The 70,330-nt window shown below is 41.0% G+C and overlaps 6 protein-coding genes across 10 annotated transcripts in view; 2 read left to right on the forward strand and 4 right to left on the reverse strand.

The window, feature by feature from the left end:
- The first annotated feature begins 3,326 nt into the window (after positions 1-3,326).
- On the forward strand, positions 3,327-4,870 carry LOC115010025 (protein Hook homolog 2-like). The gene is made up of 3 exons (XM_029434401.1): positions 3,327-3,531; positions 3,650-3,724; positions 4,304-4,870. Exons 1-3 carry the CDS (start codon positions 3,475-3,477, stop codon positions 4,433-4,435), a joined length of 264 nt encoding a protein of 87 aa, XP_029290261.1. The 5' UTR covers positions 3,327-3,474; the 3' UTR covers positions 4,436-4,870.
- On the reverse strand, positions 4,750-12,109 carry LOC115010011 (bestrophin-2-like). 2 transcript variants are annotated; one of them, XM_029434382.1, is made up of 10 exons: positions 11,967-12,109; positions 11,557-11,745; positions 11,378-11,472; positions 10,063-10,296; positions 9,270-9,424; positions 9,037-9,114; positions 7,655-7,807; positions 7,475-7,555; positions 6,663-6,817; positions 5,621-6,407 (listed from the first exon to the last, which is right to left on the reverse strand). In XM_029434382.1, the coding sequence occupies exons 2-10, from the start codon at positions 11,706-11,708 to the stop codon at positions 5,621-5,623; spliced, it is 1,890 nt and encodes a 629-aa protein (XP_029290242.1). In that variant the 5' UTR covers positions 11,709-11,745; positions 11,967-12,109. The 2 variants fall into 2 exon arrangements, with proteins under 2 accessions (XP_029290251.1, XP_029290242.1); XM_029434391.1 differs by lacking the exon at positions 11,967-12,109 and having other exon boundaries at positions 4,750-6,407; positions 11,557-11,724.
- Positions 12,110-13,091: 982 nt separating this feature from the next.
- Positions 13,092-19,507, reverse strand: get3 (guided entry of tail-anchored proteins factor 3, ATPase). Its single transcript, XM_029442118.1, has 7 exons — positions 19,226-19,507; positions 18,224-18,371; positions 17,176-17,324; positions 16,882-17,032; positions 15,716-15,823; positions 14,725-14,922; positions 13,092-14,619 (listed from the first exon to the last, which is right to left on the reverse strand). Exons 1-7 carry the CDS (start codon positions 19,366-19,368, stop codon positions 14,491-14,493), a joined length of 1,026 nt encoding a protein of 341 aa, XP_029297978.1. The 5' UTR covers positions 19,369-19,507; the 3' UTR covers positions 13,092-14,490.
- Positions 19,508-19,756: 249 nt separating this feature from the next.
- Positions 19,757-21,667, reverse strand: LOC115012764 (noggin-like). The gene has a single exon (XM_029438555.1). It carries the CDS (start codon positions 21,529-21,531, stop codon positions 20,560-20,562), a length of 972 nt encoding a protein of 323 aa, XP_029294415.1. The 5' UTR covers positions 21,532-21,667; the 3' UTR covers positions 19,757-20,559.
- A 364-nt stretch (positions 21,668-22,031) lies between these two features.
- LOC115014319 (target of Myb protein 1) lies at positions 22,032-34,439 on the reverse strand. Of its 3 annotated transcripts, XM_029441093.1 has the most exons (16): positions 34,188-34,438; positions 32,357-32,450; positions 31,836-31,920; positions 31,318-31,396; positions 30,875-31,024; positions 27,512-27,646; positions 27,271-27,420; positions 26,232-26,348; positions 25,402-25,535; positions 24,790-24,832; positions 24,567-24,702; positions 24,087-24,153; positions 23,583-23,658; positions 23,404-23,463; positions 22,693-22,732; positions 22,032-22,578 (listed from the first exon to the last, which is right to left on the reverse strand). In XM_029441093.1, exons 3-16 carry the CDS (start codon positions 31,871-31,873, stop codon positions 22,436-22,438), a joined length of 1,368 nt encoding a protein of 455 aa, XP_029296953.1. In that variant the 5' UTR covers positions 31,874-31,920; positions 32,357-32,450; positions 34,188-34,438; the 3' UTR covers positions 22,032-22,435. The 3 variants fall into 3 exon arrangements, with proteins under 3 accessions (XP_029296953.1, XP_029296946.1, XP_029296936.1); XM_029441086.1 differs by lacking the exon at positions 32,357-32,450 and having other exon boundaries at positions 24,567-24,699; positions 34,188-34,439; XM_029441076.1 differs by lacking the exon at positions 32,357-32,450 and having other exon boundaries at positions 34,188-34,260.
- Positions 34,440-40,546: 6,107 nt separating this feature from the next.
- The window catches only part of grk4 (G protein-coupled receptor kinase 4), a 42,166-nt gene continuing 12,382 nt past the window's right edge, over positions 40,547-70,330 (forward strand). For both annotated transcript variants that reach the window (XM_029451063.1, XM_029450981.1), the window contains exons 1-9: positions 40,547-40,894; positions 52,702-52,797; positions 58,486-58,598; positions 59,638-59,715; positions 60,655-60,755; positions 65,267-65,359; positions 65,838-65,901; positions 66,222-66,362; positions 69,825-70,015. In XM_029451063.1, the coding sequence (XP_029306923.1) occupies positions 40,843-40,894; positions 52,702-52,797; positions 58,486-58,598; positions 59,638-59,715; positions 60,655-60,755; positions 65,267-65,359; positions 65,838-65,901; positions 66,222-66,362; positions 69,825-70,015 (929 nt within the window). In that variant the 5' untranslated portion in view covers positions 40,547-40,842. The remainder of the gene's footprint in view (positions 40,895-52,701; positions 52,798-58,485; positions 58,599-59,637; positions 59,716-60,654; positions 60,756-65,266; positions 65,360-65,837; positions 65,902-66,221; positions 66,363-69,824; positions 70,016-70,330) is intronic.

Raw genomic sequence — 70,330 nt, forward strand, 5'->3', positions numbered from 1 at the left:
CTAACTTTTAAAACGTATAGGGATCATGGATGTATTATTGACAAGCCCCCGGGGCAGCTCTACTTATTCGTCCTCTCATTGTCGACTGAGGGAAGACTGGCGCTACAGTGACTCACTATCACCTCTCCAGATACGAGTGGTATTACAAGACGGGTCGTGCCGGGCCTAGTCAGTTAGCATGCTAATGTCAGTAGACATTACTGCAGTACAATACATAGACGTCTTTGACAGGACGTCAACACTAACCTCTGGCCAGGAGATGGTTAGACCTAAACCACATTGGTTGTCTAGAGAGGCAGGCATTGACCTCGAATGGTTACGGTTAGGATAGGTCATCTGGCAATCAGCCTTTATGCTAAGCTAAGCTAACCACCTGCTCTCTCATACAAACGTGAGCGTGGTATTCTCATCTAACAATAAGCTAAAGTGACGAACATTCTGTAGATAAACAGGAAAAAATACTTCTGGGTGATTCAAACACACAATGATCATGGTAGACACACACACACACACACACACACACACACACACACACACACACACACACACACACACACACACACACACTAAACCAGACCTCACAAACATGTCTTTCTTTACTGCCATCTATCTTGATAACGTTACACTGTCAGACGGTCCATTAACAAACAGTTGATTCATTCTGGCTAAGACAATACAGATAAAGGGGTCATGTTTAAACAAAGTGAGTACAGCAGACAGCCCGAAAGATACTGTGTGTGTGTGTGTGTGTGTGTGTGTGTGTGTGTGTGTGTGTGTGTGTGTGTGTGTGTGTGTGTGTGTGTGTGTGTGTGTGTCTGACAGAGAGAGAAAACCAGCCTGTAACATACTGGGCTGATACAGACAGATAAACACACACACACACACACACACACACGGGCACATGGAGAACCAGACAGACAGGTCCTTATGCACAGAGAATCCTTCTTCCTGAAGCAGGGTGTGTAAGACAGGGAGTGCCCGAAACACACACATTCAGACACACCAGACAAAAACAAATGTGAAAGTACAGGCTTAGAATTTGTAATAAACACTGAGTGGAGTCACAAGTGTGTGTTTACTCAGTTGAAAGAGCATGTTGGATCCCGTTATTGCCTTATATTTATGTTGTTAACAGCGTGAGTGAGTATGTACTTCACTCAACAAACAAGTCAAAATAAATATTGTTGTGGTCATATTAAAGATTTGTTTTAGCTACTGGTGTAAGTGTGTGTGAGTTTATCTTTTTCATGGGTAGCTGTTTTCTTCAGGACACATTACTTTCTTTAAAGCCAAGTTTCGTTATTGTATTTAACAGAAATGTACATTTTATGTTTTCAATTTTAAGGACTACACAGTACATATTGTTTGGTACACATTTGTTTTCCAATACAACCCTCTTTCACGAACAAGCCCTTCATTACACACATGAGAGAAAACATGTATGGCTCTTTTCTACTATATTTACTAGAAGGATTCACATTGAGAACTATATTTCTAAGACGTCTGTGTTTGAATGTAGCACTGCTCTGTATTCGCTATCATCCATCAGTAATGGTTTGACGTCACAATGATAAAATGTCACTATTTGAAGGGGAATTCCGGTTTCATACAACTGTGTCGTATTTTCATAGTTTCCTTCCCATTGGTGATGGGAACAACGTACTCATTAAGTTAATTGCTGAGATTTTGGTGACATCACCTAAAAGTAATCGATTGCTATCTGCTATCATACGTGTTTGAAATAAACCCCTCAAGTTAGTCTCGAAGCTTGGAGAGAAAATAAAGACGAGCGGTAAAATGTTACCAAACTGTTGTTATCTACCACAGTTTAAAGTCCAACTTTGACCTACTGTACTTACAATAGACCGTGTCTTCACCTTTTTTCAGGCCAAGGATCCCTTAGCTGAAGAGTTGTATGTTAAACTGGGCTTAGAATAAGGTAAAGGGCAGCCTAAAGTGACATCTACAGGCCCCCTGTTGAAGACCCATGCAGTACACAGTTGTACTGTGCAATGTACAAAGAAATACATCTGACTGCTAGTGTTTCTTTCCCTGCTGGACTTTGTTAAAGCGAGGTTGCCATATTGCCGGGTATTTTCTTGATCCACATTGTAAAGTAATAAATCCTAGGGTATTTATAGGTATGAGCTGCCTTTTCTCAAAAACTAACTTCAAAGAACTTTGCTTATGTGATGAGCGGAAATTGATTGTGATGAAGCAGAAATCTTTAGGAAACTGAGTGTGCGATACTGCCGCTCAGAAGCAGTAGGAGGAAGCTTTCACAACAGATGTTCAGGCAATGCAAGCTAACAGGAATCTGCAGTGCTTTGTGTGTCTCTTGTGGCCTTGTGATATGCGTCTCTTTCATAACAGAGTAAACATTCGCATATGAGGCAGATTCCAAGAAACTGGTCTGTGAACGTTTCTTTTCTTCCCACATTCTTTGTTTCTGTGGTCAGTTTCTTTAACTTTCATTCCGTGTCAGGAGCGCATTTCTTTTTCACAGAATCCCACAAACTGATAGTACACACAGCGGCTGAAGCATAAAAGCTGTTTGATAAGCAAAATGTGCAAACATACGTTCACATGTGGTTAATGTGGCCAGATCGTTAGTAATGAGCTGCACAGTAGATTTCTGACTTGATTTAGACAGTTTCAGTAAGCCTGCCTGCTCCTGGTTCCAGAGAAACGAGCACACAAACACAGTTCTTTGAAATCCTCCCCCACACTTGTGTTTTCACACTTAATGACAAAAACATACATCATATTTCCCCTGAAGGAAGCACAAAGACAGGAACGGGTTGACCTTAGTAAAAACTGACTTTGGGGGGCAGGAAATAGAGACACATTAGCTACCAGTGGCCAGACCTTTTCTCTGCTTGATCTTGTCTGATACTGGTGGCCGTTGATGCTGGTCAAGTGATAATTAGGGGAACTACAGCATTTCTGGGTCACTGAAACAAGTAATGACGCATTTAAACAGACACACTAACTTATGGATGTTTGTGGAAACAGCAAGGCGAGATGTAACACATTTTACAGAAGAATAAACAGAATTCCTTCATATTCTATTTGTTTACCAGTTCATGATTTATATGCTAATGCAAATCTGAAATACCCAACTTATTGTATTCAATTTCAACATACGTCATATCTATTGTCAATCTAATTGCATTGTGTTATGGTGATTACCTACTAATCCCCAGTCCCGTGAATGACGAAAGCGAATGTGCCCGTGTCAGCAGGATGGCATCTTTGACTGTGGAGAGAAGCCAGAGCATTTAAGCCTGCAGCTCCTCTACACATTGTTCTGTCTGCCACACAACAAAACCAGGGCCTCCGCTGCAAAATACAGCCAAGAGCAGCACTGAGTGGAGGCAGACGGGGAAGTACAGGGGGCTGTTAGTGTGCAAGTCAGTCACGCAAACATTTCTTTGCTTGTATTTGGGTTGGTGTTGTGATATATCTCGAAAAATGTCCAGCAGCAAGGAGGCCAGACAGTTTGATACCATGACAACAGCTGCCCCAGAGGTGAGTGTGTGTCCGTCCAGACTTCTTTGAACTACTTTTTTGTTGTGTTAGGCATTTTATTCCATTGTGTTTGACTGATTTGGAAAAAATGACTTTAAATCAAATGTGACTGCTACAGGACACTCAGGGTGATGGTTTAAAGTCCAGAGAGGAACAAGAGGAGAAACTGATCCTGACCGCCTGGCAAAGCATGGTGAGTGCACAAGGAACGACAATCCGACCAATTTCAATCAGAACTACATGAAAGTAAAAACAAAAAGGATTTGTTGGGGTATAATAATATCCTGTGTTGTATCGTTCAATGACGTGCACGTGCTAAATAACGACGGTCACACAGTTTAAACTGAATCAAATCAAATCAAATGGTTTTAGTTGACATTTTGCACACCTTATTCTTCTTTCACATTTGGTATGTTCTAGCCAATTCCCCTGTACTGCAGTCTTTGTCCCTACAAAGTCCACTTTTGGCCATGGAGAGAACAGTGACAGCCAAGTGCTTTCTCTGATACTCAAAGTATCGTGTTATCCCTCACTGGCTTCCCACAAGCAAGCCACTTGTGCTATTATTATAATTACTATTATATAACTTGTGCTGATATTGCTCTAAAACAAGTGTTAGACACAACCAAATGTTACTGTATGCTGATATAGTAATCATAGTAGCAATAGTAGCAATAGCACTCATTATTAGGGATAGCAGGTGTCAGTCCGGTTAACATCTTAGTACTATAGTGTTTCCACCAGCAGCATACAGTTGTTTTGCCTCTTGCAGTCGGCAGCTCTGCGGCAGCACAGTCTGTGTAAGGACTCCAGAGCTCCAGGCCCGGCTCAGTCGTTCCTGGCCAAGCAGAGGCAGTCCACCCAGGCCAGAAGGTGGCTCTCCCCCACGCTGCAGCCCAGGTAGGAGCCTCCGTCCGCAGGGAGAAATTGAAGCGTGCAACCCACACATGGGCATGATGGAGAGCAAGATTGTGAAAGGAGTGTGAATTTTCTGTCATTTTCTTTATTGAGTCACTGCCTGTGCTCTGTTTGGTTTGCTGCTATCACCCTCTGCTGGTCAATGTTGGAACTGTAGTGATATTTGGGACTTGATGTAAAAACTAAATAGTAAGTGTTATAAATTATTGTTTTGATCTGTTATTCCTATATGTGTGCTTGTTAATAACCACCAGAATGTATGCTCCATCCGTCGTTGTATAATACAGATACATTTATTGCTGCATGTAAGATACAAGTTCCTTTAGAAATGATGCCAAACACTAATAATGACTTTTCATTTTGTCAATAATGTAAAACGTTTGTTATCTCATTCATTTAATTCAGTATTTGTTTAAATTAAGTTTGAAAACACAACAGATAATGCAGTAGAATGTAGCTATAATATCTATTTACAGTTATATTTTAATAATCAAAGAAAATAAAGTGAACAAAGAAAACTTTAACCCATGTTGTCTCCATTTCAGCAGCAATGTTTCAGTCCACACTTTGGTTAATGCTAAACACTAGTACAGACTTCAGTAGGAACAGGCAATACATTGATATTCTACAATATAATGTGCAGATAACCAGATTTCTTTCTCTTTGTGTGATTTGATTTTGAGAAGCATTGGTCTCATTTTCATATCCTTTGTACACATGTAGCTGTGAGCTGTTTAGCCTAGCTTAGCACAACTCCAAAGCTGTCTCATTGTGTTGTATCATCTTCTGTATTTAACAAACACAGAACAAAACAAAAAGAAACACCCAAAAGCGTCTTTAAATACCAAACTTTCCTCCCAGGTCCCAGAAATGTAGTACAGTTCACAGTTGACTTTCCGACTTCATCAGTGAGGTGGGAGATATATTGGAAATATGAGAAGCTATTGCTTTGATATAACAGAATTTGTGCGTGTATCTTTAACTATTTTTCATTTTTTTATTTCCAAAAGCTGATACCTCTCTGCTCCAAAAGTGCTGCAGATTCAAAGTAAAAGTGGAAGCACAATTTGATATCTATGACTAATTTCACTCATGAAAACGTGCATTGAATCAAGCTTTATGGTTTCAAACAGCCAAACGTTCACGGGAACATCACAACTCATTGTCTACCTTAAGACCCAGTGAGCTCTGATCCCATGCTCACACTGCGAAAACGCTGCGGTTCGTTGTAAGACGGCACAGTGAGGAAGGACTTTTTGTTCACTCCTAAGGGAGGTTTGGGAATGGCTGGCACAGCTCTGTTCTGGTTGATGGCCGGCTGGGAGCTGCAGTGCTCCAGACTGGAGTCGGCAGCAGGTTGAAACAGGAAGGCAGAGCGGTGAGGGGAAGTGAAGGGAAGGGCGGAGACTGATCGAGTGGACGTCTCCTTTGAGGACCAGGGGGGAGGAGGAGGCAAACACGCAGGAGCTTGGATTTCCCCCCTTGAACTCTCTACTTCCCCTCTTTCCTCCCTCATCTCCCACTCTTCATCACTCTTCCCCTCCACTCCACTCAACTCCTTCTTCTCATTGATGGCAGGGTGCCCTCGCCTCTCCTGCTCCGCCTCAAACTGAATCTCCAGCAGAGGCGTTCTCGTGCTCTTCTCCTCCCTGAAACTGCACAAGGTGCTCTGGGTTTCCTGCCCCAGGCCTGACGGCAGCGACCCGCCTTTTCCTATTTTACCACTTTCATCGTCGTCATCATCATCGCTGGTGCATTGGTCAATACTGGGGGAGTGGCGTAGCCTCTGGAGTTGTGCTGAGGTGCGGCGAAAAGCCCCTTCCATGAAGCCACTGGGGGAAGGAGCAACGTTGAGTAGGCGGTTGAAGAGAGCCATGTTGGGGTGATAAGTGCCTGACTCCTCCTGGTTCTCGGCAATGTCCTCCAGAGGCTGAAAGTGCATCTCCTCTTTAGGGATCCTGTCAAGAGACATTGAGGTAATTTACAATTTCCTGAAAATACTATATTTTACAGTTATTGTGTTTGGTGTTATGTTTGGTAATTTTTATTCTTTCCCAGCCCTCTTCATGACTTCACACTACTTCTTGAGTTGAGGCAGAATACTTTCACTTTCATCACCCAAATCTTCCCACCCAGTGGGGGGGATTCAAACTGAAAGTATCAGCCACAAGTCGAGCACACTTAGAATGAGGAGATAAAACCCAGAGACTCACGCCATGTCGAAAGTGGACCCCTGGAAGGAAGGTTTGCGGAGGACAAAGAGAGTGGCGGCGGTGTAAGGGGGTCTGGGGTTGGAGTCATCCCAGTAGCGATCTCTCTCCATCATCGGCAGATCCCCATACATTTCATCCACTGCCATCATAGACACCTGCAGAGCGAAGCACAGACGGACACTCACAGATAAAGCATTAAAAGTAATGAGCAAAGGACTTATCCTCAGTACGGTTACATTGAACAGTTATATTGAGCACAATGTGTCATTTTCTAACACTAGGGTTCTCTCAATCAAAACAATAGCAAAATGTATGGCGGCGCGGTGAAGTCATGGGAGTTGTCATTGCTGTCTGCTTCTCCTGCGTAGGATTCCTTCATTATTCATCATTCAGGAGGTTTTTATTGGGAGATAAATTATCCCCAAGAGGTCTCATCCCCAAAACAGAATATAATGAGTAAAGTATAAAAAGTCCATTTATGATGGCAAACAACCACAACGCTGATGCGTGAGCAAAAGGGGGTAGGCCTACGGGCAAATTACGGATTCTTCTAGGTTTGAAAATTGTTGGAAATATTTAGGATAAGGTGAACAAGTAATTGAACTAGTCAGCAAAATCCATAGCATAGGTCTAGTTGTTTTAGACATTTTAATGCGGCAATGTTACATAATAACTTTTACCTAAAGACAGATGGTAAAGCTAAAATGGGGAACCAAGGCAAAGACATTGAGAGGGTATGTTATAACAGAATACTTTGGAGTAACAAATTAAAAAAAGAAAAGAAAAGGAGACAGCAGTAACATCCAACCAACCTGGAAATTTCTGTCTATCAGCCAGTTGGTCTCAAAGTCATCATCATCTTCTCCAAACGGGTTGATGAGCTGTTCTGCAACCTATAACAGGACATGTAACACGCTGACTACATAAATCATTAATGTGATCTTTGCATTGGGCTCAGGTATTAAAATATATTAAATGTGACCCTCCCTGACCTTGAGCCACCCGGCATAAAAGAAGAACTGCAGCAGGGTGAAGATGGGCACGTAGAGGTCGAGGTCATGACCTGGATAGCCTTGATTGGGGTCCAGGAACTGGCGACCAATCAAACACACCAGGAAAAAACTGTACACCGCCAAAGTCACCACCTGTGGGAAAGGTGGAGGTCACATGGTATTATTTTATATTCATGTTTTCATCCGTATAATAAAAAATAAAAAACGTTCCTTTATTGTGCTCAAGCTTTTTCAATCTGTATATTAATAACTAATAACCTTAATAAAAGCTGTATTTTATTCAGGTGTTCCTATAGTCCTATAGAGTCATCTTATTAATAGAGTTGACAGTTAGACAGGAGTACTGAAGTTGACAGATTTATATCAGGGAGCCAGATATAGCCCTATTTATTCTTCATATAGACGATGTGAGTTAGTAAAGCAGCTGTGTTAAAAAGAAAATAAGTGATTTTTTAATAAAAATCAATAGTACGCCATGTTGATAAAAACTTTGTCCAGAGGAGCACTGCGGTACAGACCCTCACAGGACTCGTCATAGTAGACTAATCACAGGTGTTACTAATAACACTAACGAGGGCTCTGCTCTGTTCAAGCGTCCCAGTCAGCCATGACAGTGTGACATTAATCTTATTATTTATTTATTTATTTGCTTCAATCAATCAACTTTATAACTGATGTACTTGAGCTGTACTTTTGACTAGTAGCTTCTCCGGAGAAATTGCCACTAGGGCTCATGGGAACTGTAGTGTTTATACCCGAAGCACACAGCAAACTGTTTGAGTCAAAGAATTCTAACCTGTAGCCATAAACCTGAACTATTGTTCAACAACACAGAAGAATTAAAGTCATTAAAAGTTATCATGTGAGTTGATATTCAAACCAGCAGCTCTGACCATATTATTATTAAATCATTTCATATTATCAGTGGGTGGAGCCAATATGCATATCAGCCAGTATCTCCACCGCCTACATGTTTAGTCGTCATTTCAACTGTAAAACATATTGTTAAAATACAGCAACACTGAAGAAACTCAGGAAGAACAACATAAAATATGAAAAACTATTTCAGTTAAGTTAAAGGTGCAATGTGTAAGATATGGCCTGAACTTTAGTTTTCTAGTAGTATTGTAGCTCTGCTGCTTCCAGTAGTTTGATCTTTTTTTTGTATAACTGGTGTACGTTAGATTGTATGGACCATGTAGTAGATGTGAAATGCTGCCCTCTATATATTTGGAGCATGTGGCCAGGCATTACACATTGCACCTGTGATGTGACATGTGACCCAGATGTGAGTATTAAAATAAACGGCAGAGTAAAGCAGTGTAGAAATCATGCAGCATCCCAAGCATCAGAGCACTTACCTGAGTGTAGACTAGGGGAACGCTGATCATGTCGTAATGAAACAGCATGCTGCACTTCCCTCTGAACGCATTCAGCTCCTGTTCACACACAAATACAGACTTAATGAGGTCACTTTACAGCATGTATCCTAACTCTTCTGTCTTTATGACTGTGTGAATATACATCTCAACATCAGTGGGCCTGTGTAACAGAGTGTGTGTGTGTGTGTGTGTGTGTGTGTGTAATGCTGCACCTCCAGCAGTAGTGTGAGTGTGTGATCGTCTTTGATCCTGCCCTCGCAGCGGGCCACAGCCGCCAGGTTGGTGAACCAAACGCAGGGGATCCAGAATTTGTTATAAGGAGAGTGGAGACCCTCAAACTTCTTTCGTTCCTCTCTTGACATGAATCCTGAACAAACAGCAGACCAAAAACATCACACCTCAGATACATTTATTCCTGATGTATAATGCGGCTCACAGGGAGGAATGAGGGATCAATAGTCTGTATGATTAAGCTTGTGGTTGCCTGGAATTTTCTTGAAGTCTGATTTCCAAATAATTCTTTATATAGAAAAGACACTATCGCTCTATCAGTTCAAATATACTATTACTGTTGACGTCTTCTGTTCAACTCTTAAAGTCACGGTGGTGAATCAAACTTTAATGCCAGCCAAAGTTACAACATAGTTTATTTAGAAAACAGTGAGGAGCGGATTGCTACATCAGCGTAACTGACGAAGATAAGCTTCTTTTTTTTTTATCACCAGTGAATTTCAAGAAGTGCCTGTCCTTGTGATTTCTCCTGCCCACTGGTGTAGAGAATGTACAGGAGAGGAAACAACACACTCTGATGACACACACTGCTACACTCCTACGGTGTGAGAAAAATTAATCCCACATGTAAAACTCAACTCATAATAATAATTGCTGAGAGGGAAGTGCACTGGCCAACATAGTGGCATGTAGTCCATTTAAAACTTCTTTGACTCATTGTATAAGATGGACCCCAGCACCATCATCACCACCCCTGTCCCTGTACCTACTCACCAGCCTCCACCACATGGTCCATGGTGGGGAAACGTTTGAACACGGCCGTGCTGACGGAGCGGAGGATGAGCAGGGCCGACAGACTGGCATAACGCATCATGGTCCGTCTCAGCAGGCGGCCTCGCTCATCGCTGCCCTGCAGGCCCCCCGACAGGACGCACATGAGCCTGTCAGGGAGCGGGATGCTGGTGTACTGACTCCACCAGCGGTTCACCACCAGGGTCACATAGAAACCTGCAAACAGCAGTGGAGAGGAGACACAGGGGATTACTCTGGAGGCACAGATTAGATCTGGGACGATGGGCTAAAGGTTTCTATCAAGTCCTCTGGGTTCCCTGGTGGCCTCAGGGGCTCCAAGCAATATATACAAGTGTTGGTTCTACTGTTACATCATTTCTGCTATGGAGCCCAACGGATACACTAGAGAACTAATACTGTCTGATAATCTTGTCTTATGTATTACATACTGTATACCAGAGCTGTATTTAAACTTCTTCTTTTTATCGATTAATCAGCCAATTAATTTTCTGATTAATTGTTTGATCTATTAAAATGTCAGAAAATTGTGAAAAATGTCAGTTTCTCAAAGACTAAGGTGATGTCCTTAAATGTCTTGTTTTGTTTGTCCAAACCCCGAAGATATTCACTTTAAAATGATATAAAACAGAGAAAATATTTGAGAGGCTGGAAACAGCATTTTCTGCCATTTTTACATAACAATTACTTCAACAATTAATCGCTTTTTTTTAAAATAGTCGTTGCTATTTTTACGGCGATCGACTAAACGATGAGTCGACTAATCGTTGCAGCTGTTTACAGAATGTAAGCTTTAGCAAATATTTGAGCCGATTCACATGCATGAAGGATATGAAACCGAACAACTAGATAAACTTTGAGTACACGGTGCAGATAATGCGCTGTGGAGTCTGTAAGAATGGTTAACATTTTTAGTTTTGCCATTAAACCGTTTCACAATTAGTTAGATCCAACATTTCTCAAAGTCAGATAATCAATATTCTAATTATTAAACCTACAGTGGATGTATTTAAGTCTCTAATGCAACAATGGACCGACATATCTGCCACTAAGCTCTAGCCCTATCAAACAAAGGTCCTGAGGTCTAGAACTGAAGATCCTTGACATGAAAACCTATAAGACGTTGTCATGTTGTCATTTCTGGCTGCTTGCTTCTGTGTAATTAAGCAAATTATACCTATCTGGAATCCTAAAATCAAAGATCTGGGACATACTGTAGCTCAAATCCTGTCCCCTCTTCTGTTATCCCAGAGTTGACAAGAACATGATTAGTGCTTACCCAGTACAAAGGACATGGGGATGAGACTGGCATAGTGGTTGCAATAAATTGCCAGCTTTTCAAAATACCTCTTCTGATCATCATGCAGGACAAATCTAAAAGAGTAAGAGTGATACACAGTCATTTGTAAAGCAAAGCAGTGATGAATGTGTTTCCTAAAGCTGTCCTCTATGTCTTACCTGTAAGTGATGCTGATGGCGGTGTACATGGCAAAGAAAGCCAGGAACTCTTTATACAGCACCTTGTAGATGCTGCCTTTCCAGGCCAAAAGCAGCTTGGAGAAGCCACAGAAACGGGCATTTGCTACTCTGGCTGTGTAGGTGACAGTCATTGATGACAGCCAGGCTAAAGGTCCTCAATAGAAAAGGCTGTACGGAAGAAACAACCATCTCTGATTATTACACCTGCTGTGGGAACACGCGTGCTCATGTAACAAGTTCCGTTGAGTCAGAGGCCAACAGATCAAACTTATAAAATCGTTCACCAAAGAATCTAAAAAGCTCTCTCTGCTCATTCTTTTCACACATAAAGTATATTTCCATGGATTGATACACACTTATTTCTAATGTATTAAAGAATATCTCCTTACCTTTTTGAAGTGTTCTATTCTTGATGAATGTGCCCAATCGTTTAGCGCATCTCTGTGCGTAATTGGCTCCACTGGAGAAGTGAATTCACATTTTCACTTAACAGTATAGTCTTCTCCGTGATCGCCAGTGGAGTTTTTTTTCTCCAAAGAGCTCATAACCCTGATATCCCCTGGCGTCAGCTCGGTTAACTCGAGGCTCGGTCGGCTGCATGGCAGTAATCCTCGGAGCCTCCTCAGTGCGTCCAGTGGTCAGTGCGCCCCGGGGTAAATCCCCAAAACGAGGAGGAGGAGCTCGTTAGTGCGGCCCCCGACCGGGAGAGCGCGGCTCGGTGATGGACCACAAGCGACAGGCCGCAGCGCCGGGGCACAAGGAGCGCAACGGAACGTACAGTACAGTCGGGCATTATGAAACAGCAGCAAGTGGACCGGCAAACTGTCGTGTTAAGTGATATGAAAACAACAACCAATGTTAACGCTTACAGGTTTATAATTATCGTTGAATAACAAAAAAGTATATGTGTATATATATTTATATATATCCTGCATTATACCAGTGGTGTAAAAAACTAAAACAAAAACAAAAAAGAAGCTCCTGCTGCGTTCATCCCATCAAACTTTGTTTCACAAGAAAAAAGATCCCAGTGGGGTTTAATAATCCCACTTGTTACCAATGCAATTTCCCACTAGGACATATTTTTCAAAAGGAAATCATTTATTACGACTCAACAACAGACTAAATGACTTGATGTGTCTGTGGCGCTCAGGAGGTGAAGTGTATTACTGGCGCTCTTTCGCCTGTTGTGTGTTATTATTGATTCTGCTGGTTGTTTATTGTGTGTTTTATTGCTTGATTTTATATGACCTTGAGTGCCACGAAAGGCGCCATTAAAATGTATGTATTATTAATATTGTTAAGGGATATTTTGTAATGTTCATTAAATAAGTCAGTCTCTCCTGAACTTTGGTGTTGAAGGTTAACTGAAGCTTCATGCTCTGTCAGAGACGATCTGCAGTCTGCTCGCTTTACGTCTGTGCGCTCTTATGAAAATGTGCTTCAGTCTACTTCAATTAACAGGCGCGTGAAATAAGCAGAGCGCAGATCAAAAGGACGACAAAGGGCTCTCGTCTGAGGCAAGTTAGTTTTAATTAACACTCGCAACATAATTTAAAGAAAACCTTTAGAAAACAGATTATTGACTCAAAAGCATTCAGTGACAGAAAGTGGCCAATTTCCTTAAGGATGTATTAACCTGTTGGAAGTATCAGGCGAGCCAATCAGAGTCCAGTATTCAATCACAGGGCAAACACGCTTGGATTCCACTTAAAACTACTCGCCATTCATTTGTTCCACAATTGATCAAGCAACATTCAATATATTTGTATTAACAATGCACTAATAAGGCTACTAATGTAATAGTGTTCCCATATAGTTCTCGGTAAACAGGGTGGACACAAAGTGTTTGATCAGCACTGTATGGGAACCTGGTACTGGGACTTCCACTGGGACTCTTTCAGCTTTCAAACATCAAGAGTCTCACACACACACATTTTGCCTTTGAATCTCATAAAACCTGGTGTCGTCTCCGACCTGAAGCAACCACAGCTGCCTCAAATATGTAACAGAGGCCATTAAGACTGTGCAGTTCAAACAATGACTTAGCCATATATGGATATATAAATCTCCAAACTTGACTCGATTCGAAATCTCATTGACATAAGGTTACTGCATTTTCACCGGGGTTGCATGGTAATGTGAGGTCTAATGATTTAACACGTGGTAAAAGAGGCTCTACAGACTGCTCTGGTTTTTCTTCTTCTTACAATAACAAATATGGTCTCGTCAACAAAGCTTTACTTAGACCCACAAGGCCATATTATTTCTTTTCTTTTTTACGGTAATAGTATTTTTTCATTGCCCTGAATCTTTAGACGTTCTGATGTAAAGTCCAGATGTGTGAGAGAGTAATGAAATTTGAGTCACAAGTCAAACTGGAGAACAGACAAAACCACACAGAATAAACAAGGCATAAACATCGACCGTCTGAAAGCTGTTTTATCCTGGAATACACAGCACCGTCACTGGAAACACTTTGCTTTCACAACTGAGGCCAGACATAGCACAGGATGGAGAAGGAAGGGACGTTTTTTTTTGCAGAGAGAAAGTTAAATGCTTCGAGTAGGAATAGTACAACTGCCACACAGAGGATACGAAGGAAAGCGAGGAAAGAGAAGGTGAACTGAGAGTTAAGGCAGCACAAATCTGTACCGTCTTACCTCTCTAACAAGATATCAGGTTATATACGTGTGTGTTTGTGATTTCATCAGCTCCCCTTCAACAAGGGCGCGTGTGTCCTGCTGGAGCAGTGCTCTGCTTTGGGTAACGGACTGATTGGATCGACTTGAGGCTATTACTGCAGGGTTTGAGGCTGGTTGGGGGGAGCTCAGAGGAGGTGAGTTCAGACTGTAAAGGTGGGGTCTGTCGGAGGGAGAGAGAGAGAGAGAGGAGGTCCTGCACGGTGGGAGATCACTTATTTGGGGGTTTGTAGGGTTCCAGAAGTTGCTGGGAGAATGTGTTGACCTTCTCAGCACCCCGAACTTCATGGGGCAGCAGCGGTAACTTGATTATGTGGAAATCTTCATAAAGGTCCTCCATCTGTAGGGAGACGACAGACCGTTAATGAGGACGACAACAGTGACATTGGACACAAACTATGCAGCCGCATTGTCACAACCCCAAAAACAAACTGCTCACTCGTACCTGGTCTAAATACTTGGACTGAATTTTATGGCGGGCTTCACACATTTTGCACGGCCTCTCTGATTCAGGGAAAACAAGTTGGTTGACGATGATGTTGTGTGTATCGATGCGGCACTTGGCCAGCTCCTGGATCAGCCTCTCCGTCTCATAAAGGGAGAGAAACTCGGCGATACACACACAGATGAAGGTGGTCTGTTCCTGGTGGATGTGAGGAAGAAAGGAGAGTTACAACTTTTTCAGTGCTGCGTTGTTCTAAATGATAAAATGATTAGAAATATTATTACAGACAGAATATCTATGAAAAATCTATGTAAAAAGAAAAAGATGATTGCGTAACACCTAAAGCAGTCTATTAAAGCAGACTAGCTATTATTGGAGACAAGCTGTAACATTTCATTTTTCAATAATAGGGTTCAGTAGGAGTGTTGTTTAAAAAAAACAGTGTACTGAAATTTTAAACTGTGTTGTCGATACGCCTCTCTTCAAAATACTATCTCCCCCTCCCACTGTAGAGTAGTGGGAGGCTGCATCACCACAGCACACACATGCACGTGCAACAGTCACGCTGTACAGTTGCATACAGTGTAGAGATGTTTGTGTGTCCAGAGTGATACAGAGCAACAGCCACAGCAAGGAGAACATTTCCGCCTTTGTTAAATCACAAAATGCTACATGAGCAGTACTGAATGATAAAATGCATCCTTTCATCAACCTATAGAGCAATTTGAAAAGCCTGTATTGCACAAAGCACTTATACATTATCTTTTTATATATTTATTAATTTTAGCGTAAAATGGAGCAACTGTAACAAAACCCAATTTCCCCCCCCCGTGGATCAACTAAATATTTCTGTTTGCGATGTATGTAAAATAGTGGTGTCTTGTAATCCCATGTGGTATGGGTAAATGTTTGGCGTTACAAAGAAATAAAAAATAAATCTTATCAAGTATTATATGGAGCTTGGCTTGTAACTGCAACCGGAGTGACTTACAGGATCTTTGAACTGCTCACTGACTGAGCGGATGACTGGCAGGGTCTCCTCCAGTTTAGAGGCCAGCTGGTCTGCGTTCATATCACCCAGACCCAGCATGTTACACATCTAAAAAACAGTGAGAGAGAAACAGGGAACAGAAGAGTTATATAAGGGATTGAATTATAGCTAATATAAAATGTATCAAATAAATTAACCCTAGCGCATCCCTTTAAAAAACGTTGCTCCGTCCTTAGGAGGACAAAACGTTTACAGGTCAAAGAAGTCCCATAAAATGATATATTATTACGTTATTCCACTTTCACTAAATTAAATCTTTTAACGAACATCAGTCCTGATCAGAACTACCAAATATTCATTCATTTTCTGAATTGGAACCCTTTAAAAGCCAGGTTGATTACATAACAAGTAGGGAAAAAAACACAAAAATGTAATTATTTCTGTGGACTAAATGCTAGGTTTATTCCCATAGTCCGTGATGTCAACGATTAGTAACAACATTGATTTTGATGCATTGCATCAAACACATAATACAGGGGCAATGCCCCTAGTGGAAACCAGGAACATAGCAGTGTATTTGCTCCGTAGGGATAACATGAGAAAACGGCTCAATCTGGTGGAAAAAAGAAAACTACAATTTTCAAGCCAAGACTGTAGATCGAAAGCCTGATGTATTGGATGCTTGAGTTTATGCTGTGGTGGCTGTGTGATTAAAAAATGTGGTTTTGATGGGTTTCAACAGGGACATGTTTGTCCTTAAGGGTCTGGGTGTCTGTATTTGGCTACACAGTTATTACAGACGTATTATTATTATTATTATTATTATTATTATTATTATTATTATTATTGGAGCTGAGGTTGAAAAAAGAACCTCACACTCTTGCCAAAATGCATGCCCGATATTCATAAACACAAACAAAATTATAAAAAAATTCAAATGCCCAAAGAATACTATGGTGATGCATAAGTGTTAAAACTACTTTGAATGCAAATCATAAACTTTATTTTCCTGTTGTGTTGTATCTGCTGGTTTTTTTTATCCGTTCAATTTAAATGTTCCTTAATTCAAGTTCAACAGTTGCTTTTACAGACCTTTAAACTTACATTAAAAAAAATCTGAAAATGACTAAATCACTGAGTGGCAGGATCTGCTTGTCCCTCCTCACCTGGGAGATGAAAGGGCTGATCTGGTTCTTTATCTGCATGAGGCGGCCCAGACCACGCTCCACAATGGTGGGGAAGTTGAGCAGCCGCAGTGTGTGACCGGTAGGGGCAGTGTCAAAGACCACCACTGAGAAGTTCATTCCTTTCACTAACCTGGGGTACAGGTAGACAGTTAGTGCCGAGTTACTAGAACACTGGCTACAATTTCTTTATTAACTCAGTCATATTACTGAGAAAAGTAAATGCAACTTTGGGTCAGCAATACTATTAAAAAAGTAGTGAGCAGGTCTTCTTACCTCATGACCTCCGCGTAGCTCATTGCCTCGTCAATACCAGGGAAGGCGCTCATGGCCTCTTGCATCATCTTCTTACCCATGCTGAGCATGTTGTCCTCCTCGAAGAACTCATCGGGCAGCTCTGCCACACCCAGGCTCGGGTCAATCTCCTGCGCACACACACAGAAACACAAATAAATGAGCACATTATAAACTGACGGCCTCTGTAACAGCAAATGATTTCAGGGCCTCCAGCAATTCAGTTTGATACACAATGATGGGTTTGGGCTTGAGATGTGGACCGGACTATCCGATGACACTTACATACAGATATTTTCCTTATTCACTCCTTTTCCTTTTTCATAAACAGGATAAATTAAACCTCTTTGTTAACAATTGTAGCTAGGTTTCTATCCATTTGTCACTCATTTTGGGAGACTTTTGAAATGATGCGATAAGTAAATGAGACATTTTGACATGACACAGTTGGAAAAGTACAGATGTAAATAATAAAAATGAACAACGCTGCCTCAGTTTCAGAGTCCTAGTATTGTGTATGCTGGCTCAATGTCCAGCACTTGTTAATGTCATGCCCTCATTCATGTTATTACTAACACCTGTGCCATTTGTCACTCCAATATGATGTATTAGGGTTTTTACCAACAAATATTTGTATTTAATTCTGCTGTTTCAACATTAGCTTTAAAATATAAATTCCTGGCATCCTATTTGATTATTATAGAAACGTATTATGTTAAAAGTTCTCTCACATTTGCTATCACCTGACCATAAATGTGCATGTTGGCTCACAGGCATGGCTTACTGAGACATTTAGATGGAACAGAAACACTAATTAATGTTATTAGTTACACCTGTGGTGTTTCTGTTATGAAAAGTCCAAAATATATTTTGCATCTTGGAACCGGTGAATACAATCTAAGCTCAGCTATTCTCAGAAAAAGATATTTGCTTCCATTAAAAAGGCAGGTTGTGACATCCACCTTTATACGCTAATCTCTGCCTGCAAGGTCTTCCTGTGCACGGGTTTTCTTATTGCAGTGCTACTTACCATTGCAAAGAGGTTTTCATAGCCCATGACCTTAGTGGGCACCTTTGAAAACTTCTGGTCAAAAGCATCAGAGATGTTATGAGCGGGATCGGTGGAGATGATGAGGACACTCTCCCTGACAGCAGCAAGCTGGACAGCCAAACTGCAGCTGGAAAAATGACACAGAAGAGAGGGGTTCAATTGTATATCTTCCTAAAAGTTGCCTAAGTAAACAGTGAGCAAACTAAGCGATACATTCTCTAAACTTAAGAGGCGTTCATTAAATGCACATAGAACATCTAACTGTGGCTTTAATATCTATTCTTTAGACTTTACGTTAGTAAATATCTGAAAGCACTAATTGTCATAGCCCTAAAGTAAAGGTATGTTGGCCTGTTTATCAACCAGGTCAAAAATATCCTGATTTTTTACTTTGAGGGCATTACCTAGAACTAGCTTCTTAGATGTTGCTTTATTCTGCCTTTGATATTGTATACTACTTTTAAATATCACTCAATGGCTTCAACGACACTTAAATGAGGCGAAATGTGTCTGGTATTATGCAGACCTGACAGCTAACGCTAGCTAGCTAGTGTTTTCATTACCTACGGGTAATGCTAAGTTACAAGCTAACACAGTTGCCTGTTGAATAAACACCAAGCGGAAGAGAACACGCAGGCTGTCGGTGTCGATGAATACATGTCAGCTGGCTAACGTTAGCTGGTGACAGTGCTTGACAGCGTTCAACCTACATTACCCGACAATTGACAACTCGCTTGACCCCACTGACTTAGCATGTTACAGATATTATATGTCATTGCTTGTGCGTCTTGTGCGTGGTAGTAAACTGCCACTCATTAGATCATTGTTGTGGAAAAACCACGTATTCGTTAACTAAGAGTGACCCACGTCAAGTTATGGTTGCGTCTAATCTAAGCTAGCTAGCTAACGTTAGCTACGTTAGCATACGACGTAGCGTGAGTTAACAACAGGACGCAGAATGAGCATTTCCCTTCAACTTACCTACATGTCGTTTTACCAACACCACCCTTGCCACCCACAAATATCCATTTTAAAGACTTCTGCTCGATGATATTCTTCAGTGTGGGCTCTAACGGCTCCACATCAGGCGCATCCTCAAATTCGTCTTCCAATGAAGCTGCCATCTTTGCTGTGTACACTGCAACGTCCAGCGCAGGTGGGATGTACCGACACTGCTGCCTTCACTGCTCCTCGGACAAGGAAAGTGTAATTGTATGTCTGGTCATATTGTGTCAAATTAAAATACTGATACAAATAGAGAAGAGAAGCAACACAAGTCCAAAGTAATGTAATGGTAGATGTGTGAGGGCTATGTTTGATATAGTGATTTCAGACTTCTCCCATACAGATACTTAGACTCACTAATAGGGGTGGGGCCAGAACGGGCAGAAAAAGGAAAACATGTATTGCAAGCATAACAAAATGAAAATTCATCTTAACTTCAATGTGTGGCTTTATTCATGTCATGAGAAAGACATACAGGATTATGACTTGAAAATATTAAACCCAGCATCTTTTCAGCAGTTAAACATCTTTAGTTGCTTGTATGTATTATCCTAAATACAAAAGAAAAAACACCCTCTCTGTAGGATCCAACAGGATGCCAATTTCTCTTGGATTTTCTATTTTAGGATAGGAAATATATTATTTTTAGGTTGACATTTTAAAGTTAGTTTGATGCAACAGAAAACAAGTATGTCACACTCTAAGTATCCCTATGCTAATTGTGAAAAAGTGATAGAAGAGAGTTAAGAAGTCTGCTGAAGACACGATGGAACCACCGATACATGAATTTCCCACATGATGTAAATCAGAGCCATTGGAGCTGTACCAAACAACAGTTTAATGTTACCGACACCAGACATGTACTTGGAGAGGCAAACTTGTGACCAAAAAGTTGAAGTTTATAACCCCCAGACCATTACAGAATGAAGAGTAGCCTTAACACTATTTTATCACCGCACATGCACTTAACATTTAGCTGAAAACAATTTAACAATTTATCAGGAGAGAATATTTTTTATTAAATTCAGCCTGAAGCCAGTCAGGTACATTCAATGTCTTACTGAGGGAATAAGCTATAAGATGTGATGATTTGGAAAACCAGTTAACACAATTTTGATTTCATCAATAACAACTCAATGACATTATAAAATACATATGCATATAGAAAGAAGATGAGAATTGAAAATTGTAGGCCTTAGTGAGAAAAAACATTAATTTACATCAGACATGTCAAATTCAAGGCCCTAATATGAATATTATCCAATAGGTCTATCCTGTTCAATAAATGTTGACCCTGTTTTGCCCTCGACCTAGTCCCGGTTTTTACTGTTGGCCTTCTCCGTGATCGAGTTTGACACCCCTGATTTACATGAACATGTACATGCAGTGACCACAGGATAAGGCACTTGCCTCCATATACATCTGTTCATGGCTTCACCCATCCCGATCTCAGTGCTGCCATCAGGCCTGTCTGCTTTAATCCTTCTCGGCCCACCGACTCCCTCTCCGATTTCCAAGCAGTGCCAAGCCAGAATCTTTATGCGAGCCATCTGAGCTCGCACGCACTCCATCCCACCAGGAAAGGAGCAACTTCGCACTCCATCTGCTCTCTCACAATCTGTCTGCCTCAACCAGCGTGGCCAGAAAGCTGGACCCAGATCCACCCATTGGTAGCTTAATCCACAAGTGGCTGAGCGCACCAGCCAGTTTCTGACTGAGCTGGCGACATGTGAGGGCAGAGAACCGAGGTCCAGGTCTGCTGCTTCCTTCGCCAACTTCTGCCGATGGTTTTCTGCAGCCTCTCTCGTCTCTGGAGAAGCACTCAGGCTATGCTTATTCCTGGCAGTGATTGATAATTTTGCAAGCAGTGACACATTACCCAGAGGTTGACCATCACCAGGACCCCTAGAGGCTTCAGACGGCTGCTCTATGGACATCCAAATCGGGTCAAAAGAGGATCCCAGAAGACGCAGGAGGAGAGAAGGACGGCGATGTCTTGGTTTGGGCATGTAGTGGTAGTCTTCAGCGTTCGTCAGCAGGGTGTATGGGCAGAGTGGCTGCGTGTAGGACAGTAGACTTTCTCTCAGCTGAAGAAATGGTGAATCCCAGCCAGTGTCTTCCTCGCCTTGAAGAACAGTTGCATTTGAAAGCTGAATCTGGGTTGAAATGTTGGAAGCAGACGATGCTGATATATGCAGAAGGAACAAAATCCAGCAGAGACAGAACGGCGCAGGCATGTTTAGTTGTGTGGATGAGATATAGCTCCTCATTTTCCTTTTCATACTTTCAGTTATTGGTGCTTCAGGGACTCTGTCACACCGTAAATCCTTGAGCTTGTGAACAATAACATAGTGAAATCAGTGCCTTATAACACAAACAGCAGACATGTTGTTGAGTGTCTCCAGAGCACACCTAAGCTCCCACTTCTTCAAGGCTCTGATGTTTTGGCTAACTTCAAAGCAAATATACAGGACTAATCTGAGAAGCTAGTTTGTTTTCATGCGTTGACTATCAGAATTTCTACAATTTTAACAGGTTCCTATGTGAAACTCTAACGGTAGCTGAGATGTCACGGAGGCATTTGTTTGAGACAAAAAAGTAGAACCAGCGAGCATGAAACAAGAAAACAGAAGAGTCATTTGACCTCGATTTGGTGGAGCTGGGAAAATAACAGCTCTCGCACACAAAGACTGAGTTATAAAAACAAGCTCCAGGGTAATTTCTCTTCATGGCAGCGTAGATAATGACATAGCAGACATAAAAAAAAGACAGATGCAAAATGTTTGCAGGACAATAACCCCATTTATTCTCATCTACACAAAATCAATGGGTCAAAAGCACGTGACGGCATAATTATTTTTCAAAATTCTACTTAACTGTAAACACTTGTTCTAATTTAAGTTCTTGTTTACATCAACATTATAATAATACATCTCATAAATACAGTCACATAAAGTTGTTTATACTTACATAAAGATAACAAACAGCAGGAATCAACTAAGAAATATTGCATTTATAAGTTGATTAGGCATCAGGTCTGTAGTGACAGGTTTCATTGTGTGTGTGTGGTTTCAGAGAAAACCTGACTTAACACAGCTCGTGTGTGATTGTGGGTATATTTCAATGAGATGGTGTGTGTGTAGGTTGACCTTTACATCCACCTGCTTCTCTTGTTAGTCCTCACACTCAAAGTGAAAAAAGCTGGTCTGATTTGTCCTGTTGTCGGGTAGATTGTGGTGCAGGTCTGGATGTGGAGGGGGGCACTCTGCAAATTGCCGGACCGCTGTTGTCCGATTCCTTCACACGATCTTCCAGAAACTTATCAAACTCTGAAAGGGACAGTTATGGTTAGCGGCATGTGTGCGCATCAATGCACAGGAAGTAAGCAAGAAATGAGAAACATTATATTTAGACTAAAATGGCAACATTGAAAAAAAACATACCTTCACTGGACACCCCCTCACTGACTGAAGACTGGTCTTCCTGCATTACCAAACACAATAATAGACAAAGTAAAAAATATATTATCATCCTACATCACATTGGGCCTCATTCACCAATATCTTCCTAAATTGCAAATTAGCAGGTAAACGCCGGATAATCCATATTAGAAGGCACGAGACTGCAGGGCCGTGTGCACACACAGAACTTTAAATAAGAAAGGTTGAGAGAATTAAGTCAAGAAGTCCAAAACGAAAGTCTAAAGAGGGTGGAGCACCGGACTCCAAATGTAAAATAAACTCCAATAGTTCTACAGCGGAGGTACTTCTGCAGGGAGTAAACGCCAAACGGGCTTCATATTTGGTAGCGTTTGTAGTGGATACAAAATAACACAAAAAAGGATGCTATTACTCATTCAGTGTTAGTGTATTGTATTCGAAAATATGTTTGGAAAATAATGACAATAATACAAAAAAAGAATATTAAAAATGATATATTTTAAAATCCTATATTATAAAACTGAGGAAAACGTAATAATAACCAAACGTGTGCTCTCGAGTGTGCGTATATTCCTAAGAACATTGGGTATAAGTCAGAATACTCGTAAAGAAACTGCGTAAGTGAATTTTAAGAAGAAGTTTCTTCTGAAGATCGGTTGGTGAGTGAGGCCTATTATTTGTATTTCTAAAGAACAGCCGCACGCTTCCTCTTACCATATCACACGATAACCATTTGTCAACATCGTTCTGCTGAGAGTTTTTCGTTGGTTGCATCTAAGAAGAAAAGCAATCAAGAGAGTAATATGGTGACACTGTGTTTTAGCTGTATCAACACAATTAGCACTATACTTTGGACTTCTATTTCACATGTCTGTGTTGTGTGGCATACACACCCCTCCTGTGACCTGCAACCTCGTATCCAGAGCTCCAGCAAGGCCCTCCACAGCTCCTGGGTCCTCATACCTGACACTGGGGAGAGGATGTACAGTAATGCTGTGACGCACGGCAGTATTAAACCAAATATTCTTTTCAACACAGGGCTTTGGCCGAGAGTCGAACCGCGGACGCTGCCATTACGTGGAATGTCGACATTAAACATTAGGCAATTGCAAAGACTTGTGTTCCTTATGTGTTGTCATGTACTATAGGCCAAAACTAAACTGTAGATATAGAAAGATAGATAGAAAGAAAAGAGTTCCTTGGCAACTCACACCACAACAATCCAGAGTGATAAATTGCACTACAATAAGAGGAAACATTTGTATTTATTTACCTCAAATGACAAGCATGCATCTCTCATAGCCAGAGTTTCATGCAAATAAAAGACATATAGTGAGAGCACTGAGCAGTGTCATGATAGGATGTTTTTCTTTCTTTCACCAGTTAGCACTACTCACCTTTTCCTCTGCTCAGCCAGGGAGCTGCCTCTTGTATGGGCAAACATGTCAAACTCCTCTTCCTCTTCTGCAAGACAGATGGTTAACTCATTAAGTCACAACTGAATGAAAAAACAACGTCCTCCATCTTGGTATCTAAAATCCTGTAATAATCTTCTTTGGTAATTCTGATTATGCATCTTTACACATAGAAACCTGCAACTTTCAAACACTTCATATGCTCCAACAGTGTATTTTTTTGGATTTCCTCCCTTTTCGTAAGTCGTTAGCAATGGTAATGTTTGTTATTTATTGTGCAACCCTTTTTCTTTTTTTTTAACACTCCCTCACCGTGTGATGCCCAGCCACAACATCCTGTTTTCTACCAGAAATACGGCAAATTAAAAAAGCATGACTTCGGTTTCAAGAATGTTATACGCATGGATTTGGTGTTACAAAAGAGTGTACATATGAAGCAGAAGTTCTACAAAGTTTACTCACTGTGGTTGGCTGACTGCTGTAGATTGGCCTGTGTGCTGGCTGCTGGTTGGCTGGTTGTTGTGATGACAGCAGGTTGGCTCAGAGTCGAGGGTTTAGGGCTGAAGTCCATGAGGCTCGGAGTTGTGGAAGCGCTCTGCTAGAGGGAGGATACAAAACAGTGGACGTGACCTGGTGTGTGAGTATATTTATATCAGAAATGAGGATGAGCAAGTTATCTTCTTACCTGTGGGGTATTTGGAACTTGTGTCTTGTTCAGTCTTTCAAACCTAAAACACAATTAAAATACAATGAGTATACATTTAGTACAGAAGTCCTGAGATGAAAGTGAGACAGAAACAACTTCTGGTGATTCATTTTCTAAATCTGATCTACATATTTTTCTCTCCTCAAGAATAAAAAATGTTGTTGCTGTCAGATCAGTGTTCGTTGTTGTAATACTTATTTTGTGCACAAGAGGCAGAAGTGCAGAACTAACCCATGTTCTAAATAGGACTAAAATCATTCATGCTTTCTTCCAGGTGAGTTTTAACTTCTCCATGCACTCAAAACTATTTATTGTGTGTTAGCAAGTTATGTAACATTAATGTCATGTCTTTCTTTTGGCTTGAAAACATGAATGCTTTTAGTCCACTTCAGCCTCTTTATATAGAAGAAATTGTCCCGTTAAAAACTTCACTCGTCATAAACACAGGAGAGAAAACCTTAGATCAGACACTAATTTATTTTTCTCACTTGCAACGAAGGGCGTCCGTAATTTAGCCACAACAAAGATACATACCGTACCTTTAAAAACGTATAAACATAAACTGAAACACAAAGCTAGGCTGCAGCACACCTTTCATAGCGGATGAAGGCGTTGTTGAGGTCATCGTTGAGCACGAGCAGCTCTCCAATAAACCCTTCATCCAGCAGCTGGGGGATGAGCTCCACCACTCGAGCCTGCATGCTCTTACACATCGAGTACAGCTGCTGCTCGAACAGACGAGGAGAGGGAGATTAATTGTCATCACCAATGACATGGGGTAAAGGAACCTTTTTGTTTTTAGTTATATAATGATCAAATACTTTTCTCTGTACTCAATTTTCTTCATCCTGCTTCATCTACTTTTACATCACTCACTGGTTTACTACATTTCCCAGAATTCTTTAACAATATGATACCTCAATGTGCTTAGAGTACATGCAGTATGGTGCAGTTGTACAGGCGGCATGAGCAAAACAGAGACCAAAGAGAGAAGTGTAATAAAGTGAGGAAAACGAGAACTCTGCCTCTTATCCCCCCGTGTAAGATCGATTAACAGAGACACACATGGCATGCTTTAAAAATCAACCCACAGATCTTCGTACAATACAGAAATGTAGCCATTCATATAGTTATAAAATTATATAAAGTCACATCTCTCAAATGTCCTGTGCTTTTTAGCACCTCAGATGCCCACGTAGGTGATGATACATCTCCGTACTTTTGACATATTTTGAAGTATGATCATACAAAAATGTAGCATCAAAATAATACACTCACAAACAATAATATATGGTACATCTTCTCACAAGTAATTGTTTTATACACTATTGAAATGATAGGGCGTATAGGGCAGAGACTGAAGTACAGTAAATGCTGTAGGCAATACTGTCTCACACATGTACACACACAGACACACACACCTGCAGCAGCTCTGTATCATCTTGCTGGCACTGTCCAGGTGTTAGGTCATTCAGCATTTCTGACATCACAGTGAGATTTCCGTTCACCAGCGCCAGCTCACTCCGCAGTTTCTGTTCCTGGATAACAAACCATGTGAAAAAAAATAAAAGCCTTGACACAATCCTGTTTATTCTATAGTCATTTTGTTGCTTAGATTAGAGCGACACATTGTGGTTATACTGTCTGAAGGCAGTATTGGTGATAGCTACAGTCGATAACTTCTGTAATGCAGTTATATTTGAGTTATATTCTCACATGACAAAGCAGGAACAGCACAGGTAGAACTAATAGCATTAACGATGGCTCTGTGCTGTGAAGTCATAGGTGTTACATAAAAGAAATAAAAACATGTAAAAGAATAAGAAAATACATTTTGAAATATAAAGAGGAATAAATAAGTCAACAAAAACGTGGAAATAAAAAATAAAAGAAATAAGAATAAATAAACTTGAAATATAAAAATAAATGGTTAAATAATTATTATAACCTTTTAATATATGTTCCTATTTATTTGTTGAATACTAGCACAACATATCAATACCTACACAGGCATATCACTGGCTATAAAAACTATTAAAGCCCCAATGGACCTTTTTTCTTCACTTTAATGTTTAGAAAACATATATTTACAAAAAAGTTTAAAAAACAATGAAGCAAACCAACAACAACGACAGAAAGTACAAAATGACACGTTAGACAACAACACATGACATAGCAGGGTGGTTTACAGTACAGCGCCTCACAATGAATCATTCATTTCATTATCACAGTGTGTGCTTTATCTGTATTGGGGGAACCAAGGTTTCAAAAGATACTTGCCCATTGGACTTTTTATTGTTTCACACTGAATCACAATGGAGGTCACTATGATTTTTGACACTTCATTTCAATGTCAAAGTGAAAACAAATTGTTCTTGAGTCAAATATCACTGACTTTAAAAAGGTCCACATCAGTCAGTCACAGTGTTCTTCACCTCCGCTATGCAATCATTGACTGACCTGTTCTGCAGAGAGGGAGGCTGGTCCCTCACTGGACTGGACGGGAGCTGAAGTGCTCTGGCTGGGAACACTGGAAAGTGCTTGTGGTTGAGGCTGATGTGTGGGAGCGGCAGCGGGGGCTGTTTCAGGAGTCCTGTCTTCTGGGGTGCTCTGCACGATGAAGAGAGGTACAGTGTAAAGATAGAAATCAGTAGATGCATTTTGATCTGGTGTGTTGTTTTCACTTTGTACACAGTCTTACCCTATTCGGAGTGTGGATCGGGGACAGAGCATCCAGATCTGTCATGGGGAACTCCAGACCGCGTCTCCTCAGGTCGTCATATACGTACACCACCCCCGTTAAGGAGGGAGAGCTGCGAAACGCGTCAGCCCACGACTGGGGATGGCAGGGAGAACATATGACGAGATACAGTATAAAGAGAATGACTGACTCCTACATCTGTGTTCAATAACACAGTATACTGGCCAAAACAAAGACTATACGTGTTCAGCACTGTAGCCAGGCTGACGGAGAGCCACAGCTCTATAGATGGTGGAATCACAATGCATGCTGGGGTGGCAAGCCTAGAAAAGTGAGAACCAACTCTACAAGGGCCGCCATATTGGATTTCTTCTCTACGTGTTTACATTGTATTTAGCTTATTCTTCAAGCGTGTTGTAAACAAACCTACTACTCTACAATGAGTTCTGAACTCCTTTCTTATGATGAGGTTCAGATGTGGAAAGTTGAAGCTTTGAAAGTATTTTGCCGCAAGTGGAATTTAAAGGTTTCAGGAACAAAACTGGAGCTTATTGCCAGGATGTTTGCTTGCATCAGAGATGGGTATTGAGGAGCAACCAACAGCTAACGAAAGACTTTCAATCACAGAAAAAGAAAAGACTAAGCTTTTGGTTATGCCGAGTGGCGTTTCAGTGCCTGATTCCTTGACATTGCAGGATGGCTGGGTCAATGAAAACAACAGCATGACTTCTTGGCCGCCGATATACCTCAGCGATATAACATTATTTTGTGGAACATTATGTTGGCATAAAAGGAACCGCACTAAGCTGGTTCAAGTCCTATTTATCTGAGCGATCTCAGTTTGTAAGTGTTAACGATAAATCCTCCATGACAGCCAAAGTCAGTCTTGGAGTTCCGCAGGGTTCTGTACTTGGACCGATTCTATTCACCTTATATATGCTTCCTTTGTGCAATATTATAAGGAACCACTCTATAAACTTTCATTGTTATGCGGATGATACCCAATTATATCTATCAATTAAACCAGATGAAACCAATCAATTGGCTAAACTTCAAGCATGCCTTAAGGACATAAAAACCTGGATGTCTAGCAAATTTTTGAAGTTATTATACTTGGCCCTAAACGCCTCCGAAACGCATTTTCAAATTACATAGAAGCTCTGGATGGCATTAATTTGGCCTCCAGCACCACCGTAAGGAATCTTGGCGTCATCTTTGATCAAGATCTGTCGTTTAACTCCCACATAAAACAAATCTCAAGGACTGCCTTCTTTCATCTACGTAACATTGCAAAAATAAGACACATCCTGTCTCAAAATGTTGCAGAAAAACTAGTCCATGCATTTGTTACTGCATTATTGGATTACTGCAACTCATTGTTATCAGGTTGTCGCAAAAAGTCGCTTAAGACTCTTCAGTTGATCCAAAATGCAGCGGCACATGTATTGACAAGAACAAGGAAACGGGATCATATTATTATTACTGTATTAGCTGCTCTGCACTGGCTCCCGGTAAAATACAGAATATAATTCAAAATCCTTCTCCTGACTTACAAATCAATTAATGGTCAGGCTCCAGCATATCTTAAAGATCTCATAGTACCTTATAAACCAACTAGAGCATTGCGCTCCCGGACTGCAGGGTTACTTGTGGTTCCTAGAGTCTCTAAGAGTACAATGGGAGCCAGAGCCTCCAGCTATCAAGCTCCTCTCCAGTGGAACCAGCTTCCAGTTTGTGTTCGGGAGGCAGACACCCTCTCCACATTTAAGAGCAGGCTAAAGACTTTCCTTTTTGATAAAGCTTATAGTTAGGGCTGGCTCAGGTTTGCCTTGGATCAGCCCTTAGTTATGCTGCTATAGGCTTAGACTGCCGGGGGACACCTCCCTGCTCTCCTCCTTCTCTTCCTCTCTCCTCGCCTCCCTCTCTTCTTCTCCCTCTCTATCTGTATGCATTTATGTAAATGTATGTTACTAACTCATCATCCGGGGTATCATCCCCGGAGTTTCTGTGTCTCTCATGTGGCAGGTTGCCACTGATAAAGTTTACGTTAGGATCATGAATCGTGGCTGCGCCTGCTGCCCTGGTCCTGCTGGACACCGGGAAGCCTTTTTGACGTTATCCTGGATTCATCCATACTTTCTCTTTTTCAACACAACATCATTTCTGTCAAATGTTGTATTTGTACTATGTTGTTTATCCTGTACACACGACATCTATTGCACGTCTGTCCGTCCTGGGAGAGGGATCCCTCCTCAGTTGCTCTCCCTGAGGTTTCTTCCATGTTTCCCTCTTTAATTGTAACAACATATTAGGGCCATTCAGAGAAAAAACTCAATATAAATTGTAAATGTATGAGAAGAAAACTTAGATATTCTCTGAAACTAAAAACTCAGAAAATTGTGGAGGGTTTTGTCAAGCAACTACATTACTTAACTTTGCGAGGTTAGATCAACCTCACCTCACCACACCACACCACACCACACCACAGGGAATGCCACATGCACACGTTAGCAACAGTCTGGAACATTGTGATGAATTTTTGCATGTATGTCTTTATATTCTCAGAGAATATTTACCTTTTTTTCCCTTTTAAAATGACCACTTAAATATCAAAAGATGTTCTCGTAAAATAATTTTCTCAGAATATATCTACAAGCTCCACTGGCACAAGTGGAGTACAAGATCCTCCTCATGACCTACAAAGCCCTCCATAACCTGGCCCCCTCCTACCTGACTGACCTCCTCCACAGACACACTCCCACCCGCAGCCTCCGCTCTGCTGCTGCTAACCTCCTGTCCCCCCCCATCCGGACCAAGCTCAGATCCTGGGGAGACAGAGCCTTCTCCATCGCTGCTCCCACCCTCTGGAACGCTCTACCTCAAACCATCAGAGACTCCTCCTCACTCACCACATTCAAAACTTCTCTTAAGACTCACCTGTTCAACACGGCCTTCAACCACTGACCGTCTCTTCTGCTTATCCTCCTTTTTTTTTTCTTCTTTCTCTCGTTTGTTCGTTTATACATTTATCTTTGTGTAACCCACTCTGTAAAGCGTCTTTGAGTTACAAGAAAAGCGCTAAAGAAGTCTAATGTATTATTATTATTATTATTATTATTATTATTATTATTATTATTATTATTATTATTATTATTATTATATTACTCCACTCCCCCGATCTTGGTCAAATTTAATGGGGATTTCTTTTTTTTTTTACCATTTTCTGACATTTTATAGACAAGATGAATAGATTGTTCAAGAAAATAACGAGCAGATGAATGGATAAGGGAAATAGCCATGAGTTGCAGCCCTTGTGCAGATAGTTTCGATCATATGTGTGTGTGGGACCATCCCCATACATACCTGTACGAGGCTGAGCACCCTGTCATGGAGGGCAGTGGGGGGGTTATATTTGGGCAGAATGGAACGCACCAAAACTCCTTCAATAAACTCCTGCGACGCCACAAGAATGTGGAAGCGATGGCCACAGTTCTTCACACAGGCCTCAAGAACCTGTGTTACAGGGATACAGTCCACAATATAAGAAAAGGTGCAAATGTAATTACATCTACGCAAGTAAAGTCCAAAATAAAGCGCTTTCTCACATTGCATCAATGCACACATTAAGACTTCAAAGTTGATTTAGCCACTTGTGTAAGCATACACACTGACACCATCGCCTCCAGGCCACCAGCCAATCAGGGCAAGGGTCATTCTTCAAATTACACTTTCACACCCTTCAAACACAATCTCATAAAAGAACAAATTAAACTTTTACATACAATCCCCTACAGATGATTACTCACAGTAAGAGCCAACATGATCTCTCTGAAGTTCTTGTTTCCTACGATTCTCTTCTTAATAGCTTTGACTGCATCTTTGGGCCTGAGAAAAAAAAATAAGAACAGATATTTATAAATGAGAAAATAAGCAAAAAAGACATGAAGCACTAATCTGTTGCAGAAGCATACAGTATATTAGGGTAGTTCATTTGTGTCTCATCTTTATAATGAGAGAGAGAGAGAGATAGAAATAAGGTCACTTTTATGGCACAAGATCTAAAGAAATGTGGGCTTTTTACTGGATACATCCAACAAACACAGTTCGTTTCAGCCTTACAGTGACATTCCTCTTAGCATCAAACTGCATATCAAACTATGAGATTTGCCTTAAACATAAGTAGGTAATTTAGTCACAATCAGTTGCAAAGAAATACAAAAAGTAGCAAAAAGACATTCAAGAATAAAGGAGACCTACACACAGTACAGAAAGGTTAGGCAACATGCACCAGATTGGGATTAAACGATGTTACTATGTGACCTACCCCTCGTCCGTCTCGTTGATGATGTCACATATCTCCATGTTCAGCCCCCAGTCCTCCGACTGCAGACAGCTGCTGGTCGCTCGCTCTGTCAACAGAGAGGAAATCAGGTGAAGTAGCAGTTGTACAGTAATAATGTATAGTTGGTCTTCTATGTATTTCAGAAATCATTCTGGGAGCAATGTGTCAGTTGGGACAAAAATGTATAGCATGATAAAACCCCACATGAAAAGATTAAAATGTCATACAATAAATGACATGTTGCCTGCACTTTATACACTCATACAGGAAAGAAGACGACAATGATCATTTCCGTGTCTGCCTTTTAAAGTTTGGGTGTTTTCTTTGTAGGATCTTAAGGAGGAAAATCTAAACTGCATTTGCAGTATTGACACTTGAGATTGCACACCTGAGAAATGATAAGCATTTCTATTGAAAATAAAATGTATGTGACTAAATAAACAACAATAAACAAAACATCCACATTCAATTCAACCTGATATTTCTGGCTGTACACAATATACCTTATAAAGTTGTTGTGATGAACATGTTAGCAGTTTCCCGTTAACGCATCCAGCAGATATGGAGCAAGATCATTATTCATTTGGAGTTGTGTTTCTGTAAGTACAATATTCCAGGTTGAAGGTTGAAGGGCTAAGGTTAATTTACTCTCATTCTACAACACATAGTTGCACAAAGGGATGTAAGTTGTAGCCCCTTTATGCTACACAAGAATGAAAAAAAGACTAATTTTAACTCTGCGTGGTCCACAACCTCGAAGTGACTGGCTGTTTAGCTGCTAAATGCTCCACTAGGTTCATCAGTATATTCGCTAACTTGTTCTGTTGTTCAGTACTAAGCAGGTAGGGCACAGTCGATGTTTTTAACTTTTTAGCTGAAAACAGCTGCCTGCTGCGGCTGAAAACAAAGTTAAGAAAACAGTGGGAGTAAACAAAAATGGTAAAGTTGTACGCCGGAAAAACAAAACAATGAGCTGAAAGATGCTAAAACGCCACATAGAGCTGAGGGGATCTGGTTATAATTATTTATGGGTTCATCACGACTAAAGACACCTTTCATATTACACATAGTGATTTGATAGGCTTGAAGCAGGCTGTTGTGTCGTGTGCAAGGCCAAGCCTGAAGAAATCAGCATGTTCTCAGACTTCAGAGAGCTCCCTCCAGAGCCACATAAGACCTTATACAACAGTGTTCACAGGCTAAATAACACTGTGCGACTTGTAAACCATAATCTGCACGACGAAAATTAGGTTGAGAGACCCTTTAACAATCAGATCTGCTTCTTGGGGACCGTGTGGACGCGGCTGATGGACTTTTTACTGACAGTATAAGCAAACAAACCTGTAATTGTCATCGTATAACGACGCATTTTAAACCAGCAAGAGGAGCACAGACACAAATCAAATACCTAAATATCTCATGTGAAGTGGCATCTTCCAGATACTTGTGTTGTCTTTATGGGAAGTGTAATAATGAACTGAGTGAGAAAATTGTTTTTACAACTCAAACACATTATTTCCCTCTAAACTATTTAGCATCAAAGCTGGCTTTCTTTGCACTCCTCCACCCCTCACAGGCTTCTCGTAAGTCTCTAAATCTCCTTCATTCCTTTCCACCAACACCTCACTGCCTTTCTCAATCCCACTTTACTCCCTCCCTCTCTCCCTCCACTTCATGTGACTGTCAGCTGCTTCTGTTCTCATTCTCCTCAGAAGTAGCTTAACCCCGTCTGACATTCATGTGTGGGAAAGTGAGTGGATGAGATAAGAGGAAGGAAGGCTTGAGATGGGTGTGTAACATTTCTCACTACTCATGACTGTCCTGGTTAAACATCTCTCCAGGCTTCAAGTCTGCCTCTGGATGTGTTGGCTTTACAGTATTTCAATGGTCTGACAAAAACAAGCTTTAAAAGTTGTGTAACATGACATACAGGCGTGTTGAAGAGGACCAGTAACACTTGAACATAAGGTGAGAAACTGTATCTTTGTCAAAACTCATCAGTGATTGAGGAAGTATGAGGAAAACACACAAGTGCCTACATAATTCGCCCAATTAGTTGTCGCTTAACTTGCAGCAACCAATCGCACGAAAGATTGAGGCCAATAAGTCCCGCCTCTGTCGCGTCATTGACTTTTTTTTTTGATGTTTTTGTCAAATGTGGAGTTCATTATTAAACATTTTAGCATTAAACGTGTTGTTACGTGTGTGTACACCCCCGTGAGTGTGGTAATAAAATGCTGAAGCATGCAATTGATTATGTAAATGAAATAATGTCAAATTGAATCCAACGGTGAACAACTCCGAGCATAGATTTCAAAAGCAACAGCGACTTACCGATTCTCTGACCGACGGGCGTTGAAAAGGGGTTTCCGATGAAGAACTCCATTTTCTCCGCGAGTGAAAACATCCTCGAAAATGGCAAGTGTTCACTATAACTATATTAAAGTAATTTGGCAACTACTGAGCTCTAAACTGCGGAGTTTCCTTTTACTTTCAGTGTCCGCCGCTGCTTCAGAGGCGCACGGGCTCTCTGAGAGGTCACGTGAAAACACACACAGCCAGGAAACAGCAGACATCAACACAGAGGCGGACTGTCGCTGATTTCACCACATGTTTTAACAAAGCACGTCTGAAAACTTAGTCTACGGGAATAGACATATATATATATGAGACATAATGTTATATTTCTAGAACTATTGAGATATTTTACCTAAATAAAAGTATTAAAATACCTAATTAAAAGCAAAAGTCCTGCATTAATAATATGTACTCTAGCTGTACGGAAACTGTAGGCTATATACTATTATTATTGCATATTTTATGAACTGATCATAAGTTTTATATATAAGATCTTGATCTGAAAAGTGACTATAACTGTCAGATAAATGTAGTGGCATAAAAAAAGTACAACATTTCCCTCTTAAAGTAGAAGCAAAACGTATCATAACATGGAAATACCTAAGTAAAGTATCTCACAATTGTACAGTTCTTGAAATGTACTTAGTTACATTCCACCATTGGTTATTGAAATATTACTAGTGAAACATTAATATGTAAGAAGCAAGTAACTACTTGTTTTGTATTTTAATCTCTAGCACTGCATTTAAATCAATCACACTGATTATTATGTCAAATCTTAACTTGCAAAGGAACTATTACTAAAGCTTTCAAATGAATGCAGTGAAGTGCAAAGTGGGATATTTCCCTTTGAAATGTAGTAGAGGGGAAATAAAACGTAGCATAAAGTACAAGTACCTCAAAACTACTTATGTACCGGTATGTGCGTTAAGTCGCAATCATTCATATTGTTTCAAATCCAAGCATCATCCTAAATTCACTTGTAAATAAGTTTTATTTTAACAAAATAGGTTTAACTATTCCATCAATCTTTTGTTTCTGTCATCCCCTTCTCAAACTGTGTAGGGTTTAGAAAAATGGGTGTCTGATATTCTGTCTGCTAACCGCTCGTATGAGACACTGAGGAAGGCCTGCTCCTACGCTATTAAAGGTGCCGCTTACAACAAGGAGATCAGCGTTTTGAGAAAATTGTAAGTAAAAATCAAATGCATCATGAAATGGTGTGTTGTGGTCCCTCCTTGAAGATTAGTACATGTTGGGCCTGATTGAAAATGTCTTAAAAGTTCACATCATATGTAAAAATGATTACATTTTCTTATTTATTTTTTTAAATACGTACTTTATTAAGTTTCCTTGTTAATTTGAGGAGGATAAACTGTTGTTTAAACACATTTAAATACTTTAGGTCACTATAGTTTTCAGCTTTAGGAAGCAAATCAACCTTCAGACTCAGCCTGTTCGACATCATTCCCCAAAGATATGAATTTCACATTTATTTCCATTCAGGATGGATTTTGCCCCCGACGTCATTATTGGCGGTTTGTCTTTTTTTTCTGATTTCTAAATAGTTTGTCCTGCTTCTCTACATCTGTGATCAGATAATGATATTATTTATGTATAAACACAAGATAAATATTTGTGGAGGAATATTTGGTGACAAATTTTGACTTCGCCTGCTTTAAGTGACATAAGTCCAATGAGAGAATAAACATCTGTACATGCAGAAGAAGAGTTTAATATGCATATGAGGGGTAACAATTGTTAAAATTCCACAACCATCTAAACCAGGGGTGTCAGACATACAGCCAAAACCGGCCCGCGGGATGACTTTGCAAAGTGTAAGAATCACAGAGAAGACATTAAGTGCAATTGTTCAAAAAGCAACTGCTATTTCAAATGTTTCCACTAAATGTTGTGTGTCTTTGCAGCTACACTGTGATCTTTAGTAGTTTTGTAAGTGAGGCATAATATTGTTGAAATTGCACTTATTTTTCTTAAGAACTTTTAGGTTGATCATACATAATGTTTTGTAAAAAGATAGTTCATTAATAATGTTTTAGAATGCACTTGTATGCACTAAAACAATGGAAACATTTTGGAGTTATTTATAGGTTATTATGATAAACCCTCATTTAGGATAGCATCAGCGTAAATTATCATTTTACTGGTCCGGCCCACTTGAGATCAAATGTGGCCCCTGAACTAAAATGAGTTTGACACCCCTGATCTAAACCCTTAAATCATTTGTAGGTGTGACATTCTGGTGTAGTTAGACACTTTTATGTCAGCAGCACCACCTAGTGTCCCGCATGTAGCCTGAACTAGGAAAACTATTAATCAAAATTTCAGTTAAAGGTTCAGTGTGTAAGATCTGCCAGAATTTAAACTTAAAATATTAAAACAATAATCTAACATCAACAGAATGTGAAGAGGTAACAGTGTTGACGTTTTGTCAAAGACGTCTGTGTGTTGTGTTGCAGAGATATGTACTGAAATTAGCGTCCCTCCGTCCAGTCTTGTAATACCACTTGTTCCTCTAGAGGTGATACTGAGTCTCTGTAGCTCCAGTCTGCCCTCAGTGCAGAGAAGAAGAAGCACAGCTGTCACTTGTAAATATCACAGCCATGTTCCGTGTCTGTTTTATAGTTTGTTTATTGGATTACATTCAAAGTGGCAGAAATGCTCGCACCACCTCGCCTCGTCCTCACAGCTATCTCCGAGTGTATAGCTGTCGGCAGCCCCGGGAAACGGCGTAGCTTCAGTTAACTTGAGTTCATTCACAGCACAGAGGAACTGCAGACTCCCTGTTGCTGCGGTTACACAGGTCCAGCCGGGCTGGGGCTTCTTCTGGCTGAGCTCAAGTTCTTTGGCCGCTGACTGGGGCTCCGTCTGACGGAGGAGGCTGCCGAGTGCCGGCTATGCCGACCTCTCTCCTCCCTGATGGGCTGCTCTCCTGGCTGCGCCGCCACCGGGATGACGAGACGAATATGCGGTCGTTTTCTAGTTTCTGCCACTTTGGATTTAGTCCAATAAACAAACTAACGTAACGTTACACGGACTACAGCCCCGGTTAACATCAGTGTCCAGTAAACACAGATGATCAGCTCCACATGAAGATTATAAAACAGCAGAGCTTTTTGCTCTCAGAGTTTCAGCAGTTTGGTCGAATTTTGGTATTCTTGCTCACTGTGTGATGTGTAATGCCTGTCAGTCACTGACTGACAGGCATTACACAGGAGTCAATATAATACTCAATATAAAAAATAAATTACAATACAATAAATATGCCAAACTACTACAACTAAAATATGAATATTAGATTGTATGGACCCAGTTTAGAGGTGAAATACTGCCCCCTATGTCTTTGGAGCAGGTGGCTCAGAATTACACTTTGAACCTTTAAATCTGTTGTTGAGTTTTGCCTCTGGCATCAAAAAGAACAGTTGGTTACTGAAAATAAAAGTGTATGTTACAAACTACTGACTTATGGTTTGGGACTCTAATTGACTGAGCACTCTTCGTATCCACCATATCTCTGAGAGACAGATCTAGTCTATTTTTAGAGTATCTTCTAATATCTTACAGTATATGTCAAAACAAGTTTCCACAAGCATTACTAAAGGTAAAAATCTGAGTTGTTTTTTTGTCACAAAATATAGTGGGTTTATGATAAAACAGACCTCATATTAACCTTTTTTACTAAAATATATTTTGTAAATGCTGTGCCTTTATCTGAGGGCAGACAGTAGAGCGATGGCAGGAACGAGGAGACAAGGATAAAGTAAATGTATTTAATGCATTTTTTTTATTCGGACTCTATATTCCAAAACCTGTACGATACAATATTATATATGATGTTATAAAATTATTATCCCTCATGCAACAATGTGTAAGCAGCATTTTACTGTTGTAGTAACGCGGAACTACTCCCTTTATCTCCGTCTGTTTATGTCACAAAAACATCTGTAATCGGATTAAAGTGTGTGGTTTTTAACAAAAGTTGTTTCAATCTGCTTTATATTTATATTACCTTTGAACAGGACTTGAGTAAATCGTAGTTACATTCCACCACTGCACCCCAGTTGAGCAAGTTTATTGGTGCAGACAGGCTGTGCAAATAAGACACAGTTAGCAGCAAGGATACATTCATTATCCATACACTTATTGTTCTCTATTTATGAGTAAGCACCTTTTCAAAATCAATTTTAATCCGTGTGCCTCACTTTTAAAAGGTTGCTCTCATAGGACATGAGAGGACAGAAATTTCCATGTCAAATCTTTTTCATAAAATTATATATTAATATTATTTTCCACTTTCACTGAGTTAAATATTTTAACCAACATCTGTCCTGATCACAACCAGCAATTATTAGTTTGTTTACTTAATGGCACTGTTAATGTAAATGTTTTATTTTTGACAGTGTTGGATATGTCAATGATTCATTTTAATGCATTTCTATTTTCCTTGGAGGAAACCAGAATATTAGCATGCATCAGCCCTGCAAACATGAGAAAATGTCTCAATCTGGTGAAAAATAGAAACAACTTCAATGTAATAGAACGCATAATGTTATGCTGTAATGGATCAGGAATTGTGGTTTCCATGGGTTTCACATTTTTGTCTTTAGTGGTCTGAGTGTCTGTATTTTGGCTAAACTGTTTATTACAGACTTATTATTATTATAGGAGCTGAGTTTGAACTTTTGAGAAAAAAGAGAGAAAAAAACCTCACCCCCTTGTCATAATGTATATCATGTGCATCAACACAGACAAAATGATCGAAATGACTACATGTAAAGGTCTTTCTGTATTTATGCATTAGCACCACTAGGTGGCAGCATCGAATATACTGTGTGTGGACCGTCCGTGATACTATCTGTCCAGTAATGCGGTTTTATGTTCTACCAGACAAGCATATATGTGCTGATGTATTACTGAAATGGTGAAATAATTTTAATCAGGTTGATTTACGCTGATGCTATCCTAAATGAGGGGTTATAGTTAGAGTAATAGCACCTACCTGTCTAAGATGCAGCCGTAACTTGTGCCTCTGATTAGGAAAATACCTTAGATAGAAAGTGAGAATTAATTAAGGCGTTTAAGTATAACATAATACTTTCTCAGATCCAAACCTGTGATGTCATGGCCTCTATGGCTCTAAATTGAATCTCTAATCTGAGATCAGGTCTCCTTGCCAATCTTATTTAATTCCTAATTCTGCCATCATGTATAAGCACCTTGGTTGTTGTATGTGTCCCATAACCAGCCTCCTGTTTCTTTAGGAACTGATAATGGTGATAATGTCTAAACGCTGATGTGAGAACAAACTATCACCAATTATTGAATTCATGTCTGAACAGACACACAAAAATCTCTTTGTATCTATAAAAATTGTTCTGCTTTTAAACAGATGTCGAACAGTCAAACGTGAAGACAGATCATGTTTGGATTGATCCAGTAACTTGACACATTCTGCGTTAATAAAATCAGTCAGTATGTGAAGATAAAAGTCGTTGACCTTTGACCTTTGAGTTCCTCAATTCCCTGCATCACAGATACCCTCAGGCCTCCCTGTAATGCCTTTATGACTCTAGTAGTAAAATGAAAAGTGAAAGTGCTAATTATAGTTTGTTCTCAATCATTACATGTATTAATTTCTAAACCTTTTCAAGAAAAAAAAATCATACATAATTTCACACGACTTGTCTCCTATCTTTTCTTCAGACATGCGGCTCTTGTCTCATTGTGGGCTCAGTTGATCCAAAAGTCAGATTACAAAGCCCAGAGGGATGCTGGGTCACAGTGTGGCTGTGAGCAGGAGAACAAATGGTGTGTTATCTCTTTTCTCCAGACCATAATGTAACAACTTAAAACCCTCACACCATTGTTCACACAATAAGAGGTCTCTATCAGAACAAAGGCATTCATGTTTCCTAACAATACATTAGCCAGCAGCACATGAAAAAGCTGTATAGCAGGAAATCATGGAGAGGAAACGTTTACTCATTAGTATGTTCTTTCATGTTTTGATAAAAAGCCATTTTATCATTTTTATTGAACTTAAACATCCCTTTTTTTCTAGGTGTTTCCAGTAGGCTCCTGTGTTTGAGGAGACTACTAACCCTGAGGGAAACTTGTAGAAAACCACACACATGAGCACGTTTAAATCCAAAACTGCCACACAATAAATGGCATAACCATCTATAATTTCAGGAGCCTAGGAAATTGCATGCATGTATGTATGAATTTGTGATGTGTGTGGTTGCACTGGTTGTAAATTGATCCCTCCTACTCTCGCTGGTTCGTTGTGCAGAGGAGGGGCGAGGAGGAGAAGGTGGAGGAGGAGGGAGCCGAAGCAGGAAGGAAGGCAGGCAGAGAGAGAGGGAAGGGAGGCAGGCTGTGAATGCTAACAAGCCCCGTCGTAATCATACAGTTCCGTTGGTAGGGTTTGATAAAACGTCTTGCAATGGAGAGGAACGACGACCACTATTAAACACCTACTATGCGCCAGTGCCGCGTTCGCCCTGTGCGCGTGCAGCAGCCTCACCGTCGTCGGCACGTTTGATCAGAAAAACCGTCTTTTTCCGCTGAGTGAAATGTATCGCGACTGCTCGGGATTCACATTCTGACAATGGAGATTGAAAATATCGTGGCCAACACGGTTCTCCTGAAGGCAAGAGAAGGTAAGCACAGCTGAATGGCAAAAAAAAAAAAAAAGAATTTTAAATGTACCCCCCCCCCCCACACACCTCAAAAGATATGTCCATAGACCAAGCCTGAGCTTTCGGCAATCCTACTTGGGATTTTATTCTTTCTCAGTTCCTGCGCAGCGCTTTGTCTCCGGGCGAACACTAACTGTATTCCGTTTAAATCAGCTGTCTGTACACTAACAACACACATATTTACCGGGCAGGTTAACAGAAGGCCCAGCGAGCAGGCTTGAGATGAACAACGCAGGGAGTGTTTGCAGCATCGCGCTTAGATGGCAGCGTTGCATTAGAGGCTGTCGTGCACATTTTTTCACACAAGCACCAGTTGTTTTGTGGGTATTTACAATTTACGATGACATAACGGATATTTAATGGTATCCACATTACATGGTATTGAGTGTGGACCAAAATATAGCTGCGCAGTGGGGCTCTGTGCCTCAATACCGCCTCTTCTTACCTGTCATTGTAGGTTTCGGTGTGTTTAAAGCCCAATTAGGAATTTAAAATGAACTTGTGGTATTATTTGACGCAGAAATATGCCACTGCATTGCCGTTTGGTTGTTAATATGAATCACTGAGAGGAAGGATTAACATTATAGTGGAGGTTTTAGATGTGATGGGAGACGCATCTCCCACCAAGAAGGCCCATCATGTACCCCGGCGGCCCAGGCGCTATAGCCCCGGGTGTTCACGCTGCTCAGTGGGCCGGGGATCCCGCAGCAGCTCACCTGGAGGTGGAAAAGAGGCGAGTATCCATCTGTTTTCCAGGAGATGGCAGAGCCGAGAGGCTACTCTGTAGCCAGTGAGTGGGCGCAGGGTGGGTGTACAACACTGTATCATCTGCCAGAGGAGGGTAACAAATGTGTTATTACTGCTCAACGGTTTCCACTTGTGTTTTTTTTACTCTCTTCCAATCGGATTGGACATTAGCCTGTAAGGGTCTATTGCCTACGAGGATATTGTCCAAGTTGATGCGTTTTATTCGACAGTAAAGTCGCCCGTACATGGCTCAGGGGTCGCGGATATGCAGAGAGGCCTTCCCTGCTTCTGGTTTGCATTATATCAGGACTGCGTTTCAATTCAAGACTAAACGCCAACACTGCTGTGAAATGGATTATTCACAGCAGCAGTGAATCCATTTCATAGCAGCAGCTGCTCGTGACGAGGCATCAGGCTTTCCTTTACCTGCCGGTGCTTGGTATTGTCATGAGGTTTACCCCGTGAGGGTATTGTGCACTGATCAGATCTACAGGCTCAGTACATGTCAGTGTCTTCAGCCAGGGCCTCCACAAGGCCCTCAGGGATGAGTGTATGAACCATACAGAGAGTAGAAAGAGGCTAGCACCTCTTTCACCATCATTTATTTAGCTTCAATGGTAAGATTTGTGCAGAAACATGTGATTATTCCGGTGGTCATTTAACATTTATTAGGTATGACATTTATAGAGTTTTCCATTAATCGTTTATGACGTTAAAACACAAACCAACTATTTGTTCTCATAACTCTGTAATCTTTTTGGTTTTAGTAGACTAAGATTTATTTAGTCAATTAGTCATGTTTTTTTTTTTTTTTTACTGCTGAGAGACTTGTTTCCAAGAAACTTATGAGCACATATCTGGTGATCACGGGATTTTAAGTGCTCAGATCTTTCAATTAAATAAAGTGATTGTCAACAAAATCATATGAGAACAGGAATATCTTATGTTTGAAGAAAGCCCCAGTAATCTTGGCATTTAATTTTATGGAAAATATAGTAGATTTATTAATGAAGAAAACTGTCTGTATTTGCTGTGTTAAATCATTTAGGATATAGTTGGTATAGCATGGACTCCACATCAAACTTGTTGAGTATACAGTCCGTGTTGTTTTTTATATTTCTCCCTGCTATACCATTCACTGTGTTAATTAGCACTCAGATTAAAACAGCTAATGGCTCCCAATGTATCCCTTTAAGGTACGCAGGAGACTAATCTGATTTTAATTAGGCTTTCCAGAGGTGGGTGTTTCCAGCTGTCAAAGTGTTTCAGTATGTCATAATGACAGTTGTCGAACACCGTCAGTGTCACGAGCGAACCCCACTTTTTAAACATACAAATCCAGACAGAAAACGGCTCCTGTGGATTCAGAGGTCGTCTGCCCTTCTTTTAAAAAAAATATATCATTCTCTCCGCGATCGTCTTTGTGCTTCTCGACATCAAGGCCTCGGCAAGCAGCAGAGGGGTGCAGGGAGGCAGTCTACCAGCTGCATGAGCAGGGTCCAAGCCACTGAGTCAGCAAGTGTTTGCCCTGATGTGTCCTTGAGCAAGACATTAAATCAGTGGTTCTGTAACTCTCTGACCTCGCTGTGGATACGGGAAATGACAAACAGTTTCCCAGTGTACTAATAAGTATGCATGGTGCATAAACAATCATTTGTTTGCTGATATGCAGCTTTCTCCATCCCATAATTAACTCTAGATTAATAAGCATCCTCCATGTATGTTGGGGCATAGAAGACCTTTGAGTCTGCTCACAAGATGCTCATAACCTTTACACACCTGTTGATGTGAAACTGGGTGGCCAGAGTGAGAATTGTTATGACAGGGTGTGTCCAGTCTGCCACAGTTGAAATGACACGTCAAGGGAAGCGGTTTGGTGTTGTAGAGATGACACCGCTCCCAACCCCTGCCTCTGTGAAATGTATACATACATTTTGTACATGACGTGGAAAAGAAATCCCAACGCATTTTCCAGTATTCGGGCCGCTCAGACGGCAAGAGGTGAAAGTCAGAAAGTTATTGCTATAGTTCCCCTAAGAATATATTTTAAAGTTTTGGAAAATGGTGTGAGAATACCAAGAGGATAACCTTTGGCATTGATGCAGCCCACAGTTTGTGTGGATGAGATCCTAAGCAAAGCGTTAGATAGTTATTTTCAACAGTAGGATTCCACATAGTCTCATGCAGTTTAACATCAGCGGTATCTCCTCATTCAGTATATTGACAGTCACATTGTTAAATGAGTACCCACATTCAATGTTTACCTATAAGATTCTGACTGATATATTGGAGGGCCTGGTTTGGCGGCTAATGTTGTGTTTTTATTACAGACTGTATTGGTGCAGATATTGGCTTGTATTTTTACAGAAAACCTGTAGTACATATTGCAGTTTAAAGCACTTGAGATAATTTAGAAACAGTGTTATCATAGTTGGTCCCGCAGACTCCACTGTTTACAATACTTTGCAGCACCTGAGTTGGCAGAGCTCCCTATCATAGCGGAGCAGATGGCGGTGTGAAGTCAGTTGAGAAAAATTGTGTTTACTCTTCAGCTGTAAAATATCCTGCTTCCATTACATGTATTTGTCAGAGCTCTTTAACAACCAGATTGGAGGGTCCTTTAGATCAATTAAAAAAAAAAAAAAAGATGGTTTGTATAAAATGGCAAACACATGTTGATACTAACTTATGTTTCTTGCAGCTGAACATACAGTTGTATCTCAATGAGGAAGCAAGGCGTGCTGAAAAGCCACAGGAAAATGTATATCCGACATATTTTCCCCTTTCAGACCTGAACAGTCAACGGGGGGGGGGTTCTTAAATTGGACAAAATCAGGTCAGTTGGTGATCCCTAAAATTGATATCTGTAAAGTTGGGGTTTGTTGCCACTGCTTTTACTTCGGTTGACAACATTTCCCAGAGCTCCCTGAGAGCTGATGTTTACTTGTTGCATTCAGCAAATATAGTTGGTGTAGAGAGCAGTGGTGGGTGCATGGTTAGTTGCCCCCCCCAGTCAAAACACAACGTGTTGGATGTCTTCAATGCATTCTGGTCTATTGAGGTTTGCCATTTAAGAACCTGGTTTCTGCTCAAAGTTTGTAAAATGGGAAACCTGAGGTGCTAACGACTGCTTATGTTCTCTCAGCTTTGATAAATCTGAAACAAGCTCTAATAAAGGCGCATTGATAATACATTAATGTGACTCTAAGTTCTCCATATCTGTGAGTAAGGAACATGCGCTACTCAAAAGTACACAATTGACCCAAAAGTGCTGTAGTGTGAAATTGTAATTTTGAGTGGCAGCTATTTTGTGAAATTAACTCGTGAACCTTAATTTTCTGGCCGTCACTGTATTTGGTCTCAGTTCCAAAGATTCAAGCTTTGGTAGAGAAATGTGTCGGCGCTAAGAAGCAATGTAAACATCCGAAGGGCAGAGAGGAACAGGAATAAGTTGTGTTTCTCTTTTAATACAAACTGTCTGCAACAGGGACATGAACATATGTTCACAACCTATTACATTTCCAAGTATATTTTCATATATGTAAAGAGGGAGTGGCCAGAAACCTCTCTTCTCGAAATCAAATTTCACGAGGTCTTTTTCTGCTGTTTTTCTTTCAAGTACTGTCTTCATAAAAAGGAAGGAATGTGGACAGTCCAGTGCTCACATTCCTGTAGAAACTAATCCTGCTTATATAACTCATTTCCACCTTACAAGTTGGAAGCTTTGATTTTTACAATTCTTTTTTGCCATAGAACATAAGAGATGTAAGAGGATATACCTCTGCTGTTGGTGCCTCTAACCTCTCCCTGCTCTCTGCCCCCTCTCCACCACCCTTTCAAATTGTAGGCTAGCAGGTCCTCTCAGACCACTTGTGAGGGTTTTCCTGTGACGTTAGCCAGCGTAGCTTTATTAGTTTTGTGGTCATAGCTGGGCTAACACTTGTTGTCATCACTCTGGGGTGTTTCCTCCAGCTGAGGCTCATAAAACACATTGCTTTGTGACTGTCCCTTGATGTGGGACTCATTTTACAGTTATTACACCCACAAATGGGCTGTGCGGAGAACGAGATGCAGTGTGTTGCGTACGCACTGCTATGCTGCATGACACTAGCAGCGACGCTTGGCCTGGGTGGCTACTGGGATGTTCATTAGCACAATTTCTTGGCAAGCTGACTAAGCATGAAGAGGCACTTTTTGATGCACTTTGTGAACATCATAGGGACGTTGTTCCAGCTGCCTTATTTAATGTTAAATGCCCGTTCTTCCTATGAGAACCCAGCTGCCAGTCTGATTTTAACAATGTGTACGGCTGAGTGTATTTACAGGTTCTTATGGTTCAAATAAAGATTTAGTTTCTCTAAAAAGAGTTTTAAGAGGTCCGGCAGAGTCACAGTCTAGCAGCAAGTGTGTTAAATATCAAAGGTCCTTCATGCTTTATCAGTTTGCTGTTTTCAAACACAATTGTGTGCCCTTGGTTAAATTTTATATCAGTCCTGCCGTCATATATGACTTGAAGGTGTTGTCTTAATAATAAATAATCCTGGGGCTGTAATATGGGCAATGTGTTCCACACCCAAGGGCTCACTCAGTGCTGGAGAGGCCTGCTTTTCCTGCTCCCTCAGCGTGGCCATGAAATTAACCAGTGGGCCCTTCATCTGAGAGACAGCTGTAGATAACATATAGATGATTAACCTTTCAGTCTGTCCTCTTACTCACTCGAAATCTGCGCGTCTTGCTCAAGTTTAGTCTCACCATGTTCCCTCTGTGTCCTTCCCTCCCCCTTCTCCCTCAAGACGCTGTGAAAACGGGTTAGTTTTCAAGCACGACTTGGCTCGATTTAATGGAAGATCTTGAACACAGAGAGATGGGGCAGAGGGTGTGTGTGTGTCCGTGAGTGTGTCCGTGTGTCCTACCTCGTGTGACATCCCCCATGCCCTGCTCGTGTTGTGGTCATGTCCTGGAATCTACGCTGATGTTGTAATGTTGTTTCGCATTTTTGCATGTGACCTACGCATTCTCGCAGGGCCATATGGAGAGGGAGAGAGAGGGGGAAGTCTGGCCATAAAGAATAGACTAATGCATAACAACAGAAGAAATCTGTTTTACATGGGGGAGGGGAGCAAGAAGCTGAAGTCGGAGAGAGAAGAGGAAAACAGGAAGGGGGCATGTGAGAGAGGTGAGGATGGCAGTGCTGCCTGATATTCACATGCTTCTCTTTTCTTCTCTCAGCTGATGCGTCTTTCAGTGTGGGTATACAGACGGGTTACCTTATGCAAACATCGGGCCTTTGCTTTGAATAGGCAACACAGATACTCGCAGCTAATGTTTTCCTTATCAGAGTCTACTTCAGCCAATCACACACTGCATGGAAGAGAACGACTGGGAAGCAACAGGCCATTCATTTATCATGGCCAGGCTCCATTGTGCCCATGTGCGTGTGCATGCTCATATTACAATGGGCCTAAACTATGCCTGACCCTCTCTCATTTCCTACCATTTAAGTCATGTTTTTGGGAGAGGACCGCAGCCGTCCGATCGGAACCTCCACCGACGTGACTGCTGCAGGGTGGGGGTCAGATCTGACGATATATGGGCTGCTACCAAATATTCACAGTATGATTACATTGGCCAAACATGTCTCGGTAAACAGTGTTATCAGTGTTTTTTAAAAGTTAGAGCAATGCTATTAGTGCTAAAATGTAGTGAAGTTATTTAACTGCATGTTTCATTACATTTACTTTTCTCTTCATTTTATTATCAGAAGAATTTCTTTAAGTTTGCACTGACCGTGATCTTAAACACCCGTGCTGTTTAAAAAAAAAGTTAGGGTTAAAACCTTCTTGCACTCATAAGTCACAGGACTGACTAATCTGATTGCATGAAGATGTAAATACTGGCTGTTTGCTGCCGTGGTCGGTCTGTCGCTGTCACGGACGAGCTGGATTTTCTGGCCTTGTGGCTGTTATTCCGAGTGTCAGCATGTGACATGTGTTCATCAGATGGGTAAGCGGTTTCTCCCATACAGCGACGCAAAAATAAAGACGGGTTGTGACGACAGCAGCGCCGCATGGCTATGTGTTCACGGTAACATCTGAAAAAGCTGGGATCACAGCAGAAGACGTTGCCAGTGATGCTGTTTTCCACTTCCAAGTGTTTTTATATATCACAACTATCTTTTTAATTTCCCTCAATGACCATTTATTCTCTGATTATGGGTGCAAATAATCACTTCATGTATTCATATACAGTATGTGCCACATACAAGCACTTTATTTTGTCAGTGAGAGATGATTATTTCCTTCATTTTGATAAATAACTTAATAGAAATTCAGGGATGTAACTAACGGTTTTTTTTCGTACTAATCGGTCTTTAAAATGTCGGAAAATTGTTCCCAGAGCTCATTGTGGATTTTTAAAATGCCTTTATTATCATACAAGACAGATAATTATTTCCAGACAAATGTTTGACAAAGAGCCTCCCGATACTGGGTTCTGAGGGCAATAACAAATTGTTATTAGAGATCAGGAAAAATCGGGCAATTTATTTTTCAGATAAATTAATCAAATCTTTAGAAAATAAATATATATTAAATAAATGGATGAGATGATTCTTGCCACAGTGTACCACAAGTCTGGCTCTTTATCCCACTTAAAGAGAGGAAAGGGAGGACAGGGAGAGAAGCATATTTGGGATGGTGTTGGACTGTATTTGGCCTGCACACGCATTGAGAGAGAGAGAGTGAGAGAGTGAGAGAGTGAGAGAGTGAGAGAGTGAGAGAGAGAGAGAGAGAGAGAGAGAGAGAGAGAGAGAGAGAGAGAGAGAGAGAGAGAGAGAGAGAGAGAGAGAGAGAGAGAGAGAGAGAGAGAGAGAGAGAGAGAGAGAGAGAGAGAGAGAGAGAGAGAGAGAGAGAGCACTCCAGACGGACATACATTCTCTCTGTCTCTCTCTCGTTCTTTCTCTTTGTGTATTTTCTTTCTGTTTCCCATACTCCCATCCCATGTCTTAAATACATAGAACCAGTCCAACTTGAAAATGGAGGAAACGCACCACAATCAAGCTCAGAAACAAAATAACTGACACTATAAAAAGTGAGATAAAAGTGATGGATAGTGATTGAAGAGTAATTAATAAGAGATGCATGCTTTGCATTGATGCCACAAAGAGTAACATAATTGTATTATTATATTAACAACGAAGAAGAGGACTTTGATTAATCGAGCTGAGAGTAATGTTGGGTCATCCATTTATCTGTGGCCAAAGCTGTCAAACACTTTATGGCATGTTGCTTTTGTTGGATAGTTGACAGCAAAGAGTGACAGGAAATATGGAGAGAGGGGGATGATGTGAGGCCAGCTGTTGGTAACATGTTACACGTCTTGGACTGCTGTGCGACCACAATGACCCTGACTGTCTATAAATCTTTTAAGGAAAGGAATGTGCATCCTCGTGGACGAGAGGCATGTCTCCTGATTTGACATCAGTCTCTCTGAACATGTTCCAACTTTCGAATCTTGTCACTGCCGCACATTTGCAGACCTGTCCTGAGATCCTGGGCGATGATCTCAGCGCTGGCTGCAGCTCTGCTATGAATGAGCAAAACTGCTCTGAAGTCGGTGTTTATGGAGGGCCCCGTTCTCTCGGAGGGGAGAACCAAAGTTAAATAAATACTTGCTCCATCCTGTCTGCATTAAGGGCCTGCACACATGGCTTTGACGTCAGAGTGACATTAAACAGGGTGGGGTGGCCCAGCCAGCTCCAACAGGCACGTGTACTAGCACACACGTATGCTCTTCCATAGCTTGCTATTAAATCCCTGTCTCTCTTTTCTTGCCAGTATCTTTGTCTCTATTTTATCGCTTTCTTCAGTTATCTATTATCTTTATTGTCTTTCCTTCTCTGCTTTTTTTCCTCTGACTCCAATTTTAGGGGACATTTGTCACCCATGTGTCGTTTTTACAGTAAACAAGTTTTATCACTCTCTACCTTTTATTGACCCTATATGTCTCAACACTTAAATTTCCCTCTAACAACATCAGCTTCTGACAGGGAAAAGGTAAATCTCTGACAATTTGTAGCTTTTTTGTTGAACTGGTTTGACTGTTATCATCAATCGTTGTGTTTGTGCTGTGTTTTTTGGCTCAAGCGTGTGCAAGGATTTCTCCTTCAAAATAACCAGCCAGGTGTAACTGGCTATCATCAGACCGTGTGTGATCCAACATTTATCTTTGCTGTGTTTCCTTTTCTTGCAACGGAGAGATCGTGTGCGCTTGCGTGTGTCCTGCAGCCCCACAACTGGTCTGTCAACATGCCTATCAACATCTAAAACCTGAGACCAGTGGGATCTTATAAACTTAGGGTTAGCAAAACATGGACGAGTAGATGCTCATAACTGTCTTGTCAAGGCATGACACAGAATCAAAATAAAGTGTCACTTTTTCTTCAAATTATGACAACTTGTGGTGCTAATATCTGTCTTGTTTGTATGATTGTAGTAGTTGTTTTTCACTGTGAACATGGGACAAGACGAGAGATGACTGTGTTGTTTCGCATGTGTTTGACCACAGTGACCCCCCCTGTGTGTATTTGTGTGGAAGCTGTCGCATGTCACTGACGGACCAGCTGGCGTCTGGTGAACTTCGGGGCAGAGGATTTCCCTCTCTCATCCTCAAACCGTCACAGTCGACATGGCTCAGCTCGGGCTGGTTTGTTTGCTTAGTGTTTTAAAACATGGAATTGAAGAGATTAGAAAGACCGCAATGTGTGCCGACGATAGTTGAGGGTTTAAATCTGCTGACTCTGAGACCAGATGTGTGTCTCTGCAGCGAGGGCTTTAATCTGACTCCCAGCATCATTTTCTACCATCCAAAAAAACAAAAACCTTGAAAAGGTAGATTGCCTGTTTAGTTTTTTTTTTGTTTCTATAATAGAAACCCAGGAAAAAAATATGCCTTTTTAAATGGAAATGTGTCCATTATGCAGATCGTTGAAAACGGTCAAATACCAAAGGTCGAATTTGAAAGCTTTGTACTCTTCTTGACTTATTTAAAATAAGCTTTATTGGTATGAATGTGGATGATACATTACTGTCGAAGCTCAATTACGTCCCAAGATTACTTATTTATTATTTGGTTTTACAGTCTGTAATTAAAATCATAGTTTTGGCAACTTTATACTGTATTTAATTTAGGCAACATTTTTGCACAGCTGATTTATTTAGCACAACATTTAACTTTTGATAAAATTGGATTTGTTTGTTAGATTTTGAAAACGGGATTTGTAGAAAACATTTATTCAAAGTATGGTTTTGGAAGAAGTGTTGTTTTGGTATCATATCAGACAAAAGGAACATTACTGCTCTTGGTGTATCACCATCAAAGTGATGGAAAAGGACAGCGCTGTGACAACCCTTCATTTTACTTACTGCCAAAATACCAAACTTACTATTAGTTTAATTTTGATTAGGATGTCCATTTTTCAAAATGAATTATCAGTGAAAAACCATGTGAAACATTAACTGACATTACCAGAGCCTCAACTGATGTCTTACAAGCACCTTTCATCTGACCATGAGTAAATCTGCCGCGAGGACGCTCCAACGCCACAGTGTATGTTCATTTGTCTGAGATAACTGATGATGTTAAAGTTATGTGTGGCTAATGTTTGCGCCATGGGAAAGAGCCCTCTTTGTGAGTTTAGTTTTACTTTGGTTTATTTGATATGGATATCACAGTAGCATTAGAAATGTAACATTATGTTAATACAGTGACATGATGGGTTTTATAGTTGACTGCGAGGCTTGTGACCAGGCTGTGATGCAATGTCATATACAAATTATAGCATGCATGTAGAGCAGGGCTGTGGGAGTTGGATTGAACTTTTTTCAGATTTTACAAACTTGTTTATCAAACACTTAGGAGAGCCTAAGATGATTACAAAGTAGTCAACATTGTCAACCTCACTTATGACCTCATTTAGTATTTTTAACATGAAACTTTCATTCATGTGCCATGTACATATAGAAAAAGAAATTGAACTTGTTTACATTCAGTGTTGAGTGAGAGGACCCGGTAAGCTTGTCAGCCGCCTTGCTAGAGTTTTTGGCAGATCTATAATTTACTGTGTCATCGACCAACAGCAGGACAACTCGCAGGTAAATCGTTGATATACATGCTATATCGCAATGCGCCTAGAACCGCCCCCTGGGGTATCCCTATGCTTTTGATCATGAAGGGTGGACTTTTCAACATTGAATCTCACACCTCCTCTGAGGTACAAGTCCAGCCATTGTGAGGCCGGGTCAGAGAAATGGTATCTGGGAAGTTTGGACAACACCTTGTAGTTAACTGTATCTAAGGCTCCCACAGCATGGCCTTTATCCAAAAGACTTCCTATGTTTTCAATTAGATGGCACTTTGCAGTCTCCGTACAATGTTTGGGTCTGAATCCAAATTGTTGTTGATGCAGGAAATGATTTGTCTCAAGATCTATTGTATGTTGCTCTGCTACAATTGTTCCAGTATTTTAGACAGTACTGGGAGGATGGCTATGGGTCTATATTTGCATGCCAAGTCTTTCTCACCAGATTTAAAGATTGGACTGATAACAGCTGTTTTTAAGGTCTCAGGGAAAGTTCTTGTTTTATTTAACAAGTTCAAGTTGTGTTATTGGCTCAAGTAAGTTGGGTTCTGTATTTCTTCATCAGTGCAGATTCATGATTTTGGATGTCTTTTAGCTTTTTGAGTATCTGATGCTCAAAATCTTGCTTATTTTTTAAAGAACGTCTTTGATGTGAAACTGATTTTGAGACTCATGCCCCATGATCTTTGTCAACATTCTTCACCACATGCTCTGTCATGATGCATAGGGGCCACACACACACACACACACACACACACACACACACACACACACACACACGGCTGGATGTCAGACATTAGACGTGGTTAAAGAGTCCAAGTGCAATGTTGAACACTGACTTGATTGATGTGCTGATTTTTAAATGTCTCTCTTTGTCTCTCAGGTGGAGGAGGGAAGAGAAATGGTCGCAGTAAGAAATGGAAGGAGATGCTAAAACTCCCCCACATCAGCCAGTGTGAGGAGCTACGCCGCACTATCGGTAAGAAACCTTGTGTGGGTGTGATGCAGAAAGATAACGTACCATGCTATGTCGCTGGGGTGGGTCCGACTGCGGGAGGAAGTTCAGATTGGACTTCCTTCCTGTTTCTACGCGTCTCCACCCGCAGTTACAGGCAGGGGACAGGAAACATGCGTGCCTTTGTGCGTTTTCACGGATCCCGTTTGTACACAGTCGTTTCTTAATCTCAGTCTCTCCTGACAATACGTGTGTCTCACTGACTATCTGTCTGCACACACCCCAAATCAAAACATATTCACTCCTGTTTCCTTCTTGTTCTCTACATTCAGGTTTGACGTGCGTGTGTGTAGATGCGATGCTACCCTCCCCCACACACTCTCCCTCCCTCTTTTCTGTGTCCATGCCTCCCCCTCCTACTATCTGCATCTCTCTCTTTCCATCACTTCAGAGCAGCATTACAGTGGCAGAACAGGAGAGCGAGTGCAAAACGGAAACAAGTCGAGAGAGAGACTTTTACAACAAGGAGAAATATCTCTTAAGGACAGCAGAGAGTGAGAGGAACAACGTGAGGAAAGGGGGGAGGCTGATATCTCTTACTCGGCGTCGATTGTGTTCCTTCTCGTTATGTTTTCATATCACAAATCATCACTCGCAGATCTTATTATCATAAACTTGAATGCATCAGTCATCAGCTGTGATAGATTACCTGCTCAAAAAACAGCACATAAACGTCACTAAGTGTGAAGAAGCATTGTACTTGTCATATCTTACATATTTATTGTCATTTGGATTATCATTTTGCAGAGGATTCTAAAAAGTGTGTGTGTGTGTGTGTGTGTGGCAGCTGTTGAGGGTTGCATACGTCACTATTACATAGACGCTATTGCGTAATTTCCCTATCACACTGAGCACAGTATCACAATAATCCCGTTTGCCTACTTAAACACACAGATGTGTAGGCATGTGTGTGTACTCGCACACACCACTATACAGAGACTCTCACGCATGCCCATACACAGTGTCTGCTCAGCGGATAGAAGGATACAGTAAAGCGGCTGATCGCAGTGTCTTTGTTGTGTCTTGATAATGTCAGGCATTTGACCTTAGCCTTGACAAGTGTGCAGTACTTCTAGGAAACCTAGATTACATTATGTGGGCTGCTGCAGCCACTTTGTCTTTTATCTCCTCTTCATTTTTTCCCTCTTCTAGTATCCATCCAATGTATACAATACACCTTCACCCATTACTTTTGATGTATACGGCCTCAAAAGCATGCACATACGTACACTCGTGCACATTTGGCCGGCCATTCGCTGTCTCACTAACTCACTTACTCTTGGCCTAAATTTTAATTAAAGGCTCAGACAGTTACTAGTTCAAGCTTTACAACTCTTCCTGCATTCTTTTCAGTCCTTTCATTTTCTTGTCTCATTTTCTTTTTTATTACTTGCTGATTTGTTCTGTCTGTTTCTCTGTCTCTCTCGCTCTCGCTCGCTCACTTTCACAGTTGTTTTTCTTCAGGACACAGGAGAGGGTTTTGTTACGCAAAGAGGAAATCTTTCATTGGGTCACAGGCTACATTCTCATATTTTAGTGCCTGCAATCAGCTTGTACACATACATGCTCTCATACAATAACCAAGAGCCAGGCCAAAGAAACTGTTTTTTTTTTTCAGGCCGTTGTTTTTTTATGTTCACTTTCAACATTTTGCAACAGAATCCTTAGTTTTGCAGGTAAGAAAACTGTAGACTTCTAAGACAGGCGTGGGGAACCTCCGGCCCGCGAGACCATTTGATCTGGCCCTCGAGGCCCTCCTCTAGCAAATAAAACGAGCGACTGACTGTTTTTCCTGGCCAAGGTCAGGGTCCTTGAACACAACACGAGCGGAACGTGTCATCACGTGGTCATGTCAAAAAACTTCAATTTTAAACGAGACTGTCATTGACATCAGTGAACGCAGCGTGGCGAGTGTAAACAAGAGAAAGGTGGATGCAGAATGTCGCACTTTCCAGAAGAAATGGACGAATGATTATTTCTCCGTGGAAGTAAAAGGCCAGTGTGTCTAGTTTGTGCGTACTTGCGGCGAAAAATAATCTTGAGCGTCATTACAGCACGAAAATGTCAAACTGCACGAGCTGAAGGGACGAGTGTGTTTGGATAAAGTTAACGCTCTTCGGCGGAGTTTGGCCCAACAAGCAGCTCTCTGCAGAGCGTAACATACAAACATGGAGAGATAGAGAGGTAGACCACCACACCAAGAACAGACTGTTCCACCACTGCTGTGCAATTATCACTGCCATTTACAATACTCACTTTATCTTCTATCAACCTCTTGGTACTTATATTATTTTTTATTCTATTTAATTATTGTGTACTGCCTGTTTACTTCATATGTTCTTTTGCTGTGACAAGATACATTTCCCCGTTGTGGGACTCATAAAGGATTTCTGATAAAACAGAAAGATACATGGATACAAAAGTTGCTTTTTTGCACAGCATAACAGAAAGGTGAAATGAATGGGCTGTGTCTTAAAAAAAATTGCAGAGGTTATGAGTTCAATAATTAGTATGGCCCTCGAAGGATGTTGTAAAAACAAATGGCCCTTGATAGGAAAAAGGTTCCCCACCCCTGTTCTAAGAAACGGGAAAGATAAAGTGAGACCGTGCAAAGAGATATATATATATATATATATATATATATATATATATATATATATATATATATATATATATATATATATGTATATGTATATGTATATATATGTATGTGTGTATATATATATATATATATATATATATATATATATATATATATATATATATATCTCGATATTTGGACATTAACAGACAATGTTGTATATCAAACCCACTAAGACTGTAAACGCTACAAACATCTCACCGAATTAGTTATTTAATTTATGTATCCATTCCCCCGTTATTTGAATACAGTATGTTGACATGAATGACCTCTGTAGTAGTAAGGAATATGCTATGTTTTAGGAAAATTGACTTGTTTACCATAAAGTTATGAAAACTTAGCTACTAAAATCATTCATGTGTCCCTGGGTCCCTTGTTGCCAAGTCCTAGTTCTCTGTGTACCGTTAAAATGTAAACAAATTATGAAGGAAAATAACACCGTGTATACAGAACCGCTGAGACTACTCCCCTCGATTTTAAATAGCGAGTGATGAGGCTTTACACTATCTGTACGTTTTTGCCTGATGATTTATATATGTGTGTGTGTGTGTATGTGTGTATATATATATATGTGTGTGTGTATATATATATATATATATGTATATATATATGTGTATATATATATGTATATGTGTATGTATATATATTATTATATTAGAATATATATATATTAGAATATATGTATTATTAGAATATATATATATATTATTAGAATATATATATTATTAGAATATATATATATTATTAGAATATATATATTATTAGAATATATATATTATTGTATTATTAGAATATATATATATTAGAATATATGTATTATTAGAATATATATATATATTATTAGAATATATATATTATTAGAATATATATATATTATTAGAATATATATATTATTAGAATATATATATTATTAGAATATATATATTATTAGAATACATATATTATAATAATATATATTTATCTCTGGAGTGCAGACATTTCTCTATCCATTCATACACATATTTATGGTATGTTGAAAACCTGTGGACAATGAGAAAATAACTATATATTTGCATGCATTGCTAACAAGTGACAGTGCTATATGCCTAATAAATGTAGTGAAAACTGAGCTAGGGTTCAGCTACTCTGAAACATGGAAATTCTTTTTAAGAACATTGCAGAACAGTTTCTGTCTTTTATTTATTACGCAGATTGAAGTGTGTCACCCCAAAGTAAACCAGTTGTGCTGCTATTCAACAGGAAACCGTAGCGATTACAGTGAAACCGCCCTGAAATCCTCCCAACAAACCTGTTCTGGAGCAAGACACTGAAACCTTATCAGGAGGATCATTGTAAACTAGAGCCTTAGTGTAATGATATGCAGTAAACAGAATTCCCATGAGAAAATATGAACTGTAATCTCTAGCTTTTTAGTTGTTCAAGAGCAGACGCCAATGACTCAAACTAAGAGAGCACTCAAAGTTCATTTTCTTCTGAACCAGAGCAAAAAGGTGACTTTGTTGGCTTTGGTTTGGTTAGAGTTACCCTGCCCATTTGCAAACAAGCCCGCTCATAAACAGAAGTCACGTGCACTCACAAGAAGTGATTGTCAAGATACAGGATTTTGATGGAAGTCAACACCCTTAGTTTTACATGGAAGCAAAGAAAGATCCACATTTTCAGGTATTCCCGACATTGTTGTCACCTGGCCAGATCAGTCAAACTCACGCAGCAAACACTCCAAAGTTCAAACAAAGTGCTCCAAAATATTTTCCGCTGTACAGACGCCCTACAATTGCTTTAATCAATTATGAGTGTGAGGGGCTTTCCCAGCTCACAGCTGAACACAGCTGATAGGGAAACACCAAAGCAGGCCTCCAAAAAAACCTGGCGATCAAAGATGAAAGGCAAAGTCTGAAGGCGAGTGCAACGCATTACAGTTAAAGATCTCAGAGTTTTTCTGAAAGAGCTGTTTTTTCTTCTGATTTTAAACACAGCGGTTGCACAGGGGAAGCAATAAAAATCTCTTATCTCTACATTCTGTTTGTTCACCAAAGAGACAACTTTGTTTTGTGGTCGTAGTTTGAATAAGAAGCACTGATCTGCAGAGCAGGAATGTTGTGTAATAAACAGAGCTGCTGGGAGTGCTGTTGTGAAGATTTGATTTACTTTTGGAGCTTGTCCTGTCGCTGTCACCACTCAGAAATATTCATCCCTCTTCCTCCTCTATTCACAAGTAGGCATGTGTATGTGAATGTGTGCGGCCTATTTTTGTTTGTATGTTCATCTTGTGTGTGTCCTTACAGTCAACTAGTGATGGAAAACGTCCTGGGTCTTCTTCAGTGTCAGAGGAAATATGATTCAAATGGACACCATTAGTCCTAATAGGCTGGGGCCAGACACGCACGCACGCACGCACACACACACACACACACACACACACACACACACACACACACACACACACACACACACACACACACACACACACACACACACACACACACAAACACAGTGTGTTTAGTTTTTATAATGTTGTAGCATAATTAAATGTATTTACAGCTGACGGCTTGCTTTTTGGGGGAATTTTACACTTCTTTTTTTCTCTCTCACCCTTCAACTATATTTGCAGTTTGAAAGTGTGTTTACCAATTTTCTGGATATGCGTGATGCAAAAGCTCCTTTTCAAAGTCCTCAAATATCCACCCTAACTGACAAACGCATTGTAACATGTTGTACATGTTTAAAAAGTTCATAAGGATATGGGATTAGTTTCACGTTCACGTTGGTTCTCAAAAGTATTTTCGAAAGAAAGATTCTCAAAAACAGATTAGAAAGAAGAGTAGCGAAAGTCCTGAAAATAAACATCACTTTTTTTAGATGACTACATTTTTTAAAATTATTATTTCCTACTCAGACTGTTCATACTCTTCCTGTGGGGGTCCCAACCCCTGGATTTGGAACCACTGCTGTAGTGTATTTTTCTAGTGTAATGATGATGTTTCTCTCTCCCCCTCCTCTCCTCTCCTCAGACAGGGACTACACCAGTCTATGTGAGAAGCAGCCCATTGGTCGGCTGTTATTCCGTCAGTACTGTGACACCAGGCCAGAGCTGAAGCGCTGCATCGAGTTTATGGATGCTGTGGTAAGACTTTGAATGACCCTTTTACCATAACACTGCTTATCCCTAAAGTTCTTAAAGCTGTTCTTCTTTCCCACTCTTTTATTTTTCCTCTGTCTCAATCTCTCATTTCGTCTGTGTGATTTCTCCCATGAGACCGGCCTGAATCGGGCCCCGCAGAGCAACAACTAGGAGAGGAAAGTCAGAGCTTGGTCCGTTGCCTGCTCTTGGCAGTAGCACGGGGTGGTGGGTGGGGTGGGCGTAGGAGGGTGATTAGCGACTTAGACAGTCTGTCAGAGAGCAGACCCCTCCCCTTCCTCCATGCACTCCTCCATGAGGTCAAGCCCACGTCAGAGCAGGTCCCCTGGGTGAGCAGGCAAACACAGGCCCAAGCTTGTGTCTAGGCCCCTGGAGGTATGCGAGAAAGGAAAACAGGGGGAGTCATGCTTATTTAATAAGAACCTACATTAGTCTTTTTCGAGGGAGGTAGACTGGGCACGTAGGTACGTGACATACACTGACACTGACTGACAGAAATGCAAGAATTTAAACAAGCAACATGTCAGTGCTTAGCATGTGCTGTTAGTCCCAAGGAGGGCGTCATGCTTTGGCTGCGATGCTCGGTCCAATTCCTCTCTGCCGAGCTTGTTTTCAAACAAAACACAGACCACCTCCCTGCCTGCAACCATATTTGACCAAAAACACAATCTGTGATGTGCGATGGGGTTTGAACTGAGGCCTCATCCTGGTGACCGATGTAACAGGCGAAGCGTGAAATGAACATGGTTGCCAGTTTGCAGCCTCGACTATGATGAGACGTTTTGTCACCAGTAACATCTCTCTATATGTCTGCTGTGCAACACTCCTTTTCTATTTTAATTTCTTCCTCCTTCTTGTTCCTCATTAACCCCTCTACCCTTCTCTCGCTCTGTCTCAACCTTCCTCTCTGCCTCCTGGTGCCCGTCTCTCTCTGACCTTATTTGGAGAGATATTAAAAATGGCTAAATGACGTTATATATAATAGTCGTTGTGGTTGTTCACACGTCTGTTTGTTCTCCGACAGGCCATGTACCAGCTAGCTCCTGACGAGAAGAGGAGGGACTGCGGACTGAATGTTTTAGACACATACTTTAATAATGGGGTATGCCGCAGAAACACTCACTTATTTACACAGACAAAAGATAATATTTGCAAATATACATATTAAATCCTCCAGTTGTTTTCATTGATCTGCATGATTTTACTAAGTACATTAAAACTATAATTTTGAAATGAGGTTATTTTTGATCTGCGTATGATTTATTGCTTTATGTTTTTATGTCCTCATTACATCTACCTTTATTATTGACTTGACACATATTTGTCAATGATATATCATGCTTGATATGAAGTGGATTGTATGAACTTTGGACTTTATCCACGGTGTATGAAGCTAAAGATGTTTAATAACTTTAGCATTGGTGTACTGCTGTATTTCTGTCGCCCATATCTCTCCCTGTATTAGTGAGTGTCTACGCCTCTACTTTGGTTCCCTGATTGATTAATTAGCATTATTGTTTGAGACTCTAACTGGGCTTCATTTCCCATTAAAGATAGTAAAGTACACCTATAAATAGAATATAGGGAACAGTTGAAGAAATGGCACAAGTTGAAAGAAATGGGTTGGATATATTTGTAATTTTTAGCTTTGTACATATGTGTCACTCATATCACACACTCTTGTGGTTTTGCCTTGTTGTGTTTGTACCAAAGACACACCGAGTCCTATATTCTCAAGCTTGATGCACTTTGGTAGAGTACACAGCTTTCTCACTTCCCTTTTTATGAAGTGTACCAAACTGACAAATGAACTTAAGTTTGTTTCAGACCAGATCAAACGTTTGAGATGTGACCACAGCCTTGATGTCACGCCCTACTAGCCAGGCTGTATGGGTTCACCAACAGAAAGAGATGAGCTGACTGATAATGTGTTTTCTTAGCCTTGACAGTCTGGAGCCATACACCATCATCTCTTTTCTGTCTGTCTGTCTGTCTGTCTCACCCTCTCACTCTCCTGCCTCTCTCTCTTTGTAACCCTCAGTCAGCAGCCCATCTGCCAGACGTACCCCAGGATGTGGTCGCTGGGTGTCGGGAGAGGCTGGAGCAGAGTCCATGTAAGGAGCTCTTCAACGACTGCACCAAGTAAGTCTCGATTTTTTTATGATCGAGTCTGTGGCCATCAAAGTGCAGCGGCACCAATAGAGTCCTGTTCCTTCAGAACGTGCATGTGTGTTTGTAGACTGTGTGGACTAGTGTACCCTGTCACTAGTGATGATGAGGCAGCTGGCACCTGGTGTGCAGTGTTGCACGCACGCACACACACACACAAGCAAACACAGACACTTGCAAACACGCGCACAGTGGAGGCAAATGAAAAAGAGCAGTGGGCAGAGAAAACATCCGGATGGCTGGCATGAAAACAACAGCCACCTCAGTGTTCCCCCCACACACACACACACACACACACACACACACACACACACACACACACACACACACATCACACACACACACACACACATTCTCACACACACACACAGATTTACAAACACGCGCACACACTTGCAGGTGTTTCTGCTTCCTGCTCGGAGAACCAGGAGAAGCAAACAGACCGGGGATTATTACCCCGAATGTACTTCTCATTGCACAGACTCGCACACATTCACACCTCAACATAACTTTGTATTAGCCCAATGATTTAACTCTGTCCCGGTAACTTTCTGTGACTCAGGACGTCGGCTGAATGATGTATTGTGACATGTATATCATGATAAGTTGTCACATTTATCTCGGTAACGATAAATGTAATAATTACTATTATATGTCTGTAAAATCTCATTTATTTTCCGCATTTCCTTTCACTCACCTCTTGACAGTGTTGGGGAGTTACTGGTTGCATGGAAAGGAGTAATGTAATTTAAATAACAATAATTAAAAAAGATTATAATAATATCAGTTACAGAGAAAGAAATGTGTAATTTAATTACAGTTACTAATTAAAATGTTGGCACAATATAACATTAACTATGTTACTTTGTCCCAATCTTCATTCAAGTTATATTGAAGAACTCTTAATAATCAGTGTTGAGTACGACAGTGAGGTTTACACCGCCTGGTACTTTTCGGCTTTATTGCCCAGTTTAAAACATTAGTTAGAAAGGTAATCAAATGTAGTAAGTTACATTACTTTGAAGAAGTAATTAAAAATAGTTACATTACTTATTACAGTTTTAACAGGGTAACTGTAACTTATTACATTTCAAGAGTTACCTTCCCAACACTGCAAAACTGTAAATTGAAGTTGTTAAGAGATTCATAATGAAGACATAAAACAATTGCTTTTCATAGAAAAGTATAATCTAAAATGTTGCTGTATTCTGCAAATAATCTGGCAGTGACTTGGTTAACAATGACGTGCGACCCAGGTCTTCTTCATTCAACACATTTTATGTATAAAAACATTTAAGAAAACGGACCCACGTTTCCCCATTCGTGGCTAAAGCACCCAACTTTTAGCCACACAAGCAGACGGACTCAGGTTGAAAATGCTGCAACCAGCCTCTGATTCACTTGAGCTTCCCCGGGGAATACTGGAATTTGCTCGAAGGAGCTCTGGAGAAGTGGGAATCATGGAAAACACTCAAGTTATGTTCTCAGCCTGCTCTCCTGTTCTGGCAAAACACATGCACAGAACTGCTGACCCTTAATGTTCAGAAGCTAATCATGCGGGCAGTAAAGGACAGATTGTCTGTACTTTTTTGTTGTTGTTGTTTTTGTTGTTGTTGTTTTGTGTGTGTGTGTGTGTGTGTGTGTGTGGAACCTGGAAACCTCAGTGGTTGAGGTTAAGATGAATACAACACAACTGTCTTCTCTCTTTGGCATCTCAGGTCATGGTCTGTTGGCCCTTTTTCTTCCCTTCTGCATATATTTGAACACCTCTGTGTTGTCCAAATGGCACTGGGGGGGGGGGGGCGAGAAGTGGTGTGAGAAAGAAAGAAAGAGGCCACAGAATGACAACACTGACTGACTGAAGCTGTGCTGTGGGAAGCATCCACTCCATTCAAACTTCTTGACCGGATTGAGAACAGAGCGAGTGAGGAAGTGAAAGTCCGGCAGAAAGCCCAGCATGAGGGGCCAAGTTAGCGAGACTCACAGGGAGCAATGAAAGGAGAGCAAATAGGAGAAATTGGGAAAAGTGGGGAGAAATGGAAAGAAAGCGTCAAGGAGAGCTAAACAGCAGAGTGTACAAACATAGAACAACTCGGGGACATGTTTGTGTTACTGAAAGTCTTACAGCGGCAGTTCAGATGTGTTTGAATGGGATTCCTGTTCAGGCTCGCTCATCACTCCTTCCGCTATCATTATTATTTGTACTCCGATGCGGAATTTTAATTATTTTATTCCGATATGTAATTCTGACCCGGGGCTTTTTCCTCAGAGGGAAAGCCTGTAGGAAAGCATGGTGCTGCACGTGGAAATGTGACTTTTGGCAGAGCCACACACCCACGAGCAGAAGCTTATTAGCTCACTCATGGATTTTCTTCTGCTGCAGTGGAACATACAGTTATGTCATAAGCAAGAGTCGAGCGTGGCCCTTCAGTACATGTGTATCTTGGTGTTTTGCGTATCGCCGGTCTTGACAAAGGTCCGCGTTCAGATTTTTCTCCGCCTTTTCTTTTCCTCTCCGCGCTCCCTTCGAGTAACAAAAGCCATATTGTAGTTGTGTTTATTTCTACTCCCAGTGGTGTCTGTCTGAGGCTGGACTCCAAGCCAGGCACGGCTAGGCTCCTGCCTTTCTGGAGCCCCTTTCTTTAAGTGTCCGGGACCGGTTTTATCTTGTAAGACTGAGTGAAGCCAGTCAACATGATGAGTGAACAGAGACGAGTCTGAGAAACTTTATTCAGGCCATGCTTTGAGATTTGAGACAGATTTAAGACAGAACATGATTCGGGGGAAAGACATATGCTGTCTTTATCGAAAACCTTTTATTGTATCCGTTGAGGTGTCAGGGCAGACTGGCACTTTTGTTTTGAGGATTTTAATGCAGCTTGGATGTACATGCTTTTAGTACAAACCCTTGTGAGCTAAGGAACAGCAGAAGAGAGACTGATAGAAATCTAAAACATCGACTTCTCCTACAAATAATCTACATTTACTCTGGAAAGATGGAATCTCGTGTACAAAGCCACCGGGTCCCATGATGACACAGTTCAGTTTTATTTTACACAGCAGAGGGTGCTCCCCTTGTGGAAACTCTCTACTCTACTACCAGCCTTTTGCCAAGAACAGCCACTCCACCAGCGCTGTTGGTAACCACAGGCAGCTTTCCTCATCCTCCTCAGTGATGAAGTCATTTTAAAATATGGTCAAGGAAAATCTCCCTGCTGCCAAATATGAGCATCTCGTCAACATTTGGGATATCTGCAGTGTAGGCTGGCAGAAGAGACTTTTAGCACACTGGTCGGCAGGAGAGAAAGTGCTGCTGGTGTTGGTTAGGGTTTACTGTAGCTCACTTCTTCTTTGGCTCAGTTTTGGAAGAAGAATTGTAAAGTCATTATTAGTCAATCACAATGCTTCTGGTAATGATTTGGATGAAAGATGTTTGTCTTGTGCTTGAATTGATTGCAGTTTAACCATGTTATATTTGCATTTGGCCAGTCGTGCTGTTCTCATGGATTACTCATACGATCACTGTGCTTTACTCGTCTTTGGCATGACAAATGCCAAAATCTACACTGGTGTTAAAGCATCATGGTTAGCTTCAGAAGAGAAAGTAATCTTAAATATGTCATCTGTCGACAGCCAGGACGGCAACCCTCGGAGAAACTGTAAACCTGTTTCAGTTCATGTCTGTTTGGTACCAGAGTGTCAAAGAGGACATGGGGTTTTAAGTCAAACAACATGTGTAGTGAAAAAGGACACTAATATGAGAGGCTGGCAGGGTCATGTCAAAGAGTCATGTTCTTACAACTCTCAGTGGAGTGACGCTTGGCGTATGGGCAGGAGACGATGAGGCGGTGACCTTTCATGACCCCTTCTTTCCTCAAAGAACTTTGTTTTCACGTCAGTTACCTCAATGTGTTGACTTATGGCAGGACTTTAGAAAAAAGGTTATGAGGGTTGATACAGCTGAATATATGACATAATTCAGACACACTCTCTCACATTCACGTGTGAGGTAAAGTGAAATGAGATTTTCCTCCTAACCTCCTGCTCAGTGAAATCCAGTTCTCCCAAAATCCCCTGTTTCCTGGTGGAGCTGCGTTTCATGTCTGTGTTCAAAGGCATTTTTCATTTTTCACGGTGGTGTACCGGCGCTGAGTTGTTTTTCCACTCTTTCCACTGAGAACGGCCTTGAATTCTAACACAACCGGTGATTCCTGAACACGCACTCAAACACACAGATGTACACAAACACCCACACAGAAGTGATTCAGGGGGTAGTCAGATAAAGAGGATGCGTGTGTTTGTAGTCGTTGTCTAGGTTAAAAGGCGTTTTCTGGGGAACACAGGCCAGATGTCCGTTCGTCTGTCTGGAAGATTTGGCAAGACATTTTACATGTGCTTGTTTTTTTTCCTTCTGGTGACATGTACATCGTAACATCTCTATTACCTTGTTATTAAACGATGTTTTCTCCCTCCCTCCCCTACAGAATAGTTCGTGATTATCTGAGTGGAGCTCCATTTTCCTCCTACCATGAGTCCATGTACTTCTCTCGCTTCCTGCAGTGGAAATGGTTGGAGAGGTGGGTAGTCACTGCAGATTACACGCTTGGTGAAGCACACATGCAAACCATTCCCTTTTTCCTACATAAAAAGGACACCTGTGATCTTCCACACATGGGATATTCTCTGTTAAGGGGTTGCATCTGCACGTAATGAATGCAATAAAAGATAACAAACATTGCAGCATATAGTATTAGCATATAGTATTAGTATACAGAGAGTAGTCGCAGGGAAGACGTTGGCACTTAAACACAAAGGTGGTGCTGCCAATCTGTGTTTTTGGCGTGAGGGGTAAATAATTGATGATGCTTTGCATAATGGCCGGGTAACTGTAGCAGGGTGGAAACAGCAGTCATCAGGGGTGGATTAATAATATATTAGAGCATTACTCTGTCTGCGACATCACATGCTCTGAGAGAACGACATAATCTATAAGTTATTTTACTCTCTTTATGTCTCTCTCTTTATCATTCCTCTCTTTTCTTTCCATCCCTGCAGGCAACCAGTAACCAAAAATACCTTCAGACATTACAGAGTACTAGGAAAAGGTGGATTTGGCGAGGTGAGTGTGGTTATTAAAGTTTGTGTGATGGACCGACTTTATGTTCCCTTACACAGCAAGTTTGGGAATGAGATGTTAATGATCTAAGTTACTACAAGTAACCTTTAACATTTAGGTAATGCCTCCACTCATGACATGTTGGGTGGAGAAGTATGTGCTGTGACATATTAACTTCCATTAGTTATACTTTTTAAAGTGTGTTGTGTTTTTTATATCCAAGTAAGTGTGTGTGTGTGTGTGTGTGTGTGTGTGTGTGTGTGTGTGTGTGTGTGTGTGTGTGTGTGTTTGTGATTTGTGTTTTCTCGCTGCTTGTTTTCCAGGTTTGTGCCTGCCAAGTACGTGCCACCGGTAAGATGTACGCCTGTAAAAAGCTGGAAAAGAAACGAGTGAAGAAAAGAAAAGGTGAAGCAATGGCACTAAACGAAAAACGCATTTTAGAAAAAGTTAACAGTAGTTTTGTAGTAAGTACTACCTTTTTCTTATTCAACCTTTCAACAGAATTGTACCCGTTTTGTCTGTCTGTTTGTAAATGTGCGTGTGTGTGTGTGTGCATTACTGTATGTGAGCACATTGTTTTTTAAAGGCTCCAGGATCCTGCAAATGAAATTTAATGCCGTGTTTGCAAAGGCTGTCAATCAAGACAGTTGCTGTGACTCGAGCTCTGTTTGTTTAACGACGTCCACGCCAGGTGGAACCGGCTTGTGAGTCGCAGTGGAAAGAAACAAGATGGGATAGAAGTACAAAAGGGGTAAACAAAAGAAGTCCCGTGATATAATTGACAAGTTGCAGATGACTGCTGGCAAGGATGTGCAAACAAGGTCAGCAAGTTCAGCTGCCTCTTCAATCAAAACCAAACGCAATTAATTTATTTTGCCTGTGCAATCGTGCCAAATTAGATTTCATTTGGAGCTTACTGTCATCCTTTAATCATCTGTGAATGTATTCTACAATTTGATTGAAATCTGTTTTGCTGCCATATGATTTCTTTAATGAAGTTTTAATATGTTCAAAAATACTATGACTCGTGTGTGTTTTGTGTTTGTGTGTGTGTGTGTGTGTGTGTGTGTGTTTGTGTTTGTGTGTGTCAGATTGCGAGAAAAAATAACAGACATGCCTCGACACCTGCTTTGGTCACACACACGTCTTAACTGTCTGATTTGAACAAATACAATGATGGCCGTCAGTCAACCAAAGACATGATCCGTATAACTACCTCAATCCTATTTGCAATGACCCTCAAAAATTCTGTCACACTTCATCTAAATTGTCCAAAGTTCCTCACAACTTGAGTACACTTGAGGCCAAATCAATTATTGGACATGATTTAGAACAAAACAAGTCAGGGCAGTAACTTGAGCATAAAATTACCTTCTGAAGACTCAATTTCAGCTTCATAATAGAACAACATCTTGTAGAAGAAAGTAGTAGAGTGTCCTGCTCGGAGCTTGTGTGCCAGCCAAAAAACAAATCATTACCCTGCACTGTACCAGCATGCATCAAGCTCTTAATGGTGGCATAGCTCTTGGCTGGTTTTCCTATGGAGGATGTTTTATAAATTGAGCCATAGCCATGAGTAAGCCGTGGTTTTTGGCTGGTGCTGTAATGTCAGGCCTGAACGCTTTTTTAGGGAGTCACCTAGCTTTTCATTTCTTCCATGCTGCACCAAAGTACTGAAGGGCAGAAATGTTCAGTTGACAGCTCGTTAACATGTGAGATAATATATTATAGGAACAGTTCAAGACCTTAAAAAGAGATAGCAGCAATGTCTACGGGTCATAAATGAAATATAAAAGTTATTTTCATTTGATTTGTATGATAGCAGTGGTTGAACTACATGTGCATTAAGCACGATTGACTTTATAAGCTGTTATTTTCTTAAATAAAAAATACGAGTAGGAAGAGATTTGTCAGTTCACAAATTCTAAAATATGACCCATCTTCCCTCCTCTCACTGTGTGCATGTGATGCAGCAGCGTGTTCCTGTGGTATCTGTCTGTTGTTCCTTCTGCTATCAACACTCTTTGTATATGAAAATGTGAAATGCCTGAGTTTTAATCCTGCTTGACTACGCATGTTGACATCAGGGGCTGGAAAACTATTAATGTGTGCTTCTCTTTCCATTTCGTCCAACTGTACGCACAAAAACGTCTCGGGTGCTCCGGCAGGAAAAGAAAGCTTAGCTTTGGCTCAGTGTTGTTTCTCAAAATGATTGTTCCAAAGACAAGAACATTACAGCAAGTGCTCGTTTAACATTCGTGGAACATGGCGAGGAGCAGCTAGAGGGATAGGCACGATACTTTCTGCTCTGTGGATCTGCGCGCACTGTGTACTTTGTATATGTGTACATAGTGTAGAACACGGTGTTCTACTATTTAATTGTACAGCACGGACATATTGCTCCGTAGTACAGTAAGCTGAACTCTGAGGCAGCAGAGCCTCAAAGCCTCTCCGTGTGAAGCGAACGGTTGTGTTTGAGTTGTACTACGTTTTGGATCAGTCTGTTTCTGATGCAGCGTGAGCAATGTAGCACGTCCTTGTTTTGAGTGAGTCATGGCAGAAGCATGTGTATGGACACACACACACACACACACACACACACACACACACACACACACACACACACACACACACACACACACACACACACGCTGGAGTGGGCTTGTTACAGAACGTCAGACCTGCAGCTCTTGTCACCTGGGATTGGCACATGATTTTGTGTGTGTGTGTGTATGGCTGCGTGTGTTCGTTGTGCTGATGACTCTTCATGTGCCTCTCTACCTACGAGAGCAGCTCTGTTGCCTAGCAACACTGACCAAACAGCAGTAGCAAGGAGAAGAGTCAAGTGCTCTCTCAAACCCCTCATTTCTCGCTCTCTCTCGCTATTCTTCTTTACCTGTTCAGTGCATCACACTATTATAATACATACTGCTATCTTACTGTACGTTTTATCCGATAACTTGTGTGTGTGTGTGATGCAGGGCAGGATGACCTTGTTCTAAAGTCTCCAGCAGGTAGCGCTTCCTCCCTCTGATGCTGATTCACCTGGCTATCATCTGCAATGTTTTGATACTAGTGCCAATACGATAAAATTGTTTAACAACTGAAACACTTTTGTTTCCCTACACGTGTGATGTTATGGTTTACCCCCTTTGGGAGTAAAGTCAGTTTCATGAAGCTGATTACCTCGGGGTTTCTTCAGTTCTGTGACTTTTATCACATTCGATTAGATGTCGGGCATTAATGGAAGTTTTGAGTTTCTGTTAGTATTGGGAGGCTTTTTGGATATCCTTTTAAAGGAAGTACTCGCATCAAGCCATTATTTTGCGCTGCCAAGTTAATTCAGATTTGTGTGTGTGTGTGTGTGTGTGTGTGTGTGTGTGTGTGTGTGTGTGTGTGTGTGGTTTATTTGGCCCATGAGAATTTGTCCTATCCCCTCTTGTCATCCGTCTCTGACTACGTCGTCCGGAGCAGATGGGAATCCTCCCGATGGCAGCAACATCCTGCTTGCACACAACAGCACATGCACACACTGTACCCTGCATGTCACTGACCCACAGAGGGAGAGAGGAAGGACCAATAGGAGCGAAGGGCAGGCTGGTGGGAATGAAGGGAGAGAAGAGAGATAGATGGTGGGATTAGAGGGAAAGGACTCGAAGTGGAGAAGAAGCTTCTGGTTTTCCATATCTGTGATATATCTCTCTTTGTGTACATTCCTTCCAGGATAATGGATGATTATTTGGGGCATAAATGAAACGATCATGTTCCTCTAGCCACCCTGTCTCTTATGACTACTCTTTCCTCTTCCTCCTCCTCCTCCTCCTCCTCCCCCCCTTTCTCTCTTCATGCCCTCTTCTACACCAACTCCTTGACTGGTCCCTCACTTCCCTTGTTACCGCTTCCCCCAAATTTGCCTCCCTCTCCAGGTTAGTCTAGCATATGCGTATGAGACCAAGGATGCGCTGTGCCTGGTGTTGACCATAATGAATGGCGGCGACTTAAAGTTCCACATCTACAATATGGGGAACTCGGGCTTCGACGAGCAGAGGGCGATCTTCTACGCTGCTGAGATCTGCTGTGGCCTTGAGGACCTGCACCGTGAGAGGATAGTCTACAGGTTAGATCGCATGGGGGGAAGAAACTGTTGGAGCAGGTGTACATGAGGAATCAAGCAAAAAATAAAGATATATTTTATAGTAATGCTGTTGACGGGCCATCTTTACCATCATATCAGCACAGCAGTAGACATAAAGGCTTTAGGAAAGACTTCAGGGGTATGTTGAGGGTGTATGTCTCTGAGGACCTGTTGTGAGGGTTACAGCCCCGGAACAACCTTCTGTAAACTTGCTGTACAACAGGGAATATGCCCACAACTGGCTAAATGTCCTGGCACTCCACTGATTTCACACAGGAAGTTCAGTTTACTTGCCAT

The sequence above is a fragment of the Cottoperca gobio genome, chromosome 1 (assembly GCF_900634415.1).
Source record: "Cottoperca gobio chromosome 1, fCotGob3.1, whole genome shotgun sequence".
Classification (NCBI taxonomy): domain Eukaryota; kingdom Metazoa; phylum Chordata; class Actinopteri; order Perciformes; family Bovichtidae; genus Cottoperca; species Cottoperca gobio.

Bases quoted from the DNA above. Each gene is read 5' to 3' on its own strand.
- LOC115010025 (XM_029434401.1), top strand. From the start codon at position 3,475: ATGTCCAGCAGCAAGGAGGCCAGACAGTTTGATACCATGACAACAGCT. The intron at 3,532-3,649 runs GTGAGTGTGTGT...TGACTGCTACAG, and splicing joins TGACAACAGCTGCCCCAGAG to GACACTCAGGGTGATGGTTT. The intron at 3,725-4,303 runs GTGAGTGCACAA...TGCCTCTTGCAG, and splicing joins TGACCGCCTGGCAAAGCATG to TCGGCAGCTCTGCGGCAGCA.
- LOC115010011 (XM_029434391.1), bottom strand. From the start codon at position 11,708: ATGACTGTCACCTACACAGCCAGAGTAGCAAATGCCCGTTTCTGTGGC. The intron at 11,473-11,556 runs GTAAGACATAGA...TTACTCTTTTAG, and splicing joins GCCATCAGCATCACTTACAG to ATTTGTCCTGCATGATGATC. The intron at 7,556-7,654 runs GTCAGGGAGGGT...GTCCTGTTATAG, and splicing joins TTTATGCCGGGTGGCTCAAG to GTTGCAGAACAGCTCATCAA.
- get3 (XM_029442118.1), bottom strand. From the start codon at position 19,368: ATGGCAGCTTCATTGGAAGACGAATTTGAGGATGCGCCTGATGTGGAG. The intron at 18,372-19,225 runs GTAAGTTGAAGG...TCATTTTTCCAG, and splicing joins GTTGGTAAAACGACATGTAG to CTGCAGTTTGGCTGTCCAGC. The intron at 17,325-18,223 runs GTAAGTAGCACT...GTGTGTGCGCAG, and splicing joins ATGAAAACCTCTTTGCAATG to GAGATTGACCCGAGCCTGGG.
- LOC115012764 (XM_029438555.1), bottom strand. From the start codon at position 21,531: ATGAAAAGGAAAATGAGGAGCTATATCTCATCCACACAACTAAACATG.
- LOC115014319 (XM_029441076.1), bottom strand. From the start codon at position 34,260: ATGTTTTCACTCGCGGAGAAAATGGAGTTCTTCATCGGAAACCCCTTT. The intron at 24,833-25,401 runs GTGTGCTGCAGC...ATTGTGTTTTAG, and splicing joins GCCTTCATCCGCTATGAAAG to GTTTGAAAGACTGAACAAGA. The intron at 24,154-24,566 runs GTGAGTAAACTT...TCTGTCTTGCAG, and splicing joins ACAGCAGTCAGCCAACCACA to AAGAGGAAGAGGAGTTTGAC.